Below are 72089 nucleotides of genomic sequence, written 5' to 3' on the forward strand. Positions count from 1 at the left end.
TTCCTTTTTCGGGAATAAGAAGCGGCTACTTGATTAGGGGAAAAATAATTATAGAAGAAGAAATACCAGCGGTGAAAGTGGTAGCGATTCGATTTAGTTTTGGTCATTTCGTTCATATTGTTTTTGGCTTGTACTTTATGCTTATCTGTATTCTTTCGATGTATTTCTTTAGGGCTTGATAATTGAGGAAAATTCTGCCCAAAGAAATCAATCAAGTTGCTTGCGAAGATTTGAGGCAAGTTTATTCAATCACTTAGTCTTGGATAAATGTAGAAATGGCAATGAAACATCTTGTCAACCCCGTATATATATATATATATATATATACATGATTGATTTTACATTATGTAGTTGTTTGGATCTAATTGAATCGTTTTCGTTACCTAGTTATCAATGAGGTAAGTACATGTACGTAGGTCTTGGATGCCTACTGTGGCGAGAGTGATGGTACAGGTAGTTAAATCTAGGCTATAGATGTCTATCGGTGTGGTTTGTTAAGTGATTTTGTGCTGTGTACCGACTGTATATGTAGATTTGGTGATTTTTTGGATATAGTGCTAGCTGATTTCAGTGATTTCTTAAGGAAATGTTTGTTTGCTAATATAAGACGTAGTGGACGTGGTTTTGATGTAGCAGAAAGTTTGTGCTAGTGGGTATGTTTCCGTAAATTTTGATTGCTAGTATTAGTTAAGTACTGATCCTTTAAATAAAAAAGGATAACACCACCTGCTTAAATTAAACCAAGTCTTGGTGAGCACAAGTCAAGAACTGTTAGTGGTGTTTTATGGATTATCAGACTGTATGGATAATTATGATATCTATGAACTTAATCCAGTAAGATGGTGGGATTGTGGGCGTAACTAGTAGCATCTCTAGCTAGTCTTACCACAATAAAGGAACACTAGGATGACGGTTGGTTAGGGAAGACTTATTAGGATATAATGTTTCTTTTATGATCTGTTTGCCATCGTCAAGTTCTGTTCATGACTGGCAATTGTAACCGGGTATTGAAACCCTTGGTCAGGTGGTTTTGAGTAGGCCACTAAGCCAGTAAGTTCTCGTTCCTAAAAAGGGAAGAAGACATGGAGCGTGGATACGTTCTTAGTACATTTATAGATGTGGTAAGAATACAGCCGTATATACCGATCTGTTATGTGTGTTAGTCGTTGCGGATATGTCCCGGACGAGGTATATTATAGGCGCTAGACGTTACAGATATATCCCGGATGCAATTAATGTGATTGCGGATAGGTTCCGGTATCGCATTGAGGTTTAGATTTTTACTAGAAATGAGTTCTCATAGTATTATATTGTTAAGATTATTAAATATTGGGAGGCTTTAGATTTTTTAGGCTGTGACTGCTCTAATTTTAAATTTTACTTCTTGTAATATTTTGGTTTGCGATATATTTGTATACCATTTTCATGTGCCTCTGGGACTCGGTGATCGAGTGAACTTGCTTGGAGTTTAACTCCCGTTGATTGTTTTTTCAGGTGTTGTTAGGGACCGTGAAGGAGTTTGATTGATCCCAATATCGGTGGATATTCAGAAGATATCTAACTGAGGGTGGACGTCTATACTTCTTCTCTTATGTTTTTCCGCTATGTAGTTGTGAGGCAGTGGGGATACTTGCTTTGGGTAGACTTCATTATTTATTTATTTTTCCTTTGTTAATTCGACGTCGTTTAAGGGTGGACTATATCATTGAAGTCAAGAACACTATATTTATTGGATATACTTATTTTCGTTAAGAATAAAATTTTCCTTCTGCGTATTCAATTTTAAGGGAACAATGTTCCTAGTTTCATGTGGGTTATGTACCTTGTTGCGGGAAATTAACGACATATTTATCATTTAATCATCGGCCGGGGTTATATGGAAAGTAAGGTTGTTACAGTTGGTATCAGAGCTGAGGTTAGAGTAACTCTAGGACTTGGGGGGAGTGAGCCTAGGACGTTTCGTTATGTATATCCATGGTTTGGATATGCTTTATAAATATTAGTATATTTATTGTATTCTTTTCTAAAATTATCATTGACTTATAGGAATGTCAAGGCGTGGTACTAGGAGACGTACTGGTACTGGAAGAGGTAGTACCGGAAATGGTGGTACTATTGATGGAGATGAACCACAATTAGGAAATCATACTGTGAATGTGAATATGGCGCAGCTGACCCAGTTAATAGCCCAAGTAGTCGCTACTGCTATGAACCAAAATACTGGACAAGTCAACAATCATCAGAACCAAGGACCGCCTGCTGAAACTGAGGAAGATAGGTATAAAAATGTTCAGTTTCAGTTCAAGAAGTTGAACCCGAAAGAGTTTTCTGGAAAGTCTGATAACTCAATGATAGCCCATGAATGGAAGGATGAGACTGGTCAAGATTTTTAGGGCCACGGGACCTTCTTGCACAGAAGTATTTAAGCAGAGATTAGATACCTTCCAGCTCATTGGAGATGCTCATACTTGGTGGACTTCAGCTTCACGTGGCTTGGATCATGCCACCATGAAAAGGACAGACTTCATTCTTATGTTCGATGACAAGTATTTCCCTCAGAGTGTTCGAAATGCTAAGGAGAGAGAGTTTCTTTCATTTCAGCAAGATAACCTATCTGTTATGGAGTATGAGATTGAATACTCAAGATTGTCTATGTTTGCACCCCACCTAGTAGATACTGAAGAGAAAAATAGACGTCGGTTCTTATATCGTTTGAAAGCCGTGTATCAGAGGCATATTGTTGGAAATCCAATGATTAACACTTATGTTAGGGTTGTTTAATGTGCTGGAGAGCTTGAGCAAGATTTTTTGGCTCATAAGAGGGATGAGGAGTACCTGAAGAAGGAGAGTAAGGTTGACCGTGCATCAAAAGCTTCGTCGAGTCACCATGGAAGTGGTAAGAACCAGCAGACCCAGAATGTCACTCAACAAGGTGGTCAACTAGGGAAGAAAAGGAAGGGGCATTGGAATCAAGAGAATCGTGGTCAGAAGGATGGAGGAAACAAAAGAGCAGTACTGTCAACCGAAGGTGGGGATGTTGGCGCTAAAACAATTAACTTCTACGGGTTTTGTTATAACTGTCGTGAAAGGGGACATAAGGCATCAGAATGTGCCAAACAAAAAGTTCAGACAACAGATAGGCGTGAGCAACCAAACACTGGGGTTGCAAACCGTAATGTGCAGCCTCGTGGCCAGGGTCAACTCTTTATTATGCAACCTCCTGAGACATAGAATGCTACTTTGGGAGGTACTTTCTTTATTTTAGGAGAGCCTGTTAGTATTTTATTTGATACCGGGGCTACCCATTCTTTCATTTCTGCTAAGTTAGTTCGCATGGTAAATCTTTCTGTGGTAGTATGTGATTTCCGTCATGTGTTTCCACCTCTACTAGTATTATGGTAGAGTTGAGTAACAAGATTGATGCATGTCCTGTTATGATTGGTGATGTTGAGCACTTGGCGGATCTTTATGTGCTGGAGGTGGTTCCTTACGATGTAATATTAGGAATGGACTGGTTGTCTTCTAATTTTGTGCAATTGGATTGTGCTGACAAGACAATTACTTTTGAAAAGCCGGGTCAATCTAAGGTAGTGGTGCAGACTACATCTCAAAGTCTGTTTGTAGAAGCTTTCCTTAACAATATTGAGGGTGAAGTAGTAGATAGTGAGTCTATGCAGATTGTGAGTATACCAGTGGTGTCTGATTTTACGGATTTGTTCCAAGAGGTTCCTGGATTACCTCCAAGTAGGCAAGTAGAGTTCTTCATCGAACTCCAACTAGGTACGACGCCTATTGCTCGTGCTCCTTATAGAATGGCTCCAAAGGAAATGCCGGAATTGAAGTCTCAGATTGACCAGCTCTTAAGTCACGGATTTATTCGACGTAGTTCTTCACCATGGGGTGCTCCTGTGTTATTTGTGAAAAATAAAGATGGTTCTTTACGATTATGTGTTGATTACCGTGAACTAAACAAGGTCACGATAAGTAACAAGTATCCTTTACCTAGGATTAATGATCTATTTGACCAGTTGAAAGGGGCTATATGGTTTTCGAAGATCGACTTGCGATCTGGCTATCATCAGCTTCTTGTTAGAGAGCAAGATATTTCCAAGACTGCATTTGTAACTCGTTATAGTTCTTATGAGTTCATGGTGATGCCTTTTGGGATTACGAATGCACCAGTAGTGTTTATGGACTTGATGAATCGAGTATTTAGAGATTTTCTGGATCGGTTTGTTATTATTTTTATTGATGATATTCTTGTGAACTCTAAGACTCGAGAAGAACACGAGGAACACTTAAGCTTGGTGTTGCAGACTTTGAGAGAGCATCAGTTGTTTGCAAAGTTTTCGAAATGTGAATTTTGGCAACAATCGGTTAAGTTTTTGGGGCATGTGATATCTGAATCCGGAGTTTTTGTGGACCCTTCCAGGATTGAGGCAGTATTGAGTTGGAAACAACCTACAACGGTTTCGAAGCTTCGAAGTTTTCTTGGTTTAGCTAGATATTATCGTCGCTTCATTAAGGATTTTTCTCGAATTTCGGGACCACTTACTAAGCTAACTAAGAAGGGAATATTGTTTGTTTGGGATTCTAAGTGTGAAGAAGCTTTTCAGGAGCTTAAGACTAAGCTTACTTCGGTACTAGTTTTGACCTTACCTGTAGAAGGAAAGGATCTAGTGGTTTACACAGATGCCTCACTTCTAGGATTAGGATGTGTTTTGATGCAAGAAGGTAAGGTTATTGCTTACGCGTCTAGGAAATTGCGTGTCCATGAGAAGAATTATCCAACCCATGACTTGGAGTTGGCAGCAGTAGTTTTTGCTCTGAAATTGTGGCGTCATTATTTATATGGAGAGAGGTTTGAGCTTTTCACTGATCATAAGAGTCTCAAGTATTTGTTTTCCCAGAAGGATTTGAATATGAGACAACGTCGATGGATGGAGCTCATCAATGATTACACTTTCGGCTTACAATATTACCCTGGTAAGGCGAATGCTGTAGCTGATTCCTTGATTCGAAAACCAAGGGGTCTGTTATCTTCCGTGATGGTAGAACAGTGGAAGATGTTGGAGACAGTTGCTGAGTTTGACTTAGACGTCAAGAATTCTTCTACTTCTCAAGCATTCTTGGGTAATCTTGTGGTACAACCTGCACTTATTAGTCGTATTATTAAGGCTCAATCCAAGGATGATAGGTGTACGAAGCTACTTGGAGCTGCAGTTTTAAGTGGAGATTTTGATGTAGGGATGGATGGTGGGCTTCGACTTCGAGGTAGGTTATGTGTACCCTTTAGGGGTGTCAACGGGTCCGGGTCCTCCCGGGTATCACTAGACCCGGACCCTACTTATAAAGGTCGGGTCCGGTTCCTAACGATTCCGGGTCCGGTTCCTAAATTTGTGGACCCAGAACCGGACCCGTTTAAATACCCAGGTACCCGTCGGTTCCGGGTACCCATTGGGTCTAAAGAAAACTATTTAAAAAATCTCAAAAACTTAATATATTTCTCTTTTTAGCTTGGATTTAAGTAATTTTTATAAAAAAAATATTATTATTTCTTATGAATGTACTAAATAAAGATTAAATGTAAGAGAAAAAATTTAAATGAGTAAAATATCAAAGCTAAAACTAGAAAAAATACTTATAATTTTGCTAAAAACATGAATAAAAGAATGAATAAACGGGTACCCGATACCCGCGGGTACCCAATGGGTATTACCCGTTTGGACCCGTTTAAATTCGGGTCCAATCGGGTAATTACCCGCCGGGTCCTAAGTAGCTAATGGGTCCAATTTTAGGACCCGAAACCGGACCCTAATATACCGGGTCCGGTTCCGGATCCGGGTAATGGGTACCCATTGACAGCCCTAGTACCCTTGGATGCCCAGTTGAAATGAGAGGTGTTAGATGGAGCTCATCGTAGTCGTTACACTATCCATCCTGGAGCTACAAAAATGTATAAGAATTTGTGCAGACAGTTTTGGTGGAAAAGTATGAAACGAGAGATTGCAGAATACGTTTTTAAATGCCGAACATGTCCAAGTCAAACGAAATCCGGACGATAAGGACGGCGAATCATGTCCACCGATTGACCCTTTGATCAAGGAGTCAATTACCACATCTTTTTGTAACAACGATAGCAAACATGGTATGTTGGCAATGGGTTGGTTGCATATATAGCAACATAATGGTAAGTGCTTCATTCACTTGTAGTGTTTGATTTTTGTATCATTATGTTAGAGAAGGGAACAAAACTACAGAAGCATGGATGGATGATTTAGTGAAATTTAGATAAATATCTTCTTTGGATGGGATAAATGTCTAGCAGTTTTCATTTTGAAGTCAAGGTATCTCCCGTGAAGTGGGCGGTCTACTATCTTAACTTTGTTAACATTTCATTTGTTGCGTGCGAGAGTTTCCATTTTTATCATTTTAGACTTCAGTGTAAATTCTATGGCATGTATACGGCAGTTTGATACGGAGAATTTGTATTATGTGGATGCCAGGCTCGCTAAAGTAGATAGATAATTCTTACTGTTCTACTCTTAAGTACTTGATATTGTATTCTAAAGCTTGATTATGCTTTAAAGTCTTCATATGTTTTCTAAATGGATTTTGTTGGATAGATTCCGTGAGTATTTTGTAGATAACTAACGGAATTAGTTAATGGCCTTGGAGATGAAACTTTGAATTTGTGTAAAGGAATTAGGGAGGGAGTATTTGTTGTGTTTTGTCTCATTTTGAGATTAGTGACGATTCAGCAGTAATGATTGCATCTGTATCTACTAGTTAAGTTTTGTTGGTTGGGTCGGCATATTTTCTACTTAGTTATAGGTAGTACTACTAGTTCTTGTTTTTATCATTACAGGAGGGGAAATCCCTTCTTCTGAATGTAGTGAGGAAAGCAGAACAATTGCTTGTGAATGTGGTGTTAGAGTAATTTACTATCTCTGGTGAAACTAACTTTCTCAAGTAGTAAGAAGGAAGGATTATCTTACAGCTTTATAAGATAAACTAAATTGTGCACATCAAGTTTCTCTTGTCCATCGATGTAACTAGTCTTAGTAGTTTGTTTGTTATCTCTCTGCAGTTTTCTTATGATTTAGCCTTTTATGGATGATTAATTTTAGACTGGGTGGTGGTGATGCAGGTAGAAATTGGTAGAGCTTTTTGAATCCTCCTAGGAGTTTGTCATGGTGGATGGTTGAATGTAGAGATTGTGTTCATGTGTGTGTTTGATGATATTTTTCTTGCAGTTGTCGTTGGTGATAATTTGATGGTGAAGTTGGTGGTTCTGCAGCTGTTTATGGGTGGCGGTTATCTATCTCGGTAGCTTTGGTGATAGTTGTTGGACCTTCTCTCATTGGAGGTGAACTATTGTTACTGGAGGTGATGGTGGTTGGGTTACTTAGGATTAAGTTGAAGCTAAAATGATTTGTTGCATGTTCTGCCGTGTGTCCATGGTATTCTGCTTTGGTTGTTCACATGTAAATTCTAGGTAAAAAAAGATTATAATTACTTAATTATTGTTTCTCTATTTCTTGTTTATAATGTTTTTTCAGCCACTAATTCTAAGAGAAATGCTAGAGACTCTCATATTCCAATAAGCACTGTCTCTACTGATTATAACACAATTTTGAATTAGCCAATTAATCAGTGACATGTTCTTTTTGAATTTCTTAATTAGCTCCTTAATGATGTACTAATTTTTCTGAATTATTGTTCAAAATTAGATTTTGGCACCTCTTCCAATTTGGTTTGCTGTGTTCATGGTTCACTTAGCTACTATTCCAATTACAGAAACCGGTATAAATCCGGCTGGAAGTTTTGGAGCTGTTGTTGTCTACAACAAAGAGAAAGCATGGGAAGACATGGTATGGTTAACTAATATGATTGAATCAGGTTATGTTTCAGCAATTTATTTAAGTAATTAACGTTTGTCTGAATAGGTTGTGGTGCAGGGGATCTTTTGGTTTGGACCTTTCGTAGGTGCTGCTTTTGCTGCGATATATCACCAATTTGTTCTAAGGGGTGGTGCTGCTATAGCATATGGTTCAATTACGAGCCAGATGAGAGACATAGAGAGCAAAGTGAAAAATCAGCGGATCAAGTAAAGAGGGGGTTTAATTGTGGTAGGTTGCTTTGATTTGGTGAGATTGGTGGTCCCTCTTTATCTATTGTTGTTGGGTACTCGCTTCACTCTGGATATCTAGGTAAAATTGCAGAAATGAGATTTGTGCACGTTTGTCATCCCTGCATTATGTTTTCGTATGTCAGAAAAAACCATCATATATTTGTTATGTTATGGGGAGATTTTTAAGTGACTTTAATCTTGGTAATATGTTTCTGTAATGTTTAGATAGATTGTCGATGTTAATGTCTTTGGGATTTTTCGTTTATGAAATTGAATTTGTTATGACTTTTGTGGTAATATACAGGCACAAAAGAAAAATGAGAAGAAAAATGTTAAGAAAGATGTTGTGGAAGAAAATCTAGCAAGTGATTTCTTCAATTGATTATGGAGGTGAGAGATGCGAGCAACTTGAGTTCCAGAAGAAAGTTTCTCAACACTATGAGATGCTTCATCATGCATGGAAGGTACATTCCTGGTCAAATGTCTTTCTTTCTTTCCTCCAGCATTGCTTTCTCTCTTTGCTGATTAGCTGCGCACGGATGCAGCTGAAGATGCCGAAACACAAGCTCTTTCTGCTTCATCCAAAACTGCAACCAAAATGGTTAGCGATAGGTGAGGATGCTCAAAAGAATCTAAACAGGTAATTGAGTGATGTTTGTTGGTGACGTTTGCAGTCTTACTTGTTTGTGCATTTTCTTTGCATAGTGCGAATTGGTTTGTTGTACATCATGCATGTCTTTGCTTACCCGCAGCTTACATGTTTCTTTTGACACTTGCAGGCACTTAAAGAAGAAATGCTCTTGTCTGGTCTTAAAGAAAGCAGCTGAGGGCGATCAAAGATAACCTATCCACTCTCATGGTATGCTTAGTTACAAAACATGTTCATGATATTTGTGATACAGAGAATTTGTATTCCCTTAGGACATAGGAATGAACTTATAATGATTTAAGTGAGAATGAACTCAACTTGTGAAGTTTTTATCTTTATCTATTCCCTTAGAATTTTTTTGGTACTTCAAGAATTTGTATTGTTTTTTGATATGAATCAAGTGAACATTTGATATAAATTGAATGGAATATTGTTGAATATGGATGATGAATGGATCGAAAGGTGTATGCTGGTTCCTTTGGAATTCTGGCTCTTTTCCGGCAGAAAAGAACTGCCGGACATATTGACCCGGTCAATGTTGACTGGCAGTAATTTTTTTGCTGTTACAAAAAAAATCGTAGCGGCTCTTACGTGTTACGACTGTGTAGTTTCACAATTTTCGTAAAGGCTCTTGCTTGTTACGACCCACCACGTAGTAACGGTTGAAACCTGTTACAAAGTTCGTTACAACCCAAAATTTGTAACGGCCCCATTGCCGTTACAAAAAAATGTAACACCTCTTTTTGAAACAGGCAAGAGCCGTTACAACCCATTTTAGTAACGACTCATTTTTGTTTCTAATCCCAGAATTTGGTGTAGTGTAAACAAGAATTAAAATTAACTAAACAAGAATTAAAATTAGTAAGCACGACTGTATTCATCTTCGTTTTCTTCTGAGGCATCATCATCGTCTTCTTCCATATTCACAAACTGGCCAGTTTGTTGAGGGGGAACTTGTTCAGGGACTTGTTGTTGTTTGGCGGAGGCTTGTTGAGCTTCGGCTGCATCCATTCCCTTAATCCATGCAGTAAGTTTTCGTTCATTCATTATTGAAGTGTTAAAGGAGAGTAACTTGTTTAGCTTACAATCCCTGTAGTATTGTTCTCGGAAAGACGACTTTTTTGTTGATTATTTATAGCAATTCCACGGTCCCTGGCTCTATCTGCTTCTATCTGCATCTCGAATTCCTTATGATCAGCATAATTGTATTCGCTTGAACCTCCTTCTAATGCTCGTTGGAATGCGTCTCTCGCTGCTTTTGCAGCTTTCTGACCCTCTCCCCTTCTTCTCTTGACGTTTTTGTTAACGTCTAGATTAGTGTTTTGTTGTTCCTGACTACTTGGAGTTCCATCAGGTGAGGAAGCATGCCCTCCATTCTGAAAATCCTGCGAGATTGGACCATATGGTGATCTTCCAGGCACTTGATTACCTTCCAACAAGTATGGATTAAACTTGTTAAGCACCCTCAAAATGGTGAAACAAGTTTCATGTTGGAAGCCCAGTTTGTGGGATCTTTGACACTCTTCCCGACATCTCGTTCCACATCCGGTTCGCCTTCACCACTTCTTCTTTTGTGCCACATTTGAGTGATCAAAGCTACAAATTCACTAACGACTTCTGAAATTGTGTGAAAACAATGAGACAACCCATCACCATCACGTCTACTGGGGTTACCTGTTTCTTCACAAAATTTTTGTAAAATCTTATCATAAAAAGTTTTTTTTCTTGATAAATGCCATTGATTTCATCTAATGTATATAATACATAATTTCTGCAAAGTGACTCGTCTTCATCCATCGTATACTTGACACCACGAATTCTTGTGTTTCGTGGTGTTTCTTGTTGTGTTTTTTGTGCTGTTTGTTGGTGTGATCGTTGTTGTGAGGATGCCATATTTGTTAGAAATGAAATTTATAGGGATGGAATTTTTTCTGGCAGATTGAGTTGATATGAATAGTTTTGTTTGAAAAAGAAAAATTAGACATGGTATGAAATTGTGTAATTTTGAGGTAGTGATGAAGAAGGTGTGAGTTTTAAGTCTGGAGATGAACTGAATTTATAGGAAAACAAAAAGGAACAACAACCGTTAGATGGAAGGAGTCGTTGGCGATTCTATGAAAAACGCGGCACCTTAAGGAAGGACGCTGGCGAGTGAAATACCAACGCGCGCTACAAAGAGAAGCGCTAACGTTGGTGCCAAGCTCGCCCGGCCTTCCACCACGCGCATGCTAAATGATCCAACTCACACAACAAACCAACAAATTTGTTGGTTTGAACATCCATTTTTCATGTTTGTTGAGTCCATAGTGGAAGCAAAATGAACAAACTTGAAGTTTGTTCATTCCATAGGAACTGCTCTAAGTGACATGCGATGGAGAGTTGGCCACATCCACTCATCTCTTAATAAGCTCACCTGCTTAGATACAGTAACAAAAGATATTCCTTATTTCCCTTGTATCATATGTGCCGATTCTTGTACTAATCGGTCTAAATGTGTATAACCAAAACACCGATTCCTATAGTGTACAAATCGGTCAATATGTGTATAACCAAAACACCAATTCCTAGTATACTAAGACTGGGTCTTATGAAGATGCCCAAGCTCTTCCAAACCAAAAAACCGTGGCTTAAACTCCCTCTTTCCGCTAGCCTTTCCTAGTTTCTGGGAATTCCAGCGGGAAGACTCCGAAAACGGGCAATGGTTAACCTTTTAAAAAAAAATACAAAGCGGATAGTCATTAACTTTTCATGATTAAAAATTGTGTATCTTTGTCGAAACCAGATAATCATTAACCGTTTTTGGTCAAAAATTGGGTAACTAAATAGGATTTTGGTTAAAACTCGTATCACTTTGAATATGTGGACCCATTAAACCAAATAACTGCCAATCATTGGCCGTTTTTCTAACTAAAATGGATGATCATTATCCGTTCACCATTTAAATAGGGAATGACCAATAGAGCTAGGTTCTTCCTAAGCTGATGTGTAAATGCATTTGAGAAAAGGTTAGACATCTCCATAAAACCCGATCTAATAGGTCTAAATGTGTATAACCGAAATATCGATTCCTATAATATGTCTATATAGTAAACAATATACACCGATTCTAGGTGTTCTTCGCGAATGTAAACTTCAACCCAGAATCGGTTTACGGATGTACCGAACATTTACCGATTCTGTCTTGATTTTTGTTAAAAAAAATCAATTTTTTTCAAGTTTTGATAATGTATTAGTGTTGGTTGATTCTGAATTACCTTAATTAAATATCTACTAATCACTGAATTAATAAATCATCGGCAAATTAGACATTAAGGAAAATAATTGGCCAAAAGGTTTTTCATTTTACTTCAAAATGTCGTATTATGGCATGTAGTGATAGGCCCCGAATAGTTCACCTAGGCCCCAAATTAGCCAGGCAAAATAGATGCAGATTGGTGGAGCATATGTTATCCTACATTGTAAGAGAGCTTTTGAGATCCGAAATTATTCACTGAAAGTTACAAATTGAAAAGGGTTCAACCTGGGAAATGGGTTCAACCTGGAACACAGATTACAAGCTACTCTTGGTCTTGGAGCATGGTCTTAGGGCAATTGAACTAGGGAGGAGGTATACTCCATTTGCACTTTCCTGGGTTATATGGAAATGCAAAAACAGTTAGATTAGGTGTCACTTGCATTATTGCCAGGAAATATAATTCTGCATCAGACTTCGTAGCAAAGGAAGCAAGAATTAAGAAACTCCAGTAAATGTCGACTCAGTTAACTCAAAAAGTTCAAAAAGCTAACATCTTATCTAATGTTTTTGAAAAAACTGACCTTGTAAATCTTTTGTACTACATTTGCTAGTTAATATATTCTCGTTTTCTATCAAAACATAAAAAAAAAAGTCACTTGCATTATTTATTAACCACTGAAATAAAATACTGAACTTAGTACTACTATAGTACTATAGATAAAGAGTTTAGGGAATTGCAAAATACCCTTCATTTTCAGGAATATCAATAAAATTTGGTAAATATAAATAGGTCATAATATTGTAAGATGGTGCCATTGCCTCTTTACATCTAGTAGAATACCAACCACCTGAGTTCAAAATCGTCAGCTTCATATTCTAACTCTTACTGAACGACTTGGGGATAAAAACATTGCAGGCAGGAGGTCATATGTACTGCCTCCTAGGTCAGTATGTATGCGACCTCCATCCCTTGGCTGTCCTCTTGGTTCCACAGGTTATTGCGCTTTTTCAATTAAGCTCGAAGAATCTGCGAATGAGGGATAAAATAATTTTCAGTTTCTGTCAAATAATTATAACAGCAAAGGCAGAATTGCTCCCATACAAGCTCAAACGTCTTCTTTACTTCCCAAAGATGATATGCTTCAAACTGCCTTCTTCCAGAATCATCATACTGATCTTTTGAGATATCTACCACGGAAATGCTCATATCATCACGAATTATACATATGAGCTTCCCCTTGTTTAGAGGTAATATTCTTCGCACTTGCAAGTATCTATAGCGTTTCGGTCCCAAATGCAACTTTTTGAGCAGTCAATGTTACTAGGTACCCAAGTATCAGTGGCTGCATCATACAGGTCAAACTTGCATCCATCCTCGCAACCGCTTGTGTAGAGATTCCCGTCAATGGTGATTTTTGGGTATATTCTCCTTGGTGCTACGATATCATTGTCGATTTTAAGCCATTCATCTGTTACAGGGTCGTAAACTTGATGCACAATACATTTCCCGAAAAATCCTTTAACAAACCACATTCCATTGTATACATAACCATCTACGAGTTCCAAACACCTTGTCATATCTGCAACAAAAGACCACCTGCATAGATAGTTTAAAAGTTAATTGCTCTATCAAGGTAGAAGAATTTCAGCTGATTTTTGTCTTTTTAATGAAAATAATAAGGTCGAAGCCATTCTGGTTTTATGTACCAGGTTTGTCAATTATGATAAAAGGTGCCAAACTAATAGTAGGCGACTTGACTTACAGCAGCAAAGATTAACTAAGATACCAAAAGAAACTGAAAGCAAAAGAACTCTTTGCAAGGACTCAGATACCAAGTTTGACCACAACAAGGTCAACAAGTTAACTAAAATTAACTGAAACTAACACTCAATGCATGAAACAGCAGATAAAACAAATAAAATTTATGACTTACTTGTTCTTGATAGGAACATAAACCTCTGCTGATTTAAGATGAACTAACTTGCGTCGCTCAACCAGCCCACCACCAGACATATAAGCGATTGTTTATAACACAGGAGTGAAACCTAATACGTGGTTGGAGCATATCTGGGGCTCGATGCCACTTATTTGTCCGAACACTGTAAAATATTACGTGTCCCCGACTACATTCATACTGGAACCCACACAAATATAGATCACCACCATTAAGAACCTGACAATTAATATTTTGGTGAGTATATTCCTTGCATTCCTTTGGTAGAGGAGGGAGTGGTAGCCAAAGTCTGTTAATTGGGTCGAAAGCATACTACTGTCTTTTCTTTTCCTCTTAATCACGTAAATCCATTCTTCCGCAAACCCAAGTTTCTCACGGAGAGTGTAAAAAAAGTCATCTTCCGCTGATAATTTATTCCATGCTTTACAGACTAACCTCAGCTTTCTATGCTCCATGCGCGGAACACGGATTAGGCATGCCATTACTAAGTCATCGGGTAACCTAGGTATTAGATTTGGTGAATGACGACGAGTGCAACTACAACTACTGGAATGTTTCTGTACTGATTCTTTGATGCTTGATGGTTGGATGCAGAGTTTTCTTTGGATCACCGATATTGATTCCTTTGGCATATCAAGAAGGCTCTCTAGGCCCGAGTTGAACTGCACAATGAATTTTGATTTTATTAACTGTCTACCCTTAGACTAAAACAATCTTATAGAAACAGAAATATTGCGCAAGAAACTTATTTCAGGAGAGACAGTCACATTTGGTACATAGAGAGATTCAAGCCTTCAATAATATGCCAGCAGAACCCCGAATGGGCTCAAGTATAACAGTATTGCATTATTTTTTTGTCATTCAGCATATTTGACAATCCCGAATTCAATACCTTTGAATACATAGAGATTTGAGCTTCGAATAATCATGATGCTCCACGAGTTGACACCAATAAATAATCATGATTCAAGCCAGAAATCAATCAGTTTGAAAATCTAACCTTCAGCATATGTTACATACAAGCAAGTCTGGGAGGATTTTAAAACATAAATAAAATTCGACTAATTATATTAAAAAGAAATAATAAAAAAAATTCGAAAAGAACTAGTAGGAGTGATGATAATACCCGTTGGAACTTTGCGAATGGTTTGTAAAGCTCGGCAGACAGAAGTAAGGTTTTCCCCATGAATTTTCTAATAGGATGGATGGAAACAGATGCACTCGCCAGACGCCGCCGTTGCCTTTAGGTCTCTATACCACCCTCCCTTCTCATTAACAATCTATAAGTCTGCCAGTAACGGATGGGATGAATATAAGCTGTTCGACCAAAGATCTCTGATAAACGATGATAAATATGTATGATGAAACCGATGTTCAAAACTGCGAAATAATAACTTATAACCTTGTTGATTGATAAATCATAAAACAAATAACAATGCTAGAAACTAGATGTCTTTGGTTATTCTTATATAGTAGTACAATTTAGGCCTTCTCATACATGATTCTACAATTTCTAAATATTATTTCGACTAGGAAAAAGATATCATCTAAACTAGGAAATTTATCAGCACTAAGAACTTGTTTGTTTGGAGCTGACTCGGCGTCTGAATCTGAGTCAACCCCTGACTCGGACCGAGTCAGCAGTCAGACCGTTTGTTTTCCATTTTGAGTCAGATCTGACTCGACCTCTGACTCAGACATAACCTCTGACTCGGACTCATTTGAGTCAGGTAACAAAATACCCCTGACTCATGGAACCAAACCACTGACTCACTTATTTCTGAGTCAGATGAGTCAGATCTGACTCAAAACAAACATATCGACTCAGATTCAGATGAGTCAGGTGATTTCACTCAGATCCAGATGATTCAGATCCAGACGACTCAGATGAGTCAGGAGTAAACAAACATGGTGTAAGAAAAGGAAATCTAGTGCACCATGAAAACATATTAGACTAAGAAAAAAAAATCATAAATCAACATCATTTTTGGTAGAGGGAGAGCAAGCATTCTTCACTAACAGGGTGTATTCGATTAGGATTTATATGGATATTTAACAATCCTAAAAACTCCTATATATTCAATTAGGACATGTTAGGAATCATAAAATATTCATGGTATTCAAATATGATTTATTTACAGGGGTGTATTGGATCAAGATTTATACGGATAAAAATAGATACTAGTTTACCTGAATCTAGTGGATTCATAATGTTTCTTAAAAGAATCTGGAAGATTCTTAAAAATATGTAATTTGGATTATAATGGATTGAATTAGGATTAATTCAAATTAATAAAAATTAAAGTGGACCACCAAATCATGATATAATTGGTGGCAGCGGTGGTGATGTGTGGTGGTGACGGTGGTGGTGATTATTGGTGGTCAGTGGTGGTCATTGTTGAAGGTGGTGTTGGTTGGTGGTGGCGGTTGTTTGTGGTGGGTGCTCTCAGGTAGTGGTGGTGGGTGGTGGTTGTTGGTGGTCGGTGCTGGTGGTGGTGGTTGGCGATTTGTGGTGGCAGTGGTGGAAAAGCATAACATGCTGTGAAAAAAATAAAACCAAAAAATAAATAATCTGTCCATAAGAATCCATAAAACTCTTCTGGTTTGGGATGAGATTGATATGAGATAATAAAAAACATATTTTGCCTACAAATATCCATAAGAATCCATGTATATTTTGGCCCTTAATTATCTTAAGAAACCTTAAATGAATTGAATACCTATGATATTCGTGGAATCTAAATAAATCATATTTGAATACCATGGATATTTTATGATTCCTTACATATCCTAATTGAATACCTAGGAGTTTTTAGGATTGTTAAATATCCATATAAATCCTAATCGAATACACCCCTGTTATCTTCTCTTCTTTCCGCTTCATCGTCTCGATACAAAAAAAATTCCACAAACTCATTACTTGGTCGAAAAAATGAGTAGTAATCATCAAATGAGTTGAAAATGGAAGTTGCAGAGAGAAGTTCGGCTAGGAATTATGTGAAACAGTTTGTCGAACTAGCCAAACTCAGCTTTAATGGAGTTTTTTCTTTCAGAGAAAAGTTCGGTTACCTCGCAAAAAAAAATTCCCTGCCGAACTTTTAGTTCGGTTACGTCGCAATTTTTCCTCCTAAACGAACTTTTCTCTCAAAACCTATATATTGAGTTCAGTTTCGTCGAATTTTTTTTCCCAGCCGAACATTTGGTTCGGTTACGTCGCAACTTTTTTTTCCTAGCCGAACTTTTTTCTGAAAGCAAAAACTACATTAAAGCTGAGTTCGTCTACCTGTGTTTTCAGAACCATTAGCCGAACAACACTTGCAGATGAGTTCGGCTACCTGTTCTTCAGATGTCCTAACCGAACTCTATTTCCATGGTCGGAATCAGTTTATAAATTTTTTCTTTCTTCGAAAGATTTTGCCAATTCAAACAACATTAACTAAATTTAAAGTATACCTAAGTAACCAAAACCCTCATTTCGAATCCAATTAATTAATCTAACCTCATTAATTAATCATTATACTAACACTAATTAATCATTACACTAACTAATTTAATTACTAAGGGCAAGTTTGGGGTGACCCATTATTATTTCTAATATCCACCCCAAAAAATGGAGAGTAGTCCCCCACCATTTTTGAGTAGTCCCCAAAAAACGGTTCCTCTCTTACTCCCATGACCTTGGGCTTGAGAATGGTTTAAAATTTTAGAGCCCAGCTGAAAGAGAAGGAAGTAGAAATAATTGTCTAGTCCCAAAATTATTAGGCTTTAGACTCTCTAGTCCTCCCCTCTAAAGCCTAGTACTAAGAGGTCCAAATTTATCTGATCTAATACGAGTCGGTCCTTCTGCTAACGATTCGGCCCAAAATGATTCTTTTTGATGACACAAATAACCCTATAAGAATATTTGTATATTTTGCAGTAGAATATAATTGGGAAAGAGAAAGAGGCAGTGAAGGAGAGGGATTCCATTGATAAGAGTTATATGGTTACATGGATATCATATCTTTGTATACATGGAGAAGGGAAAACTAAAAGACTCCCGTTTTGGACCATACATCCATGGAATGGGCCCTTTAACACTCCCCCTTGTGTGGTTCAACAACAAAACTTTATACATAGTACTTCACATATAGTGTTTTGAATGTAGTTCTTCAAATGTCGTTCTCTCCTTGATGACTTGTGCCGAAATCAATTGCCTTACTAAAACTTTAACAAGGAAAAACCCAGTGGGATAAAACCTTGGTACAACTCTTCAATGTAGTACGTCACATGTTGTCTCTTACTTTACATGTAGTTCATCACATGCAATACGATCTTCACAGATCGATGAGTCTAAGTTAATTGCCTCGTTAAAACTTCGCCAGGGAAACCCAGCGGGACAAAACCTGAACTAAATAAAAAGAGTACAATATTAAACAAACTTAGAACATAATTGGACTCGAATATGTTACCTCATTAAAACCTTGACAAGAAAAACCCAGTGGGATAAAACCTTGACGAAGGGAAAAGAGTACAACGTGACATATGCAAGTAAAGGTGATCTGTTACAGATGATCACTTTGTTCCGTTGAAGTTGACTAGTTGCTTCACAACTCCTAAGGCAGAAAATACTTGTGGGAAATACAATAGCCTTAGTTGGGAAATTGCTTCCCGGTGTTTGTTGTTGTCTCATTAAAAACCTTGTCGAGCAACAAAACCCTGTGGAAAAAAGTAACCTCGGTGAAGAAAAAAAGTTCAACACACCATTACATGCTCCCCCTGATGTAAGACAATTTTCATTAGTCTAATGCAGTCAAAAGGAGTTTATCACACTTTACTTTGGTGACTTGGATGTTTATAGAACCATGTTGTTGATTCTGGAAGTTATGTTGCTTAACGGACTATCGTGTTTCATTTCTTTGATTCAGATATTTTCCATAATATCAACGCGATCTTTATGTATTCAACGTTCAACATACTTGATGCTTTTAGTACTGACTCGCTAAAAATCTTGTCGAGTAAAAACCCTTTAGGGAAAACTATTCTCGATCGAATGGAAAAAGAGTACAACACAGCTTCAATTTCGAAGTAAATTATGTCGACATCATATCCTTGGATCCTCCCCCTGATGTCAGCATCTCCCCCTTATTATTTCAGAGTTGTTCCAGACTGTTCCTTTAGTCATGTACTTTTTGAAACTCAATATCGGTAATGATTTAGAAAATAGTCTACCATATCTCCCCCTGATTACTTTCGTCGGAGAAGAGATTATTGTTCCTTTATAATCAACAACCTTTGGATTTCACTTTCGTTAGCATTCATTTTTATGTATTTGCATGGATAAAACAAATTTATGTCAATGGTTACTTTTAAGCACATGATTACATTCATTATACCATTCCAATGACATTGCGTTGGCACTAAGCTATATCTAGCTAACAAGTTCATTGAGGATGTAACATTTGGTCGAGTACATTATGTTAAGTACAATAATGCGTCTATTATCCTTAGATAAGGAAAGTTCATCTCCCGACCCAACTTCTTCATCTTCCTTTGGACGAATTGGTCATTTATGTACATTTGAAACTCGACTAATCATAAGAGTGCTAGCAGCATGCACGTCCTTGTTAAATTGCATGACAATGGACATATGCAAACTGGTGGAATAATATACCACAAGCTCGGTCTTCTAGTTTAGAACATAGATAAGATCGAGATTTCCCAAGATTTTCATCTCAAATTCAGATTTTAAATAGCTTGTAAGATCTCTTATTCCATTAAGAGTACTTATCATGTCCATACCGTCTACATAGATAACTATAATTCTGAATCAGGAACTTATTTAATACGCATGGCACGAAAACTTACTTGTTTATCCCTTCCCAATCAAATAGTCACTTAGATGGGTATACCATATCCGCATGATTGTTTAAATCAATAAGTGAGTGTTCCAGTGTAACTGCAAACACACTCCGTGGTTTAGAGTCATTCAACTTGGGAAGCAAAAGGCCATCATGCACTTTTGCAAATATCTTTGAGTCTAAATCTCCAGAGATATAACCACATCTATTATGTTTCAAGTTCTTTTGAAACTACCAAGCAAAGTAATTAACTGAACACTATGATTTTCAAAATAGTAAGCGATCCAGGGGTTTGTGAGAAACCTCGCGCCACAAGGTGATTATTTATACTTTAAGACCTCATTCTTCTCACTACACTTTGTGACAAATAACCACATATGTCCCACCATCTTTACACTAGGTTGGTTAATATTACTACACCAAATACCCGTATATTTGTCAAAGAACTAAGTTCTACCTGGATTGCGTAGGCCAAATATGTTATTTATTTGAAATTAATCAAAATAAAGCATGTTTCGATCTCATTGTGTTCTACTTCTGGAGCAACTACTTATGGATTATATCATCATTGTGCACGCATGATCCTTCTATTGACTCATATGCATTCTCATAATCCGTCAGGATTTCATTGTTCTCTAGAATCATTTAAAACTTTGGAGCGTCCTCCAGTTTGATTCATGGACATATTCAGAGACAATCTTAAATGAATTGAATACCTATGATATTCGTGGAATCTAAATAAATCATTTTTGAATACCATGGATATTTTATGATTCCTTACATATCCTAATTGAATACCTGGGAGTTTTTAGGATTGTTAAATATACATATAAATCCTAATCGAATACACCCCTGTTAGATTCCACGAATATCCTAGGTATTCAATTCATTTAAGATTTCTTAAGATAATTAAGGGCCAAGATGTATATGGATTCTTATGGATATTTGTAGGCAAAATATATTTTTTTATTATCTCATATCAATCTCATCCCAAACCACAAGAGTTTCATGGATTCTTATGGACAAATTATTTATTTTTTGGTTTTATTTTTTTCACAGCATGTTATGTTTTTCCACCACTGCCATCACAAACCGCCAACCACCACCATCAGCACCGACCACCAACAACCACCACCCACCACCACTACCACACACCACCACCCCCAACAAAAACCACCACTACGTGCGAGCACCCACTACAAACAACCGCCACCACCAACCAACATCACCTTCAACAATGACCACCACTGACCACTAATAACCACCACCGCCACTACCACCCATTACCACCACCAACCCTACCGCTGCCACCAATTATATCATGATTTAGTAGTCCACTTTAATTTTTATTAATTTGAATTAATCCTAATTCAATCCATTATAATCCAAATTACATATCTTTAAGAATCTTTCAGATTCTTTTAAGAAACATTATGAATCCACTAGATTCAGGTAAACTAGTATCTATTTTTATCCGTATAAATCTTGATTCAATACACCCCTGTAAGAGTCATAACAGGAAGAGAAATATGGGCTTATTAGTCCAGGCTATAAATTAACATTGAAATCCCAATCTCTCTCTGTCGGATCAAAATTTTAGTAGTACATTACAATTTCCGACGGAGAAAGGAAAAGGGATAGAACAGAGAAGAGAAAAAAGAAAAGATCAAGTATTTGCAGAGAAAAAATAAAGTGAAAATGGTGGATTACTACAAGGTTTCATACTAGGTTTAGTTGCTTGGTCTCAACTACACGAAGTTGATTTAGATTTTGTATAGCGGCTTAATTTTGAGAGTATTCAATTCTGGACTTGGTCCCGGAAATTTTCTAGATAATTAATGGGGGGAAAGCCACTTTTACTAAAGGGAAAGATGATTTTAGTCTAAGTTGTTTGACTTCGGATCAGTATTGGGTGGATTTAAAATAAGTTTTCCCCTTATCAAAAAATAGTTTTTGTAATTTAGTTTCATATGTCATCCTTTAATCTTCCCAAACTAACTGTACACATCCTATTTAACCCTAAATTTCTCTTTTTATTATTTACGTATTAGAAAACCCTAGATAACATCAAAATGATTAGAATATTTATATTTCATATTTCCACCACCTGCTCCGGCATTGTCTACTTGGAAGTGTATTGTTCTAAGACTTGTGAGAGATTCCAAGTTTGCATAACATAAACATAGATTTTGATCGAGCTTTTGTCATTTGGAGGTGAAGTAATAGCTAATTGGGTTCTCTATTCATGTCACATATATCCGCCATATTACTTTGTGAATGCTATTCCTAAATCAACTCAATCATCTTCGTTACACGGGTAACACAATCTTTTTCGTTGATAAAACTTGGGAGCATATGTATAATCTCTTCTCAATTTTGAAGTTTCTTTGAATATGTGATTGGTCTATAGTAATACAGTATCTCTTTATGATCGACTTATGTCAAAGGGGGATGAGGCACCGTTCCCTTACTAGTTGATATGGAACCAGTTAACTTCTAAAGAACCCAAACTTACCTGAGAATAGGTTTGTTTGATTTGTCCGTTCGGTACTGTAAAAAAGAAAATTGATAGGGGAAAACTTATTATCAGATACACCCAATATTAATTAGAAGTCAAATAGCCCAAACCAAGTCAGCTTTCCCTCTAATAAAAGTGGCTTTCCCCCTATTAATTATCTTTTTCTGCATTTGCGGTTTCCTCATTAACAAAGTCTTGCTGTGTCTTTACTTTTCTATTTCCGCAATTATAATTATTTATTATAATTAAAAGTAAAAGTAAAATACACAAACGTTAACTCTGTATTACTTGATAGTGATCCTATAGAGTTTGGTTAAGTTCGAACATATTATCAAGTAATCACACTTTGATTGTTGTATTGTCTCGATCTAGTATCCATAGACAATCACACAAAGTGTGAATACCAATTTGTCGTATTGTCTCGACTTTGTCCATAGACAATCACTTTCGGTAAGAGGATTTATAGGTGGATATTTTAAAGATTGTGGTGTATTTTGGTACCCTTGTCTTATCAAGATTGAACACCAAACTGTATTAAGTTTCTACAGACACTAGCCTATTACCAATTAACTTCAGACTGTAATGTAGTTGAGACTGAATTAAACCCTCATAAAAATTCAATTACAGTCGCATTCCATACACCTCTTGAATCCCAACAGGACTCCGCACAATTGATTCTCTTAGCTGACGTCCTTTATAACATAAGAGTTGTTTCAACTCAATTGAAGACTTTAAACCAATCTGCCTCCCACAGATAAGCCTATTTATGTGGTTTCCTTTTTTATTGTAGATCAAGGTGGGACTGGAAATCGATAACAATAGACAAAGTATAGCTAACCTCAAAATCCGGACTTATGCTTCCTGAAGAGCATCCTAGATTATTATTCACCTCACAAGTATTAAACTTGTGGAATCAAAAAAGTCTGAGGCGAAGAGAACTTTGATGTCTATCTTGATTGATGGAGAAAACTCAACAATCAAACAAGATCAGGATATTCGAACTATCAAGATAAAAGATAGCTGGACCTGGCTTCACGAATCCCTATGAAGTTTTTAGTCGCTAAACTTTAAAAGGGTTTTAGGAAGAGGAGGTTCTAGTTTAAAACTAGGAGACACAAAGATAGTGTCGGGATTCAAAAATCCCAGGTGTTTGAGGTTCCCCTTATATAGACTTTAAAAGCAAAGGTTGCTTTAGGTTTAAGCTAAGATAACTTTGGAACCGAGCAAAAAATATACACTCTGTGTAGGATGAACCATAACCGAACCGTGTACAAAGACATTGTTCATAAAAGGTTAGAAGAAACTAGACGATTGAACTATAAGTTTAATCATTTTCATTAACACTTAAGACTTTTACTTTTGAATCACAACCATAAGTTATAATGTGATCAATCAGGTATATTTAGTTGTTTATGGGTGAAAACTATTTCTGCCGGTTTTGGTAATTTGGGGTGTGTGGATGAGAAATGAATCTAAACCCTAAACAAATGCACTGCACGGGAGTGCTTGTGATTCGAGAAATCAATCTGTACAACTCTGGCCTAAACCAAGAAATGGTCGTTCCATACTTGTTTCGGTCACAAAGTGAAGGAGACGGGGTTGATCTTAGGGAGGGAAGCGAAGAAGGTGTTGAGATTGTGAAGGTGTTGGTTGTGCATGACTTGTATCAGAAAGTTGAACTGGCTTGCAGAATGAAAGCTATCAGTTCTGGTGTTGGAATACGATTGTATCAACACTTGGTTTCTGTCTTGTTCTCTTGTTCGGAAATAGGGAGGAGAACCTATTTACACAAGTCATTGCGCCTAACCCACATTTCTCATGGGAAGTGGAGGAAGTAGAGTGATGGAGTCGTGGAGTCATGGTAATTGTCACACGATCAGGTAAAGCCCAATTCTCCCACCATCACTAACCGTCCATGACTTCCTGACACGTTCTTATGATGGCGCGTTGTGCGCTGCACGCTGTAAACCGCCATACCAATACCCCAGTAAGTATCCCCCAGTTTGTAACATGATTAATGTCTCTAGTGTGTGGATCGTGAGACCCACAAAAGGTAGCATGTGATGCTAGATTAAATAACTAAGTTATTTAGGAAGTCGATATTTATGAAATATTTTGTGTATTCTAAGCATGTAATGCATCGAATATATCCAACACGTATGAAGCATCGCTATTTTAAGGCTTAACGGAGTAAGTCACGATTAAGCGTCTTAAAATAGCATCACGTCTGACCATCTTCGAGTAATCGTTTGGAGGCTGTACAGGTAAGCCCTGACTTGGCCGATCACTCTGTGTGGAAGAGTGTTGGACGGTGATCGTGGTGATGCCTCACTGGTCGCCTAACTCCTGTCTTAGGTTGTCCGTCCAAGCTGGCGAAGTTGGACGGACGAGATGACTTCCGACCCACATCTGCGACCGTTGGATTAGGGTTTAGGAGGTGCTCAAACACCAACCTTTAGCTTGGTCGAATCCAAGCATGGGACGCGTTTTTGGCAAGACCGATTGGTCATGCGTGTAGACGACATGCCGGTGTACACGTCTGTACCTCGCTGTCCCCATTGATATGCCATCTAAGCCACTTAATTTGTCCGGTAAAGTTGAGTGGTCGAGATCAGTTTGCAATAGAAAACTGCGCGACCATGACTAGTTTGGCGCACGATTCGAGACACCTAGCCATGGTTTGTCTTGGTTGGTCGGACATGGAGATAGATGGGTCCACATTGATCATGTTGATACTCTCCAGACCTGCTTAGTCTATTCCTGGACCCTTCATCCAAGCTGGCGAAAACGGACGCTCACGATCAATTTGCGACATATGCATGTCGCAAACCCTAATTAGGGTTTCCGGCCGGTTGCGTGCATGCTAGTTTGGCCGACCGAAATTGCACCCTACACTCTTCATCTGGAGAGGTCGATCATGTGGGACCCACATTGGGCCAGTGGTGAACACGCCAATACCTATCAGGCAGTTATAGGTCTGATCTAAGCTATCCAATCATGCTGGTGAAGTTGGATGGTCGTGATCAATTTAAGACCTTTGGTGAAATTTCCTGCGACCCTTTGAACCTCACGTCGGACGAACTTCAGGAAACTGTACGTGATTATGTGGCTAGGTCAGGGGAGGATCGATTATGCAGGCGTGAAGGGGGCCCGTCGGTGTGCAGGACAACACTTGTCCAATTGTCCATGGGACGATCTACGTCGTCCAACTATGCCGGTGAAGTTGGACGGACGTGATGAATTTGAGACTGCCGTAGGCGGCCTTTGTTCGTACGACTCCTCCAAGACGCTCCATACCATCCTGGGCATCCAACTTCAGGCTGGTGTTCGGTGGTAGTTTGGGAGGCATGGTAGGTATTCTACCAACCAGGGCATAAGCAGGCCCACTAGTGGTCATTAAGGTGGTATCCTGCTCCTGCTGAGGATCGTCTAGGCAGGTTAAATCATGCGTCCAACTTGCATAGTCGTGATTATTTCTGAGACTGAGATGGACAGTCCAGATGGTCGATCGGGCTAGTATAACACACCGAGAGATGTATGCTCAATCGGGCTAGTATAACACACCGAGAGTTGTAGCCTGTACGGGTATTTCGTGCATGCCTTATTAGTGACACTTGGAGATTCGTTTTACTCTGCAGAGAGCAGCACTCAGTCGTCATGCCGCACCAATAATGAGAGTTCAGCAGGAACATCACAGGAAATACAAGGCTGGTCATGCATTAATTGATAATGCTATAAATTCATAGAATACTGGGATTACTGCCATATGCTCCATTGTAGGTGAATTAGTAAAGTGGAGAAGTATTCATCAGTTATCAGTGGCTTTATCCTTTCCAGGATGTCAGCGCATAATTTTGGCTTTTATAATTTTAGCCTTAAATGAAAATCCACCATCAACATTAAGTCCCCTGCCTAACACATGATGGTTACACTATTGTGGGGTAGGAATGAGATGGTGACAAATTGGTGTATTGAAATGACCAAGCTAAAGTAAACACATATTTACCGCATAGATAGATATCGACAGGTGTTGTCCTGGAGCTGGTCAAACCTGATTAGGGTTGTGGAGGAAGCAGGACTTGGTCAGGCGAGCCGCTCTGGTTCCCTTGGGTTTCCTCCGTATATGTCTGGGCAGAGCTTGGACTGTTTCTTGGACTGGGTGCGGTCCATCCATTATACGGCGGCATCTTTCAAATATATCCGATAAACATTGTTGATTGCTATCCCGAATTAGCAGCCTTTATAGGTGGCAACTGAAGACTCCTTTTCTCCCTGGGATTCTGTTAGCTCGTGAAATATAAAGAAAATTCTAAGGACGTCTCCTATCGTAGAATCGTTTTCTTGTATATTCCAGGTACTGCTCCGCGCTTATCCGATCTTTTGATTGACTGATGATGATTTTTTTTTAACCATAACTTCTTCTCCTTCACAGTCTATCATGGAAGCTGTTGGTGATGATCACTCTGTAACTTCTCCAGAAAAAAGTTTTGAAGTCAACAAGCCTGAGGAGGCTGGTGCACATGAGGAGATAATGGCTAAGATCGATCTCCCACTCCGTGAAGTCGGTCGTGTTATACATGGGATGTCCATTCTGCACCTGTGTATTGCTAGGGGACGTATTTGTGCCCTTTCAGCTGCGATCGACATGGAGGAGCAATAGAGGCGCGATGAAGTATTGCGAGTACCAACGAGCGCAAGATCTGAGAGGTTTGCAGCACGGTTAAAGAGGCGGAGGGTTGAACACAAACGGCCTCTTGGTGGAGACAAGTGTGATTATCCAATCCACGATGGCGTGATAATCCTCGATTCTGACACAGACGAACCTGAGCGTCTGAAAGTGATCAACACAATTGCAACGCTGTCGTGGCTCTTGGGGAAGATGTGGAAGCGGTCTCTGTTGAGGCGGATAACGTTGCTGCAGAAATATTCGAAGTGGAAGCTGAGGCAGATCCAGAGGAAGAAGCAGTGGCGGTCAATGATGGCGACGGTGTTGAAGCAGGCTCCAGTGGTGGTGGAGACGCAACCAATCTTCTTGACGACTAAATTTTCCCGTTCTTTCTCTTTTCTTCTTTTCTGGGCTTTTCTTCTCGTAATTTGTGAACATTTTCCTTGCACTCAGTGGCGGCTGAGTTTAAGGTCCTTTTTTACTTGCTTGATTGAATAAGGGTTTCACACTGCTTTTTGATGTAAATCTTCCATATATCGGATGCGATCATAATATGTTGTTCTTGCAATGAAAAAGAGAATTCCATAATGAAACACCACAGACCTGTCTATGCTCCTGACGCGAGATCTCTCTAGTCTTGTTGGGGTAAATGGCCCGAAATATTTTCCTTCCCCCGCACACATTCTCTTTCCCAATATCTTCCAGGGAATACAAGATGTTTGTTTAGGGTTTCCTTCCAGGCCTGCTCTAGTGGGTAATGATGATTTAGGCTGACTCAGGACTTTGTTTCTTTCTTAGGGGTAAATGAATTCCTAGATGGAAAATATTTCGATTAATTTGAAAATTGACAATTGAAACCCTAATTATGAATGCAAGTATTGCAATCATTTTCTGGAGGAATTACAAGTGCGGCATGAAAAGGAAATTGTAAAGGAAACACGCCGGAGGAAATAGCACAGCGTTTTAAAGTGTGGAGGACGCTGGAAAGTGGTAGCACAACATCTTAAGTACAGTAGGGTTTGAGCCATCGTGAGTGAATTGTTACGCCTTCCAGTTTTTCATTGTTGATGAGCTTGCAGTAGCCGCCTAGGATAACATCTGCTACCAGGTACGGTTCATTCTCCCTTTCGACAAGTGGAGTGGTCATTTTCACCGTCATGCTCCCAACCTTGAATGCAGTCATCTTCGTCACCAGATCTCCAATTCCAAATGGGTTTTGGCGTTGTACAGATACATAGTCCTTGGTCTTGTCGTCCTTGATCGAGACAACTTCTAAGCTCCTGATAAAACGCTTGAAGGGACCGGCCTCCCATTCACATCTCCTAGCGGGAGTTGGGTTGTTGGTTGGAGCGATTCCCCAGGGATTATCAAGAGGAATGATTGGTTGCAAAAAGGGTTGCGTGATGAGACTTACTTGAGATCGGAACCTTTTAATGTATGCTGATGGGTTCTCTCCAGAAAGTTGTGTCACGTTGGCAAGCTGCAGATACGTCAGCAGACAGTCTTCAGGTCCAGACGACTTGTTGGAGATTATTTCGGGTATCGAAACCGGTAGAGGAAAAGCTCTGAGTGTTGCCTTGTTATCATGTATCCAAGAGCGTCCCAGTACCATGTCATAATTGGGATGTTCTTTGACTATATAGAACTTTTCTTGCATCAAGGCATCACCCAATTTAACTTCAAGATCGATGTACCATAGGCATCTCCAAGTTCTCTTTCTGGATTCTTAATCACGGTTGGGCTGCGAGTAGCTTCCTGTTTCGAAATCTTTGCCGCCTTCAAGGTCTTGACAGTGAAATGTTGAATTCGTAGGTTGTATCAATCAATGTGCTATCGAACTCGACATCCTTCAAATGAGTGACGGTTAAGAGTCCTCGGTTTCCCTTGCTCGCATCTTCCAGGAAAGACTGAGGTTTCGAGACTGCTTCCTTCTCTGGATACAAACGCCTGCCTGATACAATGCGGTTGAGGGCTGCAAATATGTCTTGACGCTGGGCCTTGGAGAAATATAAGATTTCGCATAAACGCTCCATCATAGATTGTACAATCTTGCGAACAGAATCCTCGGAAATCATGCAGTTCCTGATAGGAATAGGATCTCTATGAACACCTTCGTTTCCAAGCTGGAGTTCTCCTTCCTCTATCTTTTCTCTGAAGATTTGTTTTAGCCTGTTGCAGTCCTTGGTCGGATGATGGACGAACCTATGGTAGCGGCAGTACTTGAGGTCCGCCATGGCTATTTCAGTTGGCGTGCGTCTGATAGGAGGCAACTTGATAGCATCGTCTTGCATCCATGCTTCCAAGAGTTCTATTACTTCACTCATGGGGAATGGGAAGCCTGCATCTTCGGTGTCTTGTGCAGGAGTCTTGCCCGCTCCCTTTTGAGACGAAGTCGTGTGTGCCGGAGCCGCACGCTTGGGTTATTGTTCCGCTGCTGAAGCTTTCCTTTTTCCTCCTTCGCCCACCACACTTACAGAAGGACCAGTGTTGTATTGCTTGTTTGTGAGACGCCTGATTCCTCGACTATCACGTGGATCTTCGTTTCGAACAACCCTGGTTCTCTCTAGCAACGCTGGGGTAGTTGTGGCTGAACGCTTAGCAGCTTCATGGAGTTCGGAGAACGTTTGAAAGTCCAGATTCTCTAATAAAGCGTGGTTTATGGCTATCATCCCGTTGATGCACAACTCTACCAGCTGACGTTCAGTGACAATCGGATCATGACAATCTAATGCTTGAGTTCTGAACCTCTTAACGAAGTCGTTTGGATGCTCGTTTTTCCGCTGAGAGACTCTCTCTAGATTTGAAAAGGTGATCTGCTCGGATACGAAGAAATACTTTCTGTAGAAAGCACTGACCATCTCTCCCCAATTGGATATGTTGTTAGGCGCGATGTTGTTGTACCAGGTGTACGCCCTTCCCGTAAGTGACTTCGAGAACTCTTTCAGGCGGAGAACATGATTGTACTCATGCTCCCCTAAGGACTTCAAAAATCGAGAGATGTGTTCACGAGCGTTACCAGTACCATCATAGAGGGAGAACTGAGGAGAGTTGTATCCTCTTGGAAGAAGAATTCGTTGCACATCTTGAGGGTACGGCGACTGATGCTGGTGCGCATCCATTAAATTTCCTTTGCCTCGGTTTTGGAGAAGTCTTTCCAGGTCCTCACGCGTGATGAAGTTGGATGATTGGTCCCTTTCTCTTGGACGTTCAGGAGCAACACGAGCTTCTTCATTCATGTGGGCCCGAGTGGAAACGCCTGCTCCGGGTGTATTGAAGGCATTCCTTGTTGGCTCCAGGGGTTGTCGTGAATCTTGTGACAATCGTTCAGTTAAAGTTTTGAGGAAAGTGAGCACCTCTTTCTGAGTTGCAGCCATGTACGTTTGAGTCTTAGCAAGAACTTCCTGCCTCTCCATCAAGTCTGCAATGGTAATGGGAGATGGTCCTCCTCTTGTCCCTCCGGATCCTCGTCCTGATGAAGGAGCGGAAGTTGTTTCTATGGTGATCACCGGGGGTGTTACACTTGAGGAGATGTAGGGATTCGCGGCTGCTCTGGCTCTGGTGATAGGAGGCGTTACACTTACTGGATATCTCCTGCTCCGCTAGCGTTGGTGGTAGAAGAGACGACTCCACGAGATGTATTGACCACAGTAGCTCCACTGACAGGTACATCAACACCGAGAGTGTTATCCACACTAACTCCATAGAAATTGATTGCTGATCTAGACATAAGTTCTACCATCTTGAAATGGATTTATGATTGAATTGATCCTAAGATCTACCCTTTCGAAATTGATAAAATTGAATCGGATTTTGAAGAAATCGACTATACAACCGAGAGATTAACGTCCCATCGTGGTCGCCAATTGTTTATGGGTGAAAACTATTTCTGTCGGTTTTGGTAATTTGGGGTGTGTGGATGAGAAATGAATCTAAACCCTAAACAAATGCACTGCACAGGAGTGCTTGTGATTCGAGAAATCAATCTGTACAACTCTGGCCTAAACCAAGAAATGGTCGTTCCAGACTTGCTTCAGTCACAAAGTGAAGGAGACGGGGTTTATCTTAGGGAGGGAAGTGAAGAAGGTGTTGAGATTGTGAAGGTGTTGGTTGTGCATGACTTGTATCAGAAAGTTGAACTGGCTTGCAGAATGAAAGCTATCAGTTCTGGTGTTGGAATACGATTGTATCAAAACTTGGTTTCTGTTTTGTTCTCTTGTTCGGAAATAGGGAGGAGAACCTATTTACACAAGTCATTGCGCCTAACCCACATTTCTCATGGGAAGTGGAGGAAGTAGAGTGATGGAGTCGTGGAGTCGTTGTAATTGTCACACGATCAGGTAAAGCCCAATTCTCCCACCATCACTAACCGTCCATGACTTCCTGACACCTTTTTTTGATGGCGCGTTGTGCGCTGCACGCTATAAACCGCCATACCAGTACCCCAGTAAGTATCCCCCAGTTTGTGACATGATTAATGTATCTAGTGTGTGGATCGTGAGACCCACAAAAGGTAGCATGTGATGCTAGATTAAATAACTAAGTTATTTAAGAAGTCGATATTTATGAAATATTGTGTGTATTCTAAGCATGTAATGCATCGAATATATCCAGCACGTATGAAGCATCGCTATTTTAAGGCTTAACGGAGTAAGTCACGATTAAGCGTCTTAAAATAGCATCACGTCTGACCATCTTCGAGTAATCTTTTGGAGGCTGTACAAGTAACCCTGACTTGGACGATCACTCTGTGTGGAAGAGTGGTGGACGGTGATCGTGGTGATGCCTCACTGGTCGCCAAACTCCTGTCTTAGGCTATCCGTCCAAGCTGGCGAAGTTGGACGGACGAGATGACTTGCGACCCACATCTGCGACCGTTGGATTAGGGTTTAGGAGGTGCTCAAACACCAACCTTTAGCTTGGTCGAATCTAAGCATGGGACGCGTTTTTGGAAAGACCGATTGGCCATGTGTGTAGACGGCATGCCGGTGTACACGTCCGTGCCTCGCTGTCCCATGGATATGCGATCTAAGACACTCAATTTTTCCGGTAAAGTTGAGTGGTCGAGATCAGTTTGCAATAAAAAACCGCGCGACCATGCCTAGTTTGGGCGCACGAATCGAGACACCTATCCATGGTTTGTCTTGGTCGGTCGGACATGGAGATAGATGGGTCCACATTGATCATGTTGATACTCTTCGGACCTGCTTAGTCTATTCCTGGACCTTTCATCCAAGCTGGCGAAAACGGACGCTCACGATCAATTTGCGACATATGCATGTCGCAAACCCTAATTAAGGTTTCCGGCGGTTGCGTGCATGCTAGTTTGGCCGACCGAAATTGCACCCTACACTCCTCATCTGGAGAGGTCGATCGTGTGGGACCCACATTGGGCCAACGGTGAACACGCCAATACCTGTATGGAGGTTATAGGTCTGATCTAAACCATCCAATCATGCTGGTGAAGTTGGATGGTCGTGATCAATTTAATACCTTTAGTGGAATTTTCAGCGACCCTTTTAACCTCACGTCGGCCGAACTTCGGGAAACTGTATGTGATTATGTGGCTAGGTCAGGGGAGGATCGATTATGCAGGCGTGAAGGAGGACCTGCCGGTGTGCAGGACAACGTTTGTCCAACCGTCCATGGGACGATCTACGTCGTCCAACTATGCCGGTGAATTCGGACGGACGTGATGAATTTGAGACTGCCGTAGGCGGCCTTTGTTCGTACGACTCCTCCAAGACGCTCCATACCATCCTGGACATCCAACTTCAGGCTGGTGTTCGGTGGTAGTTTGAGAGGCATGGTAGGTATTGGACCAACCAGGGAATAAGCGGGCCCCACTTGTGGTCATTAAGGTGGTAGCCTGCTCCTGTTGAAGATCGTCTAGGCAGGTTAAATCATACGGCCAACTTGCGTGGTCGTGATTATTTCTGAGACTGAAATGGACAGTCCAGATGGTCGATCGGGCTAGTATAACACACCGAGAGATGTATGCTCAATCGGGCTAGTATAACACACCGAGAGTTGTAGCCTGTACGGGTATTTCGTGCATGACTCATTAGTGACACTTGGAGATTCGTGTTACTCTGCTGAGAGCAGCACTCAATCGTCATGCCGCACCAATAATGAGAGTTCAGCAGAAACAACACAGAAAATACAAGGCTGGTCATGCATTAAATGATAATGCTATAAATTCACAGAATACTGGGATTGTTGCCATATGCTCCATTCTAGGTGAATTAGTAAAGTGGAGAAGTATTCATCACTTATCAGTGGCTTTATCTTTTGCAGGATGTCAGCACATAATTTTGGCTTTTACAATTTTAGCCTTAAATGAAAATCCACCATCAACAGTAGTGTTCTTAGAAATTTATCCAAATGCTAATTATCTCACAGAAATAATTTTATGTGCATCTGAAAATATTCGACAAGGTAAGTACGTGTACCACATATACATGTACTTGAACCTTGTTGGTGACTATATTTGTCATGGTACATGTGCCGGGTATGTGTACCCTTAAGACAAATATAAGTTACGTAACATACATAACTTTTTTCCGTTTTGCGTACCGGGTAAGGATACCACCCCGGTTTCAAAACCAACAGTTTGTTTTCGGTATACATACTAGGTATGCGTACCACTAAGTCGCTGCTGAATTATAACTACGCCGGTGTACTGGGTACATGTACGACTCCGGACCTATAACAGTTTTCCCAGTTTGTGAAACTGGTATGCATATTGTCCTGTATCCAGATTTTTCAGTTGTTTTATATGTCTCTCTAGATCAATTCGAAACATTTCCTAATAACATCAATGACACATATCATTGTTTCATGCTATTTTCGAATGATTATCTTGAATCATAATTTGGATTATGAACAATAAATTATCGTTAACCTAAATTCATCAAGTATGAACAAATGTTCATTAAGCTTAGTCATATATATTTCGAGAACTAATTACCAAGATAAACTTGACTCGAAATTTTTGATATTCTTATGATAGTCTAATTAGTTATGTGACAGCGTCTTATAGATAGAGAGATGAATATAACTTGAGAAATACGTGGTTCAGTCTTCACTTACCTTTTGTTGAAGAAGTTTTCCAAAAGCTTCGGTTGATCTTCGACTTCAAACGATAGAACGTAGTAATATCTGATTCTCAACTATATCTTTTGTCCTAATTCGAGACTTAACTAATCGTAGACTAGAAATCAAGATATAGTTTTGACAACTAAATTTGACAACAAGCTTGAGATAACAACACTCGTGAGTTCGACAGAGTAATGCTCTAACACCAATATTTGGTCGGCATGTTTTGTTTCACTCGAGCATGAAAACTAAATTTAGCCAGCGTGCTTTGTTTCAGTCGGCATGCTTTGTTATAGTGGAGCATGCCGAGTTTTCATGACTGAATTCCGAAAATATTTAGTCTGCATGCTTCTTCTTTTTTTTCCAGTCGAGCATGCCGAATTTTTAAAGACTAAATTTTGAAAATTTGAATTCCTGCGATCATTTGACGAACTACACCAACAAAACCATATTCAATTTCATCTTGAAAAGTGTTTGACTAGAGTGACGTTAATAAATTCTCAAAATCCAAAATTTCCCAAAAAATGTTTTTTCCCCAAAAATTTAATCAAAAAAGATTTCGTTAACAAAAAGGATAATGAAAATGTTTACTTAACAAATTTAATCTAACATCATTTTTTCTTCCTAATACGAAATATAAGGATTTTATTGATCGAAAGAGAGTTACAATGTAACATCCCTATGGATACATTGTAATATCCAAGCAGGGAGTTGACTGGACCATTCTTCCTCAGCCAGTAAACCTATTCCATGGTTTGCAATCTTATGTGCAACATTATTAACATCCCTAAGCACACGAGTGCATTTCCAGCTATTTAAAATACTTCTACAATTATTTATCAAGTTCTTAGTTGTCCATTTTATTGCTTCTATTCTACCATTCAAAGCACTAATAACATTTAAACAGTCGCCTTCCAGATGCACAGACCTATAACCTTTTCATCTTGCCCATATTGCAGCTTCCAGTAGGGCCTTTGCTTTCGCCTGTTCTGGGTCTAATGTTTTTGTCATGCAGCATCTAACATCATTAACTTAACTAAGAAACCTATTATAGGGTCTCCAAGAAAATAGTTTTGAGGACTCCTATGATTCAAATATCCTATAATGAAGATGGGGGGACCTAATTCATAATAGAAATACCAAAATACCTGAACCTATTAAATATGTTCATGCTTATCCTCTAACTCTTTCATTTTATTCTTCCCCGTCACCTCCATCGTCTATTTCTTCGGTTAATCGTCGATTGTCAAAATAATTCATCATCGATTAACACCACTTAATCCACCCGCAATGACTTCAATAAGGTAAACATAAAAAAAACTCATCTCATTTCATTGGTTTTATTGTACGAATAGTTAGATTGATCGATTAGGTTTTTGAAAAAATTGTTTTAGAACTGCCTACGGTTTGGAGTTCTTATTTTCCAAACTGTAGGTTTTATTTACGGTTTGAAAAATTCATAATTCCAAATCGTATATTTAACTGATTATGCATACGATTTGGAAATTTATACTTCCAAATCGTATGTTTAACTGACTTTTCACACAGTTTGTTTTTCAAACCATTGGTCAATTCTTAAGTGAAAAAAAAAATTAAAACTTGAATTCCCCACCGTAGGTTCATAATTCCAAACCGTAAGCGTTGTTTACGATTCGAAAAACTCATAACTCCAAACCGTTTAACGGAATTTGCATACGGTTTGGAAAATTCATGCTTCCAAACCGTAGGGTTTAACTGATTTTGCATACGGTGTTTTTTCTCAATCGTAAGTTATCTACAGTGTGGAGTTCTTAACTTCCAAACCGTATACTCTGCATTCAAAAATCCTACGATTTGAAACATTCATACTTCCATACCGTAATTTCTACCTACAGTTGGTTCGATAAATAATCTCAACCGTAGATTGGCTTACAGTTCGATTTTGGGGGTTTTCAAAGGCAAAAATAAGTGATGGGTTTTCTTAGTTTTTTCTTTTTATGATCGTCATGTTCATCCCGATGTAGAAGAAAAAGAGAGGAAGAAGAATAACAATTCTTTTATTTTTTTTATGATCATCATCTTCATCATGATGAAATTTTGATCATCATCTTCCTCATGATTTATTAATGAATTAAGAATGAGAAGATAATAGATCAAGGTTTTTTTTACATATGATCATCATCTTCATTATGATGAAATTATGATTTCATCTCCTTCATAACACTAATAATTGAGGGTATTTTAGCCATTAGTAAAACTAATAAGATAAGGGGTTTTTGAGCTTACTATTTCATGACCCGAATTTGCCATTTTATGAGCCCTCAAAACCCATTGTTTGGAGCCACAATAATAGGTTTTTTAACTAATTCAATAAGTTAGTGCTAATTAATCGGGGGAAGATCGGACATTGTATTGCTAAAGGGCTTTGGATTTTACATCTGATTTAGAATCATAACAGGAAAAGGATTACGGGCTTGCCATAATAACATTGAATGCCCAATCTCCCTATGTCAGTCAGATCATAAATTTTTTACTCCCTCCGTCCTAGTTTATTTGCCTAAATTGGGAATTTTTTTGTCCTAATTTAGTTGCTAAGTTTCATATTTTCCCTCATTTTATCCTAGTTTACCCCTATGTTGAAATCAGTTCATGGTATTGACAATTGTGTAACTCTATTTCCCATGTACATCTTAAATACTCCCCTTTCTATATATCCAGGCATCATTAGGGGCGATCCCAAAAGAATTAGGGGCGACACAAAATGACAAAATAGGTTGAAAATACTTATATGTCCCTTCATAATCGGTAGTTTATAAGAAAAAAAATATCTACCGATTGTGACTATGTTCTTCTCTTCCTAGCCTTGTTTTGAAATAATTAAATTTGGGGCTACTACCATAATCGGTAGGCAATAAAGATCATCAAACTACCGATTGTACAATCGGTAGGCAATAAACATCATGAAACTACCGATTGTGAAAGAAATCCAAAATTCCATTGGTTTTTGAAAAAATTGAATTTGGGGCTACTACCATAATCGGGAAGCAATAAACATCATGAAACTACCGATTGTACAATCAGTTGGCAATAAACATCATAAAACTACCGATTGTGAAAATGGAGAAATCTAAAATTCCTATTGGTTTTTGAAATTTCGAATTTGGGGCTACTACCATAATCGGGAGGCAATAAACATCATGAAACTACCGATTGTATAATCGGTAGGCAATAAACATCATGAAACTACCGATTGTACAATCGGTAGGCAATAAACATCATGAAACTACCGATTGTGAAAACAAAGAAATCCAAAATTTCATTGGTTTTTGAAAAATTTCGAATTTGGGGCTACTACAATAATCGGGAGGCAATAAACATCATGAAACTACCGATTGTACAGTCGGTAGGAAATAAACATCATGAAACTACCGATTGTGAAAATGGAGAAATCTAAAATTCCTATTGGTTTTTGAAAATTTCGGGGCTACTACCATAATCGTGAGGCAATAAACATCATGAAACTACCGATTGTACAATCAGTAGGCAATAAACATCATGAAACTACCGATTGTGAAAATAGAGAAATCTAAAATTACTATCATTGTAATATTTTAAAAAAAAATAAAACATCACTCCAAGACAGGTTCTTTCCAGAAGTTAGTTGGCACACGAGACACAAGTTGTGTGCCAACCCCTCTCTGAAGAGCAACCCCTACTCTATGGAAAAGAAAATTTCCAACTCTAACATTAGCATCATGACTAGCCGAGAAATTACACAATCTCTTAAGAAATTCGATAGTCTCATCACCCAGTCCACCCAAAGTGGTGAAAGCTAAGGTGCCAAACCCGAAACCCTGAGCATTACACTTTTCCAGATACTTCTTACGCTTGAGGGAAACAGCTTTGTCAATGGCTTGACCGGGCACAATGGAGCGAACACCATTTCCTGTGAAGGGGGAAACAACAGTGACATCAAAGCAAACATCACGGCCATTGTCCCAGTTATAAACCATTATGTCCGCCGGAATAAGACCAGAGCCATTATCAGAGATAAGTCCGAGATCAACTTCTTTTCGTGCCGGAACACCCAACCGATAATATATATCCGCAATATATCACTAAGGAGGTCATGTCTGAACTTCAAGCCCATATCATTTTTGCAGTGCACGGCGTGATCACCAAACTTATCCATCGCAGGCGAGCAACTAGGGCAAACCCCATCCTCTTCAAATAAAGGAATTCCAAACCTATACTTGAGGATTGCACTGAAGTGTCTCGGACCAAGGTAGTTCTCAAGGTAAAGTACAATCTTGAAACTCCAGTACAGTTCCTAAGTAGCAACAATTCGCATTGAGGATCCTCTAATTTGCTTACAACCTCCATCAAACTGACAGTTTTCTGAACCCTTTTGTGAACCATATCTATGCAAAAACCAGAGTTAGTGCTCACTGGACCGCCCAATAATTTAACACCATTTGGTGGTATGCTAATGTGTGAAGGAAACAACTCAAAGCTTCTACTGTCAGGAGAAGGCCAATATAGCTCAGTTTCGCTAACGTTCATGTACATCCCTAACCCCACACCGTCTTCCTGAATGATCTTAAAAGCCTTGGCAACCTGTAGTGTGTCACCAATGATGGTTCCATCATCCAAGTACCATGCTTGAAGCTCCAAAGAACAAACATCACAATTTTCTTAACCATGGGATGTAAAGTGAGCGCAAATAAGAAGGGCCCCAATGGATCCCCTGCTGAACCCCCTGAGCAGATGAAAGAACAGTGTCCATGTAATACAACCGGGCTGGTTCTGCATAACAAAACTCGACCCAACGAGAGATTGAAGGACATCATAATCGGGAGGCAATAAACATCGTGAAACTACCGATTGTACAATCGTTAGGCAATAAACATCATGAAACTACCGATTCTGGTTGTTCTTAATCATGTGAAAATGGAATCTCCTCTATATAACAAATTTCTCCCGATTGTAGACTTAACTATCGATTATGGAGGGCATATTTGCCATTTCGAAAAATTTGAGATAAGGGGTGGCTTTGTTTTAGGTTTGGATGACCTTTTTTGTCTTTTTGTGTCGCCCCTAATTCTTTGGGGGTCGCTCCTAAAAATGCCAGGCTATATATCCTTTATTCCCTTCTTCTCCAACTAAAACAAGCTCTACAAATTCTCTTCTTAAATACTAGACCAAAAATCTAAATTTGTATCTTAATATCAGTTTGGGGTAATTTTGGAAAAAAAATTGCTCTCTCTACTTTCCTTAATATCTGTGCAAAAACCATTTTAAGCAAGTAAACTAGGACGGAGGGAGTAGTAAATTACAATTACCGACGAAGGAAAAAAGATAGAAGAGAAAAAAGCATTTGCAGCAGAGCCAAACAAAGAGTGAAAATGGTGGATTACTACAAGGTTCTACAGGTAGATAGAAGTGCTAAAGAGGATGATTTGAAAAAGCTTATCGCAAACTTGCTATGAAGTGGCATCCTGATAAAAACCCTAATAACAAAAAAGATGCTGAAGCTAAATTCAAACAAATCTCTGAAGCTTATACTATAACCATCTTCCCTGATGCTAAAATTAAGAAGATATTACGCGACTATCATTAGGAATTTTAGAGAGTGAGGTTAAAAAAAAGAAAAATTACATTATTTTCTTGATTACAAGTATGCGAATAAAAGTTGATTGATATATGTATGATGCACGCCTGGTAAACACCAAAGTATGGAGTCTCTGTGGCGTCTTGGCTTTCATTTTCGTTCTTGTGTTGCCATTTCTCAAACAAATTCAGTGTAAACTGATGCATGTCCGTCAATTTTATGCTCTGACATTTGATTCATGTTGATAAACTGTACTGCGATCTACTATACAGACTACTATGTTCACAATCCAGCGATTCAAATCACGTCACAGTACTTGTTTAAAAGCTTTGTTCCACTGTAAAATCTAAATTATTTCTTTTGTTGCCGATTTATGTTTCTGAAATGTTCAATGACTTATTCTTAGGATTTTACATATCATAATGTAAATGAATAAAAATACTAGATTCATCACAAATTAAATGTATTTCAGGGCCATTTTAAATTTAGTTTCCTTTTCTAAAACCGGATGACGAAAGTTATTGCAGCAGTACAACTTGATACAATGGAAGAAAAACTAGGTTTGAAAATTCAACTTTCGAAGGAATGGGTCACGATATGTTGTTTGAGGGATTATCAAACCCATTTTGCTAAGGGTCTTAGTTCTGCACGCTTTTCAGGTTGAGGTATAAAACAAACCCCATTTGTGTTGGATACATAGTAGTAAAGAAGACCCTGATCTTGTTGGAAACAACAGTGGAATCTTCAAGTTCAAAGCTGGAACTTATAGTGACTTGATTTTTTATCCACCAAAATGTATGTAATTGTCCTGAATCTACTTCCAGTATGTTTTATTCGAATATGATACGATATTGATATCCAAATTAGATTCAATTAGAAACGACGCCCAATAAAATTAATCAATTCATAGCCAAACTTTCGCCTAGCGCCAGAGTAAGCCATATCCCGTATATTGGCTTTTAAAAACAGTGTGAGAACGACCATGTTGCAATGTTTTTTGTTTCGTTAGCCGACAGATATGATAGAAGAACAATAGATTTTATACGAGAGCGTAATATGGCATCTGACCTAATCTTATAACACTTATCCACATTCCACGGTAAAAACTCGCCGGATTGGGATATACCTAAATTAGTTAGGATATACGGGACTTTGAGTGGACCTAGAAGTACGACTAAGAGCTTCTCCGATGTTCATGTGGTCAGCTTCATATGTGGCACTGTGGGAAGACATCCTTTAACCCATATTTCGTCCATCTTCCTATAAGGAATAAAAACGATATTCTCCAACCCATTTGGATTTCGGCTTTTTCTTTGCCTAGCTGTAGTCTTTTTTTTTGCTCAATTTTATTCGATAAAGAAAAAAAAATCTGTTGTTCTAGCTCAATTCCTTCCACCATATTTCTCCTTTCACCTATACCCATTTCTGTAGTTACACCTAAAAATGCAATCAATAGCTCATCCCTTGTAGCTGTTACAAAAAAAAAACATTTTAGAGCTTCGAGAAATGGTCTTATACAAAGTATTATACAACCAATTTGGAATTAAAAAAGTAAACAGATACTATCGGATTCACCCTAACACCAATAAAATAAGTTCATCCTTGGTGGTGTTACTGTCTGATTCTATGCATCATAAAAAAGGAAAACATTGAATTTAACTCACGAAACTTAATTTATTAGTAATTGATGGAGATCCAATTAATCTAATAGAGAAGAGTTATTGATAATAAAAAGAAACCATTGTTCCCGATTGATTTACATCAGTGTTGATGGTGGTTTTTAGACAAGGGGTAAAATCGTAAAACCTTACGTATAGCATGACATCACCGGTGACACTAAACACATTTATTAGAGCATTTAATGCACTTATGTAAAAATTACCAGGGTATCCTTTTTCAAATACTAAACTTTCGACACATGAAACCATAAGTCTACACATACCACACGTCCATTGTGCAAAAGCATGGCAAACATGCCAAAATGCACGTACCGTGCAATAATCAAGCAATACATAGCAATTGCACGTACCGTGCAATCATTGCGCAAAAGCATGGCAATCATGCCACTCACACATACCGCACAATCACTGAGCAAGAGCATGGCAAACATGCCAGAATGCACGTATCGTGCAACCATCGCACAATACATAGCAATTGCACGCGCCGTGCAATCATTGCGCTTCATGGCAATCATGCCAAAACCAAGCCGCACAACCGCTGCGCATCATGGAAATCATGCCAAAACCAAGCCGCACAACCGCTGCACATCACGGCAACCATGCCAAAACCAAGCCGCACAACCGCTGCACATCACGGCAACCATGCCAAAACCAAGCCGCATAACCGCTGCGCATCACGACAACCATGCCAAAACCAAGTCGCACAACCGCTGCGCATCATGGAAACCATGCCAAAACCAAGCCGCACAACCGTTGCGCATCATGGCAATCATGCCAAAACCAATCCGCACAACCGCTGCGCATCACGACAACCGTGCCAAATCCGAGTCGCACAATCATTGCGCTTCACGGCAACCGTGCCAAATCCGAGCCGCACAATCATTGCGCTTCACGGCAACCGTGCCAAATCTGATCCGCACAATCATTGCGCTTCACGGTAACCGTGCCAAATCCGAGCTGCATAATCATTTGCGCCACACGCGCCATTGGCACATGCCAAGCAGCTCTTGCAACTTAGGGCATGCCAAAGCCGTGCAAACCTAGGGGCCAAGCCGCCACACGCGCCATTGGAACATGCCAAGGAACGCTTGCAACCTAGCATGCCAAAGTCGTGCAAACCTAAGGGACAAGTCGCCACACGCGCCATTGGCACATGCCAAGCAACGCTTGCAACCTAGCATTCCAAGCCGTGCAAACCTAGTGCCAAGCCACCACACGCGCCATTGGCACATGCCAAACAACGCTTGCAACCTAGCATGCCAAACCCGTGCAAACGTAGGGCCAAGCCACCACACGCGCCATTGGCACATGCCAAGCGACCCTTGCAACCTAGCATGCCAAGCCGTGCAAACCTAGGGCCAATCCTCCACACGCACCATTGGCACATGCCAAGCAACCCTTGCAACCTGGCATGCCAAGCCGTGCAAACCCAAGGCCAAAGCCGCCACACGCGCGCTTGGCACATGCCACGCAACCCTTGCAACCTGGCATGCCAAGCCGTGCAAACCCAAGGCCAAAGCCGCTACGCGCACCATTGACACATGTCATGCAACACTTGCATTTTGGCATTTCCACTTGCACCCGATGTGCAACCTACATAAAAGGCATTCCACACAAGCCATTGGCACATGACGTGCAACCCTTGCACTTTGGCATGCCACGCCTACATCAAAGGCCACGATTCCTCTTAAGATGCAAAATCTCGGCCGTCGAAGGTCGCCACTGAGCCGTCACGTCTCTCAAGCTCAACTTATCAAACACCAGCGACATGCTACACGTTTTCCACGAAAACACTCGAGACATCAATACATGTCACAAACTGGAGGATGCTCTTTAGGGTTTTGGTTTGGCAGTTTACAGCGTGCGGCATACACAAATGCCCGTTTCAAGACAGTGTATTAAGAATAAAACGGTTAGTAAATGCAGGAAGCAATGGTGAAACGCTCTTTTATTATGGAACATCAATTCCATCAAATTCCATCAATACCAAGCGTTACCACCTCTTCCCATTTAACTCATTTGTTTCTTTTATTATGAGGCCAGAGTACGTTTCACTTGGACTTGTATAAATAGGTCTCACCTATTTCCACCAAAAAATAAGTTTTTGGTCAGGAGAAATACAATATTCAGAAAGGAAACTTTGCTAGCTTTCCCAAAAGCTTTCACCTTCTGATACAAGTAAAGTGCTACTCTTCCAGAACTGTTCTGGTCTCAACACTCTTTTCGCTTCCCTCCCTAAACCATCCCTTCTCCTCCTCTTTGTGACCGAAGCAAATTCGGAACGGCCATTTCTTGGTTTAGGCCGGAGTTGTACAGATTGATCTCTCGAATCTAAAGTACTCCAGTGCAGTACATTTTTTTAGGGTTTATATCTGTTTCTCACTCACTTGCCGGAATTATCAAAATCGGCAGAAACGATTTTCACCCATAAACAATTAGCGACCACAGTGGGAGATCGATCTTTCGGTTACAATGTCAGTTTTCAATCCTCGATCTCGTACTTCGATTCAGACAGCGGGATGGCAGAAGCGAGCGATTTTTTCATGGATCCACAACTCGACTACCAGACAACCTGGTTACCAGTCGCAAACCGCAAGAGACGGCTGGGGACTTCACAGAAACTGAAAGCAAACGATCCAGTCATCAAGTGACTCAAAACGACTGGGTACTTTCCACAATCGCGTTGGTGCTTCCTACAAAACTCGATATTACACACAGAGGATCCCTTTTTCATTAGGAGATCCGGGAAACCGAGTAAGTCTTACCTAGATAGATATATGGTTTACGATTTCAAGTTTTCACGGGAATGATAAAACCAATAGCAATGTTATGTTTCATCCCATGTCATCTACCAACACGCAACGTTCAAGATTCCATATCTTCCCTGGGATGTTCGTATCGCTTACAGTCATAACCAAAAATGACATCATCTTAAAATGTGCATCCTGAATAATAACCCAAAACCCTCATAGGCAACACTTGTCTATCAACCCATAAATCCAGAAAATCAAAACCATAAGCCAGGTGTTTCATTTTCCTTTCAAACAAAAAAAAACACAGAAGAATTTTAGAAGACAGAAGTGCATCCAAAGGAAGCCATTCAACAGTGGTTTGCTCTTCTCGAAGAAGACGTCCTTCGTCATTTGGAGGACCGTATGTTTCAGCTCCAACTCTTTGGACATCATTTTAATCTCCGCCTCTTGTTGTTTGACCACGTCCGCAGAAGGACCTTCAGTCACCTTGGCCTGCAACCTTGGATCTCAGAGCAACCCTAACACCCAGTCTTCGTGGAACTAGTTTCATGCCCATGTGTACATACTTTGCATCATAACGATTACCAGTCACTATTCATGAGGTACCTGACGCTACCACTGTAATATTCGAAGAGAAGAACAATATTTCTTTATGGGAGGCATACCTATGGCTAGGGTCTGCACCAACACAAGAAACGCTGGAGTACATACCTGGAATATGTTGGCCCACTTTATTGCTACAACGCCCACGCCGGAACCAGCGTCCATGCCAAGCCAGTGCTCGTTACAGCAAGATCCAGCGCAAACAACTTGCATCTTTCCAGCGCCGGCAACTTGCATCTTTTCCAGTGCGCTGACAACGTGCGTCCTTCCAGCGTCACACTTGCACTTCCAGCTTGCATCTTTACAGCAGCTTGCATCTTCCCAGCGCTATCAGCTTGCATCCTTCAAGCGTTACACTTGAACGCCCCATAGGGAATCAGAAATCCGACTTCATCACACGTAAATATCAGGAACGACTTCTCCAAAATCGAAGCAAAAAAAATCAGCAAACCCCCTGAGTTCACGAAGACTCTCTTCCTGTCAAGAGACGCATGATTTCTGGGGACTTCGCCCACAAAACTGTGAAGTCCATGATGAAACATTTATAGGAAATTCTATGTTTCCCCAAGGCACAACGTCAAGACATGTTTGCATCCCTCAACCGCACCGCATCAGGAAAGCAGCCTTTTCCAACCAGAGAAATCGTTCCCAAATCCCAACCTCTCCTAGAGCACGATTGAGAGATAGAACTGGGGACTCCTAACCACTATCCGCTTGAAGGGCGTCCAGCCTTACAACACACTGGTTGACGCAGCCTCTCCAGCGGCTCCATTTCAATGTTCACTTCAGCAGCCGCTCCGCTTTAACATTCGCTCCAACAGCCGCTCCGCTTCGGCGTTTTCTCCATAAGCTGCTCTAGGATCCGAAGACGAAACTCCAGCGTTTTTACTCCATAAGTTTCAACATCCTCTCCAAGAGCCGAGGATGCTTCAACGCCGCTTCTTCCTGCAAAGATTTGTTCCACCACGCTCCCCATGTCAAAGAACATGGTCACATCTAGACAATCTTCACAGTTAGCTCGCTTACGCGTCCATACAATCCTTTTACTTCCACGGAATCCCATACAATCCCAACCAACCTACTTTGTTACCACGACAATGTAGTCTCTTATGATTACATCTCCTACCAAGAACTGTTGTCGCTCATTAGTTGATACCAGCCAGAGCTTCACCACATCAGCAATTACTACTAAGATGGAAACATGTAAACCATACTTGAGGACTGAGGATATACACGGAATCCCTTCATTGTCAAAGCTCAGAAGACACAGTCAACCAAAAAGCCGTACCCACAACAAGGTCATCTACTCTTCAAGGGTGCAGCGCAAGAATATCATCACCTCTCTGTCTAGAAGACGCCTTCGACACTTTACGAGGCCGCGGAGGATCCCAAGCCTGCAGTATCCAGAATATTTCATCATGTAATTTCTGAGCATCCCAGTGTCACATCCAGAAGAGTACGATAGACTTATATCAAATCCCGTGGACAGGGATTCAAGGCGATGTAATGAAAGTAGGTTACACATGGGGACTACCAGCATGAGACGCTTTCACTCCCCTCAACCAGGTTATTACTGATTTCAACATCATCACTGTCGAGGTTTTACGAGCCGCGGGAATTTCTCAACATGAAGCTGTACATGGGCACCGAAGACTCCAAAAAGCACGCCAGAAGGTTACATTCACATATCCATCTATGCCATCATATCAAACCGAAGTATAACTGGGGACTTCTCGCCGCGTCCCATTCCGTACGATAGTCCAAGATTCAGAAGATGGTTCGAAGGATATAACTTTGAACAAATTCCTGGGAGACTTGATAGCAGCGCATCAGCAATGGAACGTCTCCCTATTTCATCCAGGGGCGCCAGAAGTTTTCGATCATGCAAGCATTCACAACACATCATCATCACGATCAGAGGGTCCACTGAACAACCTAAGGTCGAGGATGGACCGAAGACGCAACCACAATCTCCAAGATTATCCCTGACGTGATCGTTTTCGAGCATATATTTCATCCATCCGTCCCAAGAATACAGCGGAGTTTTGGTAAATTTTGGAATCCACTGGAGAGACACTACAGATGAAAACACGGATCCAGACGAACAACAGAAAAACAGAAGAGGTTTGATACCTCTTTTCATTAGGACAGAGTTTTTAGAGCTTGAACAGAATGAAAATTCCTTCTTGCTCCATGAATGGGAATAGGTGACTGGCGCGCGACTATGCCACCCCGGGCCCGCAACATCCCTCCTGACTTCTTCCTTATGTTTCACTGTCGGGCCGTTTTCACCTCCCAAGCGAGCTCGAAACCTAAATATCCCCGGGCGGGGATATATAGAATTCTGTTTCGTGTCCGATAAAGGGGCGGACCATCAAAATCCGAGTTCGTACGCGGATTCTGCAGCGATTCTAGTAAAGGGAGCTAATTAGGGTTTCGGCGTGTCAAACCCTAAACCGCAAGCGCTTCCCTTGCAAGCGCTTCCCTTACCAGCGAAATGCCTTGCCAAGTGCTTTACAGACGGCCCACACCCACTCCAAGCTCCTTGATGCTGACAAGTCCCACTCACACCAAGTCTATGCTAGCAGCTCCGCCTCGCGTTCCAAAGCCTGGCCCCGAAGACACCTAGTCGTACTGGGATTTTTGCAAAGCTACCAGATGCAAGGATTTCGAATTCTACTTACGTCTCAAAAAAGGTCAAACACGTTTCCTTAGCCCTCTTTCACGACAAACTGTCTCAGTTCTATCCTCGTCTGTCACCATCTTATGCTTACCTCGCAACAAGGTCCCTGTTCCAAGCTAAGCAGGGGACTTAATGTTGATGGTGGTTTTTAAACAAGGGGTAAAATCGTAAAACTTTACGTATATCATGACGTCACCGATGACACTAAACACATTTATTAAAGCATTTAATCACTTATGTAAAAATTACCAGGGTATCCTTTTTCAAATACTAAACTAGGGTTTCGTGTATCGCACAACCATTGTGCAAAAGCATGGCAAACATGCCAAAATGCACGTACCGTGCAATCATCAAGCAATACATAGCAATTGCACGTACCGTGCAATCATTGCACAAAAGCATGGCAATCATGCCACTCACACATACCGCGCAATCACTGCGCAAGAGCATGGCAAACATGCGAGAATGCACGTACTGTGCAACAATCACGCAATACATAGCAATTGCACGCACCGTGCAATCATTGCGATTCATGGCAATCATGCCAAAACCAAGGCGCACAACCGCTGTGCATCACGACAACCATGCCAAAACCAAGCCGCACAACCGCTGCGCATCACGACAACCATGCCAAAACCAAGCCGCACAACCGCTGCGCATCACGACAACCATGCCAAAACCAAGCCGCACATCATGGAAACCATGCCAAAACCGAGCCGCACAACCGCGATGCGACCGTGCCAAATCCGAGCCGCACAATCATTGTGCTTCACGGCAACCGTGCCAAATCCAAGCCGCACAATCATTGCGCTTCACGGAAACCGTGCCAAATCCGAGCCGCACAATCATTGCGCTTCACGGCAACCGTGCCAAATCCGAGCTGCACAATCATTGCGCCACACGCGCCATTGGCACATGCCAAGCAGCTCTTGCAACTTAGGGCATGCCAAAGCCGTGCAAACCTAGGGGCCAAGCCGCCACACGCGCTATTGGCACATGCCAAGCAACGCTTGTAACCTAGCATGCCAAAGTCGTGCAAACCTAGGGGCCAAGCCGCCACACGCGCCATTGGAACATGCCAAGCAACCCTTGCAACCTAGCATGCCAAGCCGTGAAAACCTAGGGCCAAGCCGCCACACGCACCATTGGCACATGCCAAGCAACCCTTGCAACCTGGCATGCCAAGCCGTGCAAACCCAAGGCCAAAGCCGCCACACGCGCGCTTGGCACATGCCACGCAACCCTTGCAACCTGGCATGCCAAGCCGTGCAAACCCAAGGCCAAAGCCACTACGCGCACCATTGGCACATGCCATGCAACACTTGCATTTTGGCATTGCCACTTGCACCCGTTGTGCAACCTACATCCAAGGCATTCCGCACAAGCCATTGGCACATGCCGTGCAACCCTTGCACTTTGGTATGCCGCGCCTACATCAAAGGCCATGATTCCTCTTAAGATGCAAAATCTCGGCCGTCGAAGGTCGCCACTGAGCCGGCACGTCTCTCAAGCTCAACTTATCAAACACCAGCAACATGCTACACGTTTTCCACGAAAACACTTGAGACATCAATACATGTCACAAACTGGGGGATGCTCTTTAGGGTTTTGGTTTGGCAGTTTACAGCGTGCGGCATACACAAATGCCCGTTTCAAGACAGTGTATTAAGAATAAAACGGTTAGTAAATGCAGGAAGCAATGGTGAAACGCTCTTTCATTATGGAACATCAATTCCATCAAATTCCATCAATACCAAGCGTTACCACCTCTTCCCATTTAACTCATTTGTTTCTTTTCTTATGAGGCCAGAGTACGTTTCACTTGGACTTGTATAAATATGTCTCACCTATTTCCACCATAAGACAAGTTTTTGGTCACGGAAAAATACAACACTCGGAAAGGCAACTTTGCTAGCTTTCTCAAATCTTTCACTTTCTGATACAAGTCAAGTGCTACTCTTCCATAACTGTTCTGGTCTCAACACTCTCTTCGCTTCCCTCCCTAAACCAGCCCTTCTCCTCCTCTTTGTGACCGAAGCAAATCTGGAACGACCATTTCTTGGTTTAGGCCAAATTTGTATAAATTGATCTCTCGAATCTAAAGTACTCCCGTGCAGTACATTTGTTTAGGGTTTAGATTTGTTTCTCACTCACCTACCGAAATTACCAAAATAGGCATAACGATTTTCACCCATAAACAATCATATATGAGAAAGGGGAAGAAAAGTTTTTCGGTTACTATCGAAGGAGAAAGGAAAACAATTCTCGTTTATATATATTTTATTTTGATTAAAAATCATTTTAATAAATCAAATTCATTTTTAACATAAAAAATGCTGATTAGGATGGATACAAATCCTCTTAGTGAACCTCTGAAACAAGAGGTTAAGTTAGAGGATGTCTACATAAAAACATGTCATGTCATCTCCATATTAGTTGAAGAGGTTAGGATTGGAGAAAGATTTTAGGAAATATTGATGGGTATCCTAAGTGGCTGAAGACTTTTTTCCTCACACACATTCCATTGGAGAAGCTCTAAGGGGTGACGAAAAGGGGTAAAGTTACGAAACTACCTCTGCCAATTCTAATTAACTCTAACCCGTTGGTTATATCAATTTCATTTACTTCTTCATCAATCTAATGATCACTTCGTTTCTCATTCTCTATATATTTCATCAATTTCAAATGAAAAATAATTCATCGATTAAAATTTTCTTTTGTTGTTGATTAATTCTTTGAAACTCTATATAATACTTTATTTTATTGTTTGAAAGGCATATTAGGTCGGAAAAATTGAAATTGTTGAAATGTAGTTATAAGGTCGTCATGGTATTTCTTCACTTACCATGACGACTTTTCATATCTATTTTCAGCCGTCAAGATTGTAGGATGAACACGGTTATGACATCTCAAAAAAAAAATTACTTCACAGGGTCGTCATGGTTTTCATCCCTAAATTTTGACGACTGATGATGTAGTATGAATAGTCGTCACGTTCTCAAAAGCTATTAATAACTCTCAGAAAACAATTTTTTTCATGTCCAATTTTGTTATTAGTCGGCATGGTTTTTAAATATGACATGACGACTAATGGATAATCGTTAGTGTGTTGCGTTTACGACTGTAAATGCGAAAACCCAATATTTGGTCGGCATGTTTTGTTTCACTCGAGCATGCCAATTAAGTTTGGTTTGAGTGATTTGTTTCAGTGGAGCATGTTGACTTTTCATGGACTAAATTCTGAAAATATTTAATGGAATGCTTTTTTTTAGTCGAGCCAACTTTTCAAAGACTAAATTCTGAAAGTCTGAATTCCTGCGATCATTTGACGAATTAAACCAACAAAACCCTGTTCGATTCCATTTTGAGGAGTGTTTGACTAGAGTAATTCTTCAAAAACCAAAAAAAATCCAAATATTTTTTCTAACAAGATTCATAAGTTAAATCTAACAAAAAGAATAATCAACATGTTTTTTTAACAAATTTAATCATGTATTATTAACTTAACTAATTCAATAGATTAGTATTATTAATCTAGGGACAGATTGGGAATTATAAAATATATATATTGCTAAGGGGCTTTGGATTTTACTTTCAAATAACCCTATATTGTCTTATTCATTGTACCCTAATTAGTTTGGGTATTACCCAATTCCGGAGTCAATAGAAGATACTAGATATTGTGTTACTTTAGTGTGGCGTTCAACGAAAATGGTTAACACTCCCAAACCTTGCCTCGATGATGTATCAACAAAGTATTGGTCCATGATATTCTTCCATGGACGCAGGCCCCAAGGTTCATCACACCCAGAAGAGGGGTAAACATTGAGAACCTAAAGATTGACCAAAATCTTAGAAAAGACCAACTCTGTTGGACTCTAACTAGATCAGGAGAGTTTACAGTAAAATCCATGCATGAGAAATTGAATAAAAGTGGTCTAGATATAGTTAGCTTATCTTTGTCAGAGTCTTTATGGAAATCTTTGTAGAAGCTAAATATCTCGGAGAGAATCAAACTCTTTTTATGGAAATGTTTACAAAATGCTTTGCCCACTAATGCTAAGCTCACCGGTAAGGTTAAAGATGTGACTCCTCACCGCACTATGTGTAAAATAGAAATAGAAACAACATAACATCTTCTTTTCCATTGTCCTAATCGTGTCACTCTAAATTTAGATACCTCATACACAACTTTTGGATCTCTGTAAAAGATAGATTACTAATCCTAGACTGATATATATAATGATTGCTTCTTACTAAAATGTGGTTTATTTGGAAAGAGAGATGTGATAGAGTTTTTGAAAATAAATCTAAATCTGCTATTAATCTAGCTTTAAGATATACAAAGACATATTGAATTTTGGTCTACAAGGAAACACAAAACTACTAAATTTAAACAGGTTCAACAGAAGAAACTAGCTCCAATTTGGAAAGCTCCAAGTAAAGACACTCTAAATATAAATGTAGACGCATCCTGGATCTCAGATTTATTACCATCTACTTATGCTTTAATCTTTAGGAATGATGCAGGAGACTTTGAAGGAAAAAGAGCAGGGCAATCAGCAGGGTCAAACCCACAAGAGGCAGAAGCTATAAGTGTGTTGCAAGAGGTTATTTGGGTCAAGGAGAAGCAAATTCAAAACTTTAGTATTGGGGGAGCTTGTGAAAGTATCATCAACTACATCCATGAAAAAAACACAAATATCCCGTGGTGTGCTAAAGACTGTCTTATTGAAGCAAACAAAATAGCTCATCTTTGTACCAATTTTTTGGGTTTTTTTTTGTCCCTAGACTAGGAAATCAAATTGCGGATATTTTGGCAAAGTCTGTTAAGCCTTTAAATTCAACTGTTAAATAGGAACACTCTCCGCCTATCTGTAGTCTAAGACAACTTTTAGTAGATAAATCTAATATTGAGAATTCTCACAATGCCAGATTAGATGGCTCTACTTCTTTAGTAACCATGACTCTAATCTTGGGGGGGGGGTGTCGAGCATTATTTGGTGTTCAGTATCCGGTGTTGCATTAGATTTAGAATCACAACAGGAACAGAATTACGGGCTTACCATAAATAACACTGAAAGCCCAATCTCACTATGTCAGTCGGATCATAAGTTTTCTAGTAAATTACAATTTCCGACGACGGAAAAAGATAGAAGAAGAGAAAAAAGTATTTGCAGCAGAGCCAAAGAAAGAGTGAAAAATGGTGGATTACTACAAGGTTCTACAGGTTGATAGAAGTGCTAAAGAGGATGATTTGAAGAAAGCTTATCGCAAACTTGCTATGAAGTGGCATCCTGATAAAAACCCTAATAACAAAAAAGATGCTGAAGCTAAATTCAAACAAATCTCTGAAGCTTATGATGTAAGATTTTAATCCAATTTGGGTTTTATTTAATTGATTTTACTATGTTTTGTGTGATTCATTGAATTAGGGTTCCTTAAAAATATTAACTTTTTTTTATTAATTCGACAGGTTTTGAGTGATCCACAAAAGAGAGCGATCTATGATCAGTACGGAGAAGAAGGATTACAAGGAGGGATTCCAAAACAAGGTGGTGGAGGTTTTGGTGGTGGTGGTGGAGCACATACTTTTAGGTTTAACCCTAGGAGTGCTGATGACGTTTTCTCTGAGTTCTTTGGATTTTCAAGTCCTTTTGGTGGTGGTGGTGGTGGTGGTGGTGGTGGTGGTATGGGAGGTATGGGTTGTGGCCCACGTGCTGGACAATTTGATGATATTTTTGCTCAATTTAGAAGTCAAGCTGGAGAAAGTTCTGCCGGTGTACCTAGGAAAGCGTCAGCCATTGAACGACCTCTACCATGTAGTCTGGAAGATTTGTATAAAGGAACAACTAAAAAGATGAAAATTTCAAGGGAAGTTGCTGATTATAGTGGGTAAGCTCTTGATTCTTAATTCATCATTATCAGTTTGTTACTATTATCATTGTATGATCTGCAATTTGGGTTTTCATATAGACAATAGTGAAATTTGCTTACTTTGGATTGCACTCTAGTACTTAGGTATTATGTAGAGTTTGCACTCAAGATCATTAGGCATATTTCTGCTGATTGAATTTTGTTTAATCATATTTGTACATTTGGACTGCACTCTATCTATTACTTGGGTTTCGTGTAGTGCTTTCGGTCTTGATTGTTAGGCATGTGGTTTTGGTACGCTGAATGTTGAAGCATAAGTTTGGTAGTTTTGTGAAGTTGGTGCTATACTGTTGCATATTATGATTCTGCGGTGTTCAGTTTGCAGAATTGTTTACCTTACAGGAAGTTGGTTAAATTGCGCACTTAGCTATATTATCCTGTCAGTTTGGTGTCTATGTATTGTTTAATCATAAATTCAGTTTTGCATGTTCTGTCTATCCCAATACTGTGCTTGTAACTACTACGCTCACTTCTTGTTTGTTGTGTTTACTGTATACTGAGATGTGTTCCCTTGTTGTGTTGAGCATATAATTAGGATGATCGAACAGATGTTATGTATTTTATGAACCAAATTTGGTGAAATTTTAAATGTCCGAGGGTTTTATCATCTGAGAGGCTAAACCCTGTCTAGGGCTCTAGGCTATTAGTAGCTTGAGATTCTAGAATTCGTTAAGGGGCGTCAGCTTAGGGAGTATTTGGTGATCACGATGAAAATGTTGATTAAATTATAAACTAGCGACTGTCCAAGGCCTTGAATATGTGAGAGGGCAAAACTGACTGTAGTTTATAGAGTACTTGGTGAACTACCGAGTTAGAAAAGCATTCTATTGAATATACTGGATGTCCATATAGTTATTCAGTTATACTTGTTACGAGTAGAGATGCCATTAGTAAAGGAGGGGAAAATAGTGATTTCAAATATTTGAGACTATTATGAGGATGGTGTTTGCTCAACTTTATAGGCATGTGATTCTTGGGGGAGAGTAAACTTAAGAGGTGGTAGAAGGACTCCTATGGTTCAGAGTTTTGTAGCATAATATTGGATGAAATTTCCATTCAATTAGTTCCTTCTGGAAATCTTAGTCTCCGCAGTAGCTTGTTTTCAACCAAGTTTCGCGAAGGATGAGGAGGAAGTCTGACCTAGTGGGATTTTATTTCAAGTTCTGTAAATTGCTTGTATATTTTTTTCGAACTATTCTCTTTATAATATTATTGATCAACATTCTCATGATTAAAGGTCCTCCTGGATGTATATCCCTTGAAGGGTACTGCTCTTGACTTGTTACATGACATGATACTCGTATAATTACCAAACTCAAGCCACTTTCACTTGTAAGCTACTATTGTAGAAGGTGATTCCTTCTTGCATAAACTTTTACAGGAGTCACCAATATCTATCTTACATAATTGTATGCTGATCTGATCATGTATCTGATGAAAAATGTATTTTGGTTTGCCAATATCATTTGATATTGGGGCTGAAAAGAAAATATCATTTAGTGATGAGCAGCTGTAGAACATAATCTGCTTAAAATACTAGATAGCAAAGAGTTTACACAACTCAGTTACAAGTGGTATACTACTTTATCTAAGGGATATAGAGAAATCCATATTCTATAGTTTTCTGTGGATATTTCCTATGTGGATAACTCGTGTTTTTTTCTTAATTCCAATTTGTGGAGAATAAAATCTTATCCTCTCAGATCACTTACTTGGAGTTATGTTTGTTTATGTTTCTTTTAACAGAAGGCCCACAACAGTCGAAGAAATCCTGACAATAGAGGTCAAACCAGGGTGGAAGAAGGGAACTAAGATCACATTTCCAGAGAAAGGCAATGAACAACGTGGTTTAATACCAGCAGACCTTGTCTTCATCATCGATGAGAAACCTCACAGCGTCTTCAAGAGGGAAGGCAACGACCTCATTGTCACCCGGAAGATATCACTTGTGGAAGCTTTAACTGGTTACACTTCACAGTTGACAACCTTGGATGGACGGACTTTGCCCATCTCTATCAACTCTGTAGTGTCTCCTGGCTCTGAAGAAATTATTAAAGGGGAAGGGATGCCCATTCCAAAGGATCCGAGCAAGAGAGGTGACCTAAAGGTCAAATTCAACATTAGGTTTCCCGCAGTACTTACAGCGGAGCAGAAAATGGGCATCAAACGATTGTTGATGTGAATTGAATCAATGCTAGGGTTAACTTTATGCCACAGCCTTTCGTGTAAGTTAATTTGTTAATTGATTTTCTTTTGTTTTCGGCTTCAATAGGTATGGAAATTTAGACACCACGCTTTTAAGTTCGGATTTCATGAGGATATTCAATTGAAGAATTTGAAAGTACATATATATAAAAGAATATATGTATATCTTGCTTTTCCCACTTTTTAATTTTATTATTCAGTTTATGGTGTTCTTGCCAAGATGAAAATCTACTTGCCATGGGAGCACTGGAATTCTATTTGAAAGTAGAGAATAAAATTGTATTATGTGTCTCAAGATAATAGTTATATTCTGCCCCAGTTATTGTTTTCTTTTACGATTCTGCTTCAGTTTATTCTTAAATGTGACCATCCTCCTAGTTAAGTTTCAAACATCCACAATGGGAGTATCTGAATGGTTACACCAGGATACAAACGGTGTGAAATAAGGCAAGGAACCGTGCAGTTCTCGAGGGAACTGTAAACAATAGAACAAAGTTAGAGCTGCAGCGGCAACTCTGTTATGATTTTCACGGCTTTACCGAAGATAGACATTTGGCTGCACATTTTCACAGCAAGGATGATATTGCATCTTTGGAAGCACTTAGGTCAACCAAATAGTGTGTTGGATACTGAACTACAAGATTCAGGATGGTTTTTCTAGTGGCTATCTAGGAGGAGGTTCCTTGGAAGCAGCAAATATAATCAATGGTGATTTATCACAAGCTACATGGAAAATACCAGCTTTGTTATTTGACATGTCTAATACTTGAAGAAGATAAGAGTGATCCAGGTAAAACGTGATCAACTTACAGGTGCTTTTCAGGCTAAGTTCAAAATTGGTGGACTAGCAAGGTACCACCAAACTTTATAAACTCCGTTAGTCATGGAGTTTGCTACTTTTTATCTTACAAACAATTTCTACAGAACAAAATAAATAAGACAACAAAAATGTATACTGAAAAATAAAATCTCATGGGGCTTAGGAAAGATTGCAACAAATTCAGCCTGACCATATGCTTAGGGAAAACCTCTACCAGAGGGACGAGAATAATAATCGTATTCCTCATCTTCGTTCTCTAACCTCGATTTTCCAGGGACAAACGGATCTTGCCCCATGGTAGTGAATGGCATTAGGCCAAGAGCTCTTGATATCTTGATCTCCCTTGCAATTTTTCTCTGGGCTTTGGCACTAATCTTGAACTGCAAAATGAAAAAAAAAAGAAAAAAAAAAGAGAGCAAACAGATGAAGCATCTGAAAGAATAAACCGACACTAATCAAACCAATTTTGACCAGTATTGAACATAAATTCTGAAACCGAACTCTGTTACTTACCTTGCTTCTTTTCTCAATGATACCAGCTTCAGTAATAAAGTTGGCAAGGAATCTCACATTCTGCAAGATGTCAGAAGCCTCAAACATGAGCAGAGTAGTATAAATTGATGTCAATACCAACTAAACATTGCAATTCAAAACAGCAGCTCCGTCCTATTTATTTATGACAATATTTTGCACAAGTGCCACACCGAAGGTAGAGAAGACAGCATGAGACTAAGATCAATTGTAGACGAAATGTCGTTTCGTTTTCCTTAGCGTTCTCTTGATTCCAGATCCTTTATGTAGTGAACTACCTGTTGGGTAAAGGTCGGGGCTAGAAAATGCAAATCGTAATTTCTTAACCGAGGACTCGCTAGTCTCTAGGGCACAAAAAAATAAGACAGAAGATAAGAGGAAAAAGGTCCTGCACCTTCGAGAGTCTGTTCATTATGTTTGCTTTCATGGCTAGACACCAAAAGCAGGGATTGACCAATTGACTGACTGGTCCAGATTTATGAGAAAATCAAATTTAGCAAATGCGTAACAACGACAATCCTAGACCATCTGTCAACGTAACTATGAGAAAATCACAAATGTGAGACAACCGGACAGTCTGATTTCACACCTATTTTGAAATGTCTAACATATTTGTACGCCTAGATATATCTAATTCGACATTACTTAAGTATATAAGAGGCAGGCTTCTATGGGGACGTTGCATTTTCAGCTTGGCAGATACTAGAGTGCAAAAGCACATGATGATTTTAACAAGCAATAACAAAAATAATTGCCAAAATCCTTTCATTCCTTCATCAAACATAGAAATATTAATACGAAGTGGTTGATGGGCACCCGAAAATCAGCATATTTAAGCACATCCTCCGTTGTAGTGGTGAATTCCTCTCTTTGGAAGGGTTTCCACACTCCTGCTCTTCTAATATCAAGATCCTGCACACAAGACACAATAAGCAAGCTATATAATGCATGACAGGACAAAAACAGACACAAGGTAAAACAAAGGATCATGACAGGAAGAAGAGATTTGCAAACTCAAGTACTAAAACTGAAGATATATCTAGTCTTTCTTCTCCTTATCATGTTGCTTCTTATCTTATTATCATTGGAAAACGTATTATTTTCACACATATAACTTGTCTTTGCATGTATAGAGCAGTCACAACTTTAACGACTACGAATCAATAATTAGAATAACTTCATCATGACATTTGCAAGATTCTTTTTCTAACACTTAACAGATGAAAGGAGGATCTAACTGCCGCGTATCAAGTTTTCCCAATTCTACAATTCCATACTATAAAAGACTAAAGAAAAGGCCTTAAGTACCTTTGTTTCATACGTTGTCCCAGGTCTGAAGTTCACGTCTGGTCTATATGCATAGTCTTCTTTCTCTAGCTCATCATAATTAAACCCGAAATAGTTGGCAGCTTTCCTCAATTTTCCATCCATCCCATCTGACAATGAATTGAAATTCTCATCCAGATTATCCATAGACTGGTAATCACTACGCGCACCAAACCCAGATCTGCCACGAGGCCCAAGTTTATCAAGTTTCTGGTAAAAGGAATCTGTGTTTTGAGTACTGTCAGAAATCCCACTAAAAATCCTCCGCTCAAAATCACCAGACGATTCGAAGGAATTACTACTTCTGTTGCCATCATTGACACTACCTGTTTATATATAAAAATGGCAGGATTAAAACTAAAATGCCAAGGAGTAATGTGGTAACCCTATTAGCACTAATGAAAACAAGCAGGAAGATATTTATCAGGCAAGTGAATGAGCCTAAGATGCCTCACTGGCAACTGATAGCATCCGATAATAGTCATGTACATAAAGCAGTTAATATGTTTACAGGCAACATAATGGTCATACTATTTATTCTAAGATAATTTATTTTGAGCAGTGAAGAATGAATGCATATAAGAGCAGGCAGCACCATCAGATGGCTTTTCGAGCCTTGTAACCAAAAAAATATATAACTATAGCTTCTGCTCGAGAATCAATTGAAGTTATAGGTCATTTCATATTTCTAAACGTATGTGATCCGCAATCATAAATCGGCCAAATGTATATTCACCTTCTTCCTTTAAATCTTCAGTGAAATTAAGAGATATGCCCTCTCGGATTCGTGGACTTTCAGATTTATACGATTTATGGTTACAACTGAGCTCTAATCTTATATCCACCTATACAAGTTCGGTTATGATTGACGTTTACATAAACAAAACAAATTATAAAGTGTCTATTTTACCTTGAGATCATATCAGCAGCTTTTTAACACAGTTTTTCATTTACGCTTTTATATCAAACAAAAAACAAAAGAGGGCTAACAGATAATATTGAACTAAGGAAAACAAATAACCCACTGTACAGTATACAAATACGAAAGCACAAACCTGAATGTCCAGCAGAAGAGAAATTTCTGATCATCCACGGTTGACGACATTCCCCAGATAAGACACCATTAACGGATCTTGCTCCAACCCGTATAAGATTCATCTCTGCACACAAACAAACCCAAATCAATGACAACAGAATTTATGATCAAAAATAACCAAAATTAAGCAAATTAAACAAAACGAAGCAATCTGACCAAGACAGAAATCCTAAAGAAAAGAAATGGACTTCAATAGCAGAAACTAGTATCGAAGTAGAACACAGATACAAAACCTAAATATCAGATTTTGCTTCAATGGGTATCTGATTCACAAAAAACTTAAAAATCCCCAATAAGAAAAACCAGCTTTGATTCATATGGATTTTCAAAACGAAACAAAACAAACCCTAATAAGATAATAAGCTAAACCCTAATCCGGGAGTGCTTGGAGCAAAAAAGTACGATATCACGCAACAATGGAATATGTTTTTACATGTCTAAAACCCTATATAATCAAATTGAGGTTTTGTAATTGATATAGAGAGCTTGTTGTTATGCTTACCCAATGGGTGTTGTTCAGTGGAGATGGTGGTGATGCAGCCTCAGGAGATTTTCAAGTTGTTTGAGAGACTGAAGCAGAGAGAGACTCTGAAGTCCTACTCTAGAGAAGAAGAAGGTTTTAGAATTTTAAGTGTTGGTTTGGGACCAAGGTGAACTCTTGATGCCCCGTTCACCATCCAGAAGCAACTTTTTTCTTTTTTTTTTTTTTTTTTTTTTTTGACTTTTGGAGTAAAAAAAAATAAGAAGTTTGCGTGTAAAATTTCAGAACGACTTGTAAAAGAAAAAAAATCTGACTTTTTGGGAAGCAAAATAACTCTTTTGACTTCTGTTTCTGGTATCCATACGCGTTATAATTGTCTTATTGGGTGCCAGTTGGGAATTGTTTTTTGATTTTTATAAGTAAAAAAGTAAAAAATTAGTTGTGTATACATGAAACGTTCAGACAAATAAATTGTTTCCAACTAAACTCGTCAAGAATACGATGAACATAGCTAAAGCAAAAAGCTTCCAACACGTATTTCGAGAAATACATAAGCGAGATAAACTCGGGTCGAAATATCAAATATGTATAATGTAAAATTATATATAGCTATAGTTGAGATTTAGTCTCCACGTACCTTTTGTTGATGAAGTTCCTCCGAGTTCTCTTCAGTAGATCTTCGTCTTCAATCGATGAACGCCGTGAAGTCTAAATCTCAACTATACATTTTATCCTAATCCGAGACATAGCTATAAGTAGACTAGAAGTCAAGTATATAGTTTGATCAACTAAATTGACAAACAAGTTTGAGATAGCAATTAATGCTTGCGAGTTCGACCGAGCAATGCTTTAACAATCTCCCCCTTTGCCAATTTTAGTGACAAAACTATCAATACATATATGCATTACAAAATAAATAAATTTTGTAGCTTCTCATCCATCATGCTTGATTTCCTTGGCTCTTCAACTTTCCTTGAATTCTTCGTTACTCCAAGTACTCCAGCGATTCTGAACGTGTTCAATTCAGCATCATTGTTGTTGAAGATCCGTAGCCATAACAATAAGAAAACAGATGTTCTCAATCATTATTATGCAATGTCATAGTATTATTATATAGAATCAAAGTCCAATTGCATCACAACTTTGAAATAATATTATGGTGATATGTATCACTCCCCCTTAGTGAATACTTCCATCTTACATTGAAAACCACTGCCCCTTACATAATGATCCGTAAACCGTATGTATGTAGTGTGAATTACCAAATAATTCTCCCCCCTTTTGTCAATATAAATTGGCAAATGTACGAAAACTATGGGATCATAATGAAATTTCCAAAAAGATAATTCATGACTAAAAGAGAACATATCAACTTTGTTTCGACGATTTCACATAGTCGAAACTTAGTGTATTCATCAAGGAGTTTATAAAGATACTAGATAACTCCTATAATATTCCACAGCCGCACTCCCCGCAAAGATATGGCAATTAAGCACAAGCTCATTTAAGAACTCTCCCCCATTTGATGTCATTCCCAAGAGAACAACATGAGTGACCTTACTTTTACGAGAAAAGAAGGATTTCTTTGGACATTAACAAATCACATGGATTTGTATCCAGTAAACTCGAATAAATTAACCACAAGACGACCTTATTGATTAATTTAATCGGAAACACTCAACATAAGAAAACTTACGGAGCCATACAGTACTTTCACATAAAAGTGGATCAGGGAAAGATCAATACTGCGGAGTTTTTCAAAAGTTCATTCTATGTTTTATCAATATTTGCATAAAGACGTAATAAACTTAACTTTTGAGCATTTATGAGATAGTAGCACAGTTCACGAACGTAAATACACATATATCTCATAAGACATTTCCAATATATACAACCAATAAGATTAAATACTGCAAGATCATCTTCCAAATAACTTAGAATTTAAATAAATAAATCTAAAATCATTGCAAGATGAAAATCGTTAGAAATAGCTATGTGTAATCACAATAATTGCTATTCCAAACCCTAATTATCCTTCTTAAACATAAGAATAAATTCTTAAAAAGAAGTTTCCTAGATATCGTAGAGCTTTCTCAGGGAATCTATTGAGAATTCCTTTTCATTATTGAAGAATCTATTGATTATAAGATCATTGAATTTCACCAAATCTTCAGAAATATCAGTTAACTGACTAAGCTCTGTTTTCAGTTCACACAAGGTGTTCTTTGTCAGAGACAACATCTATTTGTAGTGAGCTATCTTTTCCAAAGATAAAATGATTTGAGATTTTGAATCATTTCTTTTGCTGATGAAATCCTTCACCATAGCCCTAAAGTAATTATCATGCTGACAAATAGACAAAAAAACAGTTAGAGGAAGAACCTTTTTCATCATTTGTAGACTTATCATTTTTCTTTCTTGAGGAATGGATTCCTTCACATAGATACACATTAACTGCTTCCATTGCATCCCTTTTTGTGGTACCTCTGGTTACAGAAGCCATGATTCTGTATCTTTCAAAGAAAAAAAAGGGTGAAGGGCATTTTTGATTTCAAAGGACTATAAATAGACCACCGGAAACACCAAACCCTAAAAGCACTTTGAAAAGTCCTCACAGTTCACGATCCATTATTTATTTTTTATAAGAAATTATTCTCAAAACTAACCTAACATGTCCTTGTGTAAAAAAAAAATAAAAAAATTATTATTATTATTATACAAGACTTGAGCAACCTTGATGTAGTTCTCATTATTCTCAAGTTAATAATGAGGATGTAAACATCACTACAATTAGGTAGAAACAAAATGAGCAGAATGCTCACTTCTTGTGTCACAGGGTGACATACCAAGGTTTATTGTATAAACAGATTTCTTACCTCGTCTGTCTCTGATTCTTTGAGACTTCTTCTTTGGCTTCTGAAGATCCATGTTGGTTACTCAATGCTAGATTCATCCTTTGCATACCATTCTGAAACTTGGCAATTCTTTCGTTGTTCTTCTTGAATTTCCAACACTTACTTTGAATATGATTCGTGTTTCCACAAAACAAGCAATTCAGAGAGGACTTTTGTTCTGCCGATTGGCTTCCTGTTTATCACAACATTCTATATCCATCTTTCCAGAACCGGGTGGAACAAAGAAATTGTCTGTGCTCACAGTCTTGCTTTTGAACCTTATACCATTTGTGTTTCCAAAGGACTTCTGGCCAAATAACATTGCTGAGATCTTGTCAACTTCCAGAAAACTTTTGCAAGTCACACTTAAAAGTATCAATCTCTCTTTCCTTTAGAGATAAAGTTCTGGTGAATCATCATTAAGGTTATCAATCTCAAGATTTTTCACCTGAAGCGATGATTCAAGTTTCTCCAAAAAAAAAATATTAGTTGAAGATTTTCTTGGTGAATTTATTCATATTTATCCAAGAATTCCAAAATCTCAGTGTCAGACTCATATTTTGAATCAGAATTTGAGTTAATAGAAGTTTCTGCTGAGAGAGCAGAGTTTTATGTGCAAACTTCAGAAGTATGCTTGTTACTGACAAACTGACATGATTTACTTCTTTATTGAATCATCTGAAGCATCAAAGAGAGAGTATAGTTTTTCAGATCTTTTGCGTCTCTTCACAATATCCTTGATCTTTTGTGTAATCAATGATCTGTTTAGATCAACATGATTTGAACAACATTTCTTCAGCCCAAGACGAGTTAGAAGAATCCAACTAAACTCGTCAAGAATACGATGAACATAGCTAAAGCAAAAAGCTTCCAACACGTATTTCGAGAAATAGATAAGCGAGATAAACTCAGCTCGACAATATCAAATGTGTATAATGTAAAAGTCCATATAGCTATACGACTTAGTCTCATTAGAAGATAAAATAGAATAGACTTCTGAGTGATAGATAAGTTGTACTGATCTAGTACAAAGAATAATGAATTACTTGGTAGCAAGCTACCTTCTCTATGAAACCAGAGCCTAGATTATCTTCGAAAGGAAAATAGGGTTTTCATTCATTGCCTCACTCTTACACAATCATTGGTTATTTAACTTCCCACTCCTGGTTGACGAAATCAACATCCAGGATTACAACAAATTCACACAAAACTCTAGGAAATAATCTACCCTAATTTGATTCAAAAACACAAACCCAACAGAAAATCTTAATAAGTAACAACAATCACTGCAGCCCATTATATAATCCCAAGTACATGACATTGCCTCCCCCATTTAAGCATCCTTGTCCTCAAGGATGAAGTCTGGGAATTGAGCTTGTATATGTGCTGAATCCTCCCATGTTGCATCTTCAGGAGGGGAGTTAGACCACTGAATCAAGACTTGAGGTATAGACAAACCACCACGGAGTGTAAGCCGACGTTGTAAGAGAGCTACTGGTCCAATAACAAAATGGCCATCGTGATCAACAAGTGGTAGCTGAGGAAAGGTTGTTGCAGTAAGACCAATCTTCTTTTTAAGTTGTGAAACATGAAATATAGGGTGAATGCGAGAACCCACTGGCAGCTTTAACCTGTAAGCAACAACACCAATGCGCTGAAGAATCTCAAATGGTCCAAAATATTTAGAAGAAAGCTTGAAGTTCTTCCGAATAGCAACTGAAGTCTTCCGATAAGGTTGAAGCTTCAGAAACAGCATGTCACCTACTGCAAACTCCCTGTCGGATCGTTTCTGATCTGCTAAGAACTTCATCCTGCTCTGTGCTTTAGAAAGATCAGTTCTGAGTAGTTGTAACATAAGATCTCGTTCCTGCAAATAATCTTCAATTGTTGCCACAGAATTAGGAGTTAGAATTGGAAAAAACAAGTGAGGAGGTTGATAGCCATAAAGTGCCTGAAATGGAAACATTTTGAGGCCTGTATGATAATTGGTGTTAAACCAATATTCTGCTAAAGCCAGCCATTGAACCCACTGCTTAGGTTGGGAACCTGTCATACATCGTAAATACTGTTCGATACAGGCATTTGTCCTTTCAGTTTGACCATCTGTTTGAGGATGGTAAGCTGAACTCAGCTTCAAGGTAGTACCTAATGATTTAAACAGAGCCTGCCAAAACTGACTGATGAAAATTTTATCTCTATCACTGAAAATAGTGTTAGGTAAACCATGTAGTTTAAAAATATGGGATAGAAATTCTTTGGCAATTGTGATGGCAGTAAAAGGATGGTTGAGTGGAATAAAAGGGCTATATTTAGTTAGGCGATCTACGACTACAAGAATGACATTTTTTCGATAAGACATGGGCAAACCTTCGATGAAGTCAAATGAAATGTCCTTCCAAGCAGTGTCAGAGATTGGACGAGGTTGTAGAAGTCCACCAGGAAATGAGTGGTCACCCTTGTTGCATTGGCAGATGTCGCAAGTCGAGACAAATTGGATGATGTCATTCTTCATTTTTGGCCAATAAAAATGTGCCTTATCCCTGTTATAGGTACCAACAATGCCAGAATGGCCTCCAACAGCAGATGAGTGAACTGAATGCAAAATAGAAAATCTAATGGCATTACCTGAACCAATGTACAACCTTCCTTTGAAATTCAAGATACCCTGTTGGTAAGTATAATGCTGCAAGGTTGGAGAAATAAGAAGCTGGGTGATTAGGTTTTGGGCCACCGCATATGATTCATATCTTGAGATAATATCATTAGTCCACTGAGGTTGGGATAATGACATGGTAGAACAAGAACCATGTGGTAACCTAGAGAGTGCATCGGCAACCAGATTGTCCTTTCCTTTCTTATAGTGGATGACATAATCGAAACCCATGAGCTTGACTAGCCATTTTTGTTGCAATGCTGAAAAAAGTTTATGCTCCATTGGGTACTTTAATCTTTGGTGGTCTATGTTGATCACAAATTTAGCATGGCCCAAATAATACTTCCACTTCTGAACCGCCATTACAGTGGCCAGGAACTCCTTTTCATATGTTGACCATGCCAAAGCTTTTGGGCCTAAGGGCTTACTGAAAAATGTTGTGTGTCTGTTGTCTTGTAGAAGCACTGCACCAACACCCTTTGAGCATACATCAGTTTCCAATGTGAATAGATTGTTGAAATCAGGCAAGGCTAGAACTGAGGCTTGAGTCATTGCTGTTTTGATATAGGAGAATGCGGTGGTGGCTTCCTCAGTCCAGACAAACGAGTCTTTCTTTAACAGATCTGTCAGAGATTTGCAAATATTTCCATACCCATCAATGAACTTAAGATAATAACCAGTCAGGCCTAAAAAACCTCGTAACTGCTTCAGGGTTTGTGGTTGAGGCCAACTAACCATAGTAGCAACCTTGTCAGGATCCGCAGCTACACCATTGCCTGTAATTAAGTGTCCCAAGTATTCAAGTTGATGCTGAGCAAAAGTGCACTTGGAGAGTTTAGCATATAGGGAGTGTTGGCGTAGCAAAGAAAAAACCACATGAAGGTGTTTCAGATGATCTGCAAGAGATGAACTGTAGACAAGAATATCGTCAAAAAATACGAGTACAAACTTGCGAAGAAATGGTTGAAAAACCTCATTCATCAATTCCTGAAATGTTGCAGGTGCATTCGTAAGGCCGAAGGGCATTACACGAAACTCATAATGGCATTGATGAGTGTGGAAAGTCGTCTTATGAATGTCTGGTGGATAAATCAAAATCTGGTGATAGCATGACAGTAAATCTATCTTGGTAAATATAATTGCACCATTCAACTCATCCAACAACTCTTCGATTAAAGGAATATGAAACTTGTCCTTCACAGTCATGTCATTCAGTTTGCGATAATCCACACAGAATCGCCATGTTCCATCCTTCTTCTTGATCAAAATAATTGGGGCAGCAAAAGGGCTATGACTCTTTTGAATCAACCTGCAGATATCATTTCTTGGACAAGATGTTCCACTACAGCTTTATGAATAAAGGGACATTTATATGGTCTCTGTGAAGTAGGTGTTGAATTAGGTTTAAGTGGAATCTTATGATTTAGTGGACGAGAAGGTGGTAGTTTAGTGGGTTTTGAAAAGACATCAGCAAAGGAGTCTAGTAAGGTGGAAACTTCACTAGGAAGTTGTTGTAAAGGAGTAGCACGAACATGAAAAAATTGGCCAATTAAGGCAGGAGCCTTACTCTTGAAGAACTTCTTAAGAGTAGTAGCACTGATGAGACTAAGAGAGGGTTTAACAGAGCTCCCATTTAATGTAATCAGACTCCCTTGATGTATAAAAGAAATTTTGAGTTGAGCAAAGTTAAAAGTTACATCACCTAGCTGTCGTAACCAATCAGCGCCAAGCACCATGTAACATCCACAGAGAGGAAGAGCTCGTAAGTCAGCAGAGAATTTGCAACTCTGCATTTCCCATTGAAGGCTTCGACAAATACCTTTTCTGATGGTGTTATCTCCATTTGCAACAGTAACGAGCATATGTCCTGTAGGTGAGACGTGGAGACCAAGATTATCTGTCAATTTGGAATCAATGAAACTATGTGTACTTCCCGTGTTAACCAGGACCGTAATATGCTGATTATTGAGAATTCCTGAAATGCGAATGGTGTCATGAACAGTAGTGCTTGTCAGGGCATGTAAAGAAATTTTCATGGTTGTATCTGAACTAGAAGGAGAATCTGTCATATGCTCATCAGGTGATGATAAATCACACTGGTCACTTAGTTCCTCTTCATTAGCAACAAGCATAAATAACTGCTGAGTTTTGCAAATATGGCCAGGCCTGTAGAACTCATCACAGTTATAGCAGAGTCCCTTATCTCTGCGAATTTTCATTTGCTGAGGGGTAAGCTTTTTAATAGGTGGAAGTGGGGGGTCAATTTTGGTAGGTGTAGGTGGGTGAGTAATGAAAGGGGTTGAAGAAGAAGTAGAAGGTTTATTCATATTATGAGAGGAATAAAAGAATGGTTTGGCTGTGGATGAATTCTGAGGAATAGAGATAGGTGAAGGAAGGAATGTCCGAGAAGGGTACTTGATTGGTTTTGGAGAGTTAACAAGAGAATCCTGTTGCATTCTAGCTAAGTAAAAAGTACGAGAAGTATCTTCTGGCTTAAACATTTGAATTGTAGTGAGGATTTCATCCTTCAAACCACTAATAAAACTCAGTGTATAAAAAGATTCAGGCAATGTTGGATTATTAGCTACCATAAAAGCTTTAAAGTGCTCAAATCTATCATAATAATCTTCAACTGTAGTAGTCTGAGATAACTTGTTAAAACTACCAACATAATTGTCATGTGCAACGTCCTCAAATCGAACACACAGATCATGAACAAAAGTATCCCAAGACATTTTATGCTTACCCTGTTGATAATTTAAGAACTATGGATCTACTTTTGAATCAAAATGAATTGCAGCCATATCAACTCGGTCTGACTCAGGAAAATTATGAAAAGCAAAATAGCGTTCACATTTTTGAGCCCAACCCCTTGGATTAGTTCCATCAAATCGTGGAAAATCAATCTTGGGAGTTCGAGAAAACTTACTAGTATGTGAAGTGTTAATCAACTCATGATTTCCATGAGAACCTTTTGATGAATCGTGATGAGAATCAGAATCTATTGTGTCATAAGATTGTGCCCCCGGAGGTAACAGAAGCTGTAAGGCTTTGAATATGCGGTCGAAATTGGCGTTCGTTCTAGCCTCAGTAGCAGTACGAGCAGCTGATGCTTCAGAAAGAACCTTCAATTGATTACGAATTTCTTGGATTGCAGTGGAGTTTTCCTGAGCAAGTGAATGAACACTGTTAATGGTATGTTTCTCACCGACTGTCATGATTGAGGTCCCAGAATTGAAGTCTGATACCAATTGTACTGATCTAGTGCAAAGAAGAATGAATTACTTGGTAGAAAGCTACCTTCTCTCTGAAACCAGAGCCTAGATTATCTTCCAAAGGAAAATAGGGTTTTCATTCATTGCCTCACTCTTACACAATCATTGGTTATTTAACTGCCCACTCCTGGTTGACGAAATCAACATCCAGGATTACATCAACCTCACACAAAACTCTAGGAAATAATCCACCCTAATCTGATTCAAAAACACAAAACCAACAGAAAAGCTTAATAACTAACAACAGTCACTGCAACCCATTATATAAGCCCATGTACATGACATAAGTTTTAGTCTCCACATAACTTTTGTTGATGAAGTTCCTCTAAGCTCTTCAGTAGATCTTCTTCTTCAATTGGTGAACGTCGTGAAGTCTAAATCTCAACTATACATTCTATCCTAATCCGAGACATAGCTATAAGTAGACTAGAAATCAAGTATATAGTTTTGACCAACTAAACTTGACAAACAAGCTTGAGATAGCAACACTTGCGAGTTCGACCGAGCAGTGCTCTAACAATAACCATAAAAGGAACTGGACTCTTATTGAAAGATAGTGGAAAAGAGCACGATTCTTTTTGCTAGTTCACATACTTCACAATGAAAACTAGAGATATCAAGTTTTGCAAAAAAACTAGGAAATAACTTTTTTAAATATCCAAACGACGCATGTCCTAATCGTCGATGCCATAACAAGATTTGAGATTTCTATCTCTCCCCCTCGGAACCATTAACAAGTAGAGCTTGACGCAGCTTATCAGAACCACTCGACACCAGATCCAAGTAATATAGCATCCCACGCTTAACACCATAACCAATGGTTTACCTCGTTTTGATGTCCTTAAATACACAAGAGTCGGGCCAAAAAATTACCACGCAATGTAAAGTATTAGTTATTTGAGAAACTGATAACATATTACAATCTAAGATGAGAACTACCAATACAAAATCTAAGTTCAAAGTTTTAGTGAGGGATACTGATCCTTCACCAGTAATTGGAGCTTGTGAGCCATTTACAGTGGAGACTTTTTTTTTGTATAGATGGTTTAATGGATGAAATTTATCTAGAATCAAATGTCATATGGTCTGTAGCACCAAAATCAACTACCCATGAATTATTCGAAACAAGTGAATAGATATTTAAGACCTTACCATCATTACCTTCTCTTGCAACTGATGCAGATGTTACCATAGAATCCTTTTGTTTCTTTGTTGAAGCAACATTAAAATTCCTTTTTGACTCCTTCTTCCTCTCGAGATGTTGATCCCACCATTCTGGATATCCAACCAGCTCAAAACAAATGTTTTTTGTATGTCCAGTTTGATTTCAATGGGTACACTTGAGTGTAGACTTGTCCACCTCCTATGAATGCCTTTGAAAGGATCCCTTTTTATCGTACCATTTCCGAGTTACCATAGCAGAAGGTTCAATTTCTTCTGATTCTTAACCATCGTTGTACGTCGAACAGATTCACGACGAACAAGTGCGTAACATAATTCTTTTCAGGAATAGGATCCTTTGTCAAGATTTCACCACAGATCTGCTCAAAACTTTCATCTAACCCAGCAAAGAAGATATGCACCCTTAGACGCTGAATTGATTTTTGATAGGTTTCAATATCATTTATATTCTCCCTAACTACTTTATCACGATGATCCAACTCTCCAAAGATTTCAGTTAGCTCTCCGTAATAAATAGAGAGTGTTCTTCCATTTTGTTTTGCAGAAAACGCTCGTTGATTGAGAGTAAATACATGTAGTTCATCATCTCCATCATAAAAGGCTTTAGATAGTGCTTCCCAAATATCTCGAGCACTGGGTAATCGAATATATCTCTTCATGATTTCTGGTGACATGGACATCAACAACCATCTCTTGACTTTTTGATTATCTATGTACCACTTTTCATATCCCTCGTTTTCTTCAGTAGGTTTTTCGTCCTGCCTAAAATAAAAGAACTTTTTTCTTTCTCGGCGATATGCATCTCCATGATTTGTGACCACAAATCATAGTTGGTTTCATCAAGAATAATTCCTTCCTTGAAAGTTAAACCTTCATATTAAATAATAATGGGGGAGATTTGTTAGATGTTTCCATCTTCTCTTTATGTTTTAGTTTTCCATTTATCTCATATAGTTCTGAATCACTTCCCATGATTCAAGAACCTAACTCTCTGATACCAAGTTCAAAGATAATAAATATATAAAATAATCTCTTATTTTTAGGTTTTTCAATTGGATACACAACTGATGATATATATAGAACTCAATATTCTCAATATAGGAAAAACCTATAAACTAGGAAATAATAATATATAAAAAATAAGATGAGTGTCTATCCTATATATAGAATGCAACTTTGTTTTCCTTCGGGAACCGGAAATATCAAAGGTCCATTACAAATACGGGGACTATTGACTATTTTTCTTTTTTAATATAAACATGTGAATTTTAATGGACTAAATATAAAATACTAGATGAACTAAATACAAAATATTACATCAAAAAATAAATTTTTTTATAATGGTTCTCATGACTATGAGGGGGCTTGAACCATTAATTTTTTTATAATGGTTACCTTTAAGCCTCGTGAAAAATATGATTTTGTTATTTCCTGTGGCATGTGTTTTGGGACTCCTTTCCTATCTCTAGATGGTAGTGGCAATATATTATGATAATCGAGCTTTCTGTTTTAAAACACATCATGGTTTGGTCCATTTATGAGTGGTCATTAGTACAAAATGGAATACAAATTTAAAAGACAGTAATCTTTCTTTCTTTTATTTTCTCAATATATTTTTTCTACTCTATTATTATTACTATGAAAAAAAAGACTAGAAAGTAACATCTTTTGAGATTTAAAAATGATAGATTTAAGCGTCAGGATAGCCCTCACTCCTCAGTGTAAGAAGTTGGGAAACAACTAGCTGCACGATTGGTCTCTTAGTAACCACCACGATTATATGTGGTCTCTTTAAGTTCAACCCCCCGTACAAGTCAAGTCTCTTAATATTGTACCAAACTTGGAGAACATGCCAAGGCAAGGTCGAGCCATTGAAGTAAGACATCACAGTATATAAATCGATTTCCTTCAAGTTAGCTTGTTGGAAAGGAATAGACCAGCTTCAGCTCCTTGAAATTCGTACGTAATACATGAAGTTGGGATGACACTGGAAGCAATAGGGAGAAGGGTATCTCCTCTACAATCCCTTATTAAAGCATCTAGATGGGCCAAAGAAGATGACTGTCAAAGGCTAACTAAACCAATGCAAGAAAAACTTCAAATCTAAAAGGGCGATGCCAAGCTATAGTGCAGCAAATACACCAACTTCGCAAGATTGTGCAACACAACTTTTTTTGGGTTTCAATTTTCTTTATTGGGTTGGTAATGAAGCGGATAACTTCTTTTCCTTCTATTTTAGAAACTTTCTAAGTCCTATTTCACTATAACTTTGACCTCCTTTGACCTATC

General features: G+C 38.9%; 5 protein-coding genes and 1 long non-coding RNA gene across 6 annotated transcripts; 4 read left to right on the forward strand and 2 right to left on the reverse strand.

Moving 5' to 3' along the window:
* The first annotated feature begins 393 nt into the window (after nucleotides 1-393).
* On the forward strand, nucleotides 394-3231 carry LOC113312411. Its single transcript, XM_026561162.1, has 5 exons — nucleotides 394-398; nucleotides 533-639; nucleotides 2047-2379; nucleotides 2483-2695; nucleotides 2792-3231. Exons 1-5 carry the CDS (start codon nucleotides 394-396, stop codon nucleotides 3229-3231), a joined length of 1098 nt encoding a protein of 365 aa, XP_026416947.1.
* A 3885-nt stretch (nucleotides 3232-7116) lies between these two features.
* Nucleotides 7117-8127, forward strand: LOC113312412 (probable aquaporin PIP2-6). Its single transcript, XM_026561164.1, has 5 exons — nucleotides 7117-7150; nucleotides 7301-7389; nucleotides 7499-7612; nucleotides 7734-7874; nucleotides 7950-8127. Exons 1-5 carry the CDS (start codon nucleotides 7117-7119, stop codon nucleotides 8112-8114), a joined length of 543 nt encoding a protein of 180 aa, XP_026416949.1. The 3' UTR covers nucleotides 8115-8127.
* Nucleotides 8128-8409: 282 nt separating this feature from the next.
* Nucleotides 8410-9200, forward strand: LOC113309930. Its single transcript, XR_003340807.1, has 3 exons — nucleotides 8410-8598; nucleotides 8680-8774; nucleotides 8914-9200. It is a non-coding gene; the product is annotated as an uncharacterized LOC113309930 (long non-coding RNA).
* A 3477-nt stretch (nucleotides 9201-12677) lies between these two features.
* On the reverse strand, nucleotides 12678-15446 carry LOC113314017 (F-box/kelch-repeat protein At1g55270-like). Its single transcript, XM_026562792.1, has 3 exons — nucleotides 15100-15446; nucleotides 13953-14635; nucleotides 12678-13615 (listed from the first exon to the last, which is right to left on the reverse strand). The coding sequence occupies exons 2-3, from the start codon at nucleotides 14030-14032 to the stop codon at nucleotides 13261-13263; spliced, it is 435 nt and encodes a 144-aa protein (XP_026418577.1). The 5' UTR covers nucleotides 14033-14635; nucleotides 15100-15446; the 3' UTR covers nucleotides 12678-13260.
* Nucleotides 15447-52432: 36986 nt separating this feature from the next.
* On the forward strand, nucleotides 52433-55769 carry LOC113313176 (dnaJ homolog subfamily B member 4-like). The gene is made up of 3 exons (XM_026561915.1): nucleotides 52433-52765; nucleotides 52877-53295; nucleotides 55084-55769. Exons 1-3 carry the CDS (start codon nucleotides 52604-52606, stop codon nucleotides 55517-55519), a joined length of 1017 nt encoding a protein of 338 aa, XP_026417700.1. The 5' UTR covers nucleotides 52433-52603; the 3' UTR covers nucleotides 55520-55769.
* Nucleotides 55770-56270: 501 nt separating this feature from the next.
* On the reverse strand, nucleotides 56271-59952 carry LOC113308164 (37S ribosomal protein rsm18, mitochondrial-like). The gene is made up of 6 exons (XM_026556643.1): nucleotides 59818-59952; nucleotides 59275-59379; nucleotides 58202-58545; nucleotides 57710-57805; nucleotides 56876-56935; nucleotides 56271-56742 (listed from the first exon to the last, which is right to left on the reverse strand). The coding sequence occupies exons 2-6, from the start codon at nucleotides 59375-59377 to the stop codon at nucleotides 56560-56562; spliced, it is 786 nt and encodes a 261-aa protein (XP_026412428.1). The 5' UTR covers nucleotides 59378-59379; nucleotides 59818-59952; the 3' UTR covers nucleotides 56271-56559.
* Nucleotides 59953-72089: the final 12137 nt, after the last annotated feature.

This window comes from Papaver somniferum, chromosome 9, assembly GCF_003573695.1.
Source record: "Papaver somniferum cultivar HN1 chromosome 9, ASM357369v1, whole genome shotgun sequence".
Lineage (NCBI taxonomy): Eukaryota > Viridiplantae > Streptophyta > Magnoliopsida > Ranunculales > Papaveraceae > Papaver > Papaver somniferum.

Coding starts and splice junctions, on each gene's coding strand:
- LOC113312411 (XM_026561162.1), top strand. Junction 640..2,046: donor TGGTTTTGATGTAGCAGAAA/GTTTGTGCTAGT, acceptor ATTGACTTATAG/GAATGTCAAGGCGTGGTACT. Junction 2,696..2,791: donor TACTGAAGAGAAAAATAGAC/GTCGGTTCTTAT, acceptor AATGTGCTGGAG/AGCTTGAGCAAGATTTTTTG.
- LOC113312412 (XM_026561164.1), top strand. CDS start 7,117: ATGATTAATTTTAGACTGGGTGGTGGTGATGCAG. Junction 7,613..7,733: donor CTCATATTCCAATAAGCACT/GTCTCTACTGAT, acceptor GTTCAAAATTAG/ATTTTGGCACCTCTTCCAAT. Junction 7,875..7,949: donor AGAAAGCATGGGAAGACATG/GTATGGTTAACT, acceptor TTGTCTGAATAG/GTTGTGGTGCAGGGGATCTT.
- LOC113313176 (XM_026561915.1), top strand. CDS start 52,604: ATGGTGGATTACTACAAGGTTCTACAGGTTGATAGAAGTGCTAAAGAG. Junction 52,766..52,876: donor AAATCTCTGAAGCTTATGAT/GTAAGATTTTAA, acceptor TTAATTCGACAG/GTTTTGAGTGATCCACAAAA. Junction 53,296..55,083: donor GAAGTTGCTGATTATAGTGG/GTAAGCTCTTGA, acceptor TTCTTTTAACAG/AAGGCCCACAACAGTCGAAG.
- LOC113314017 (XM_026562792.1), bottom strand. CDS start 14,032: ATGTCTGGTGGTGGGCTGGTTGAGCGACGCAAGTTAGTTCATCTTAAA. Junction 13,616..13,952: donor TATGTTCCTATCAAGAACAA/GTAAGTCATAAA, acceptor CTATCTATGCAG/GTGGTCTTTTGTTGCAGATA.
- LOC113308164 (XM_026556643.1), bottom strand. CDS start 59,377: ATGAATCTTATACGGGTTGGAGCAAGATCCGTTAATGGTGTCTTATCT. Junction 58,546..59,274: donor CTCTTCTGCTGGACATTCAG/GTTTGTGCTTTC, acceptor ATATATAAACAG/GTAGTGTCAATGATGGCAAC. Junction 57,806..58,201: donor GGACAACGTATGAAACAAAG/GTACTTAAGGCC, acceptor TCTTGTGTGCAG/GATCTTGATATTAGAAGAGC.